The 62,964-nt window shown below is 44.0% G+C and overlaps 4 protein-coding genes across 5 annotated transcripts; 3 read left to right on the forward strand and 1 right to left on the reverse strand.

Annotated features, from left to right (window-relative positions):
• The first annotated feature begins 6,032 nt into the window (after window positions 1-6,032).
• Window positions 6,033-9,083, forward strand: atp5mj (ATP synthase membrane subunit j). Its single transcript, XM_071513207.1, has 4 exons — window positions 6,033-6,141; window positions 7,414-7,537; window positions 7,713-7,733; window positions 8,947-9,083. The coding sequence occupies exons 2-4, from the start codon at window positions 7,414-7,416 to the stop codon at window positions 8,958-8,960; spliced, it is 159 nt and encodes a 52-aa protein (XP_071369308.1). The 5' UTR covers window positions 6,033-6,141; the 3' UTR covers window positions 8,961-9,083.
• Window positions 9,084-12,032: 2,949 nt separating this feature from the next.
• Window positions 12,033-27,786, forward strand: gareml (GRB2 associated, regulator of MAPK1-like). The gene is made up of 7 exons (XM_071513206.1): window positions 12,033-12,144; window positions 16,367-16,507; window positions 21,384-21,514; window positions 22,098-22,263; window positions 23,938-24,788; window positions 26,198-26,367; window positions 27,183-27,786. Exons 1-7 carry the CDS (start codon window positions 12,033-12,035, stop codon window positions 27,784-27,786), a joined length of 2,175 nt encoding a protein of 724 aa, XP_071369307.1.
• A 2,577-nt stretch (window positions 27,787-30,363) lies between these two features.
• On the reverse strand, window positions 30,364-39,260 carry hadhaa (hydroxyacyl-CoA dehydrogenase trifunctional multienzyme complex subunit alpha a). Its single transcript, XM_071513202.1, has 21 exons — window positions 39,129-39,260; window positions 37,672-37,713; window positions 37,203-37,273; window positions 36,872-37,005; window positions 36,498-36,636; window positions 36,257-36,376; window positions 35,974-36,076; window positions 35,758-35,880; window positions 35,541-35,659; window positions 35,015-35,071; window positions 34,574-34,683; window positions 34,317-34,451; window positions 33,823-33,994; window positions 33,639-33,725; window positions 33,257-33,397; window positions 33,093-33,161; window positions 32,834-32,947; window positions 32,553-32,634; window positions 32,233-32,347; window positions 31,993-32,138; window positions 30,364-31,897 (listed from the first exon to the last, which is right to left on the reverse strand). Exons 1-21 carry the CDS (start codon window positions 39,193-39,195, stop codon window positions 31,752-31,754), a joined length of 2,292 nt encoding a protein of 763 aa, XP_071369303.1. The 5' UTR covers window positions 39,196-39,260; the 3' UTR covers window positions 30,364-31,751.
• Window positions 39,261-39,487: 227 nt separating this feature from the next.
• hadhb (hydroxyacyl-CoA dehydrogenase trifunctional multienzyme complex subunit beta) lies at window positions 39,488-47,867 on the forward strand. 2 transcript variants are annotated; one of them, XM_071513203.1, is made up of 16 exons: window positions 39,488-39,558; window positions 40,478-40,550; window positions 41,187-41,228; window positions 42,203-42,323; window positions 42,583-42,627; window positions 42,851-42,950; window positions 43,630-43,717; window positions 43,921-44,108; window positions 44,263-44,443; window positions 44,567-44,688; window positions 45,124-45,203; window positions 45,302-45,349; window positions 45,653-45,740; window positions 46,108-46,182; window positions 46,976-47,140; window positions 47,408-47,867. In XM_071513203.1, the coding sequence occupies exons 2-16, from the start codon at window positions 40,484-40,486 to the stop codon at window positions 47,441-47,443; spliced, it is 1,446 nt and encodes a 481-aa protein (XP_071369304.1). In that variant the 5' UTR covers window positions 39,488-39,558; window positions 40,478-40,483; the 3' UTR covers window positions 47,444-47,867. The 2 variants fall into 2 exon arrangements, with proteins under 2 accessions (XP_071369304.1, XP_071369306.1); XM_071513205.1 differs by having other exon boundaries at window positions 42,227-42,323.
• The last annotated feature ends 15,097 nt before the right edge of the window (window positions 47,868-62,964 follow it).

Raw genomic sequence — 62,964 nt, forward strand, 5'->3', positions numbered from 1 at the left:
ACTGTCTGACCAATGAGTCAGCATGTCACGTTCTATAATGAGTCCAGCTTGGCTCATATCATTTACAGCCTTATCATAGCATGATGTCATGTCATTTTGTAGCGCTTTCTGGGTAGACTTCACAATTAATTTGTTCTCATAAACAATATTGATGTTATATCACTCACTCTTGTCCAAAAATTTCAGAATGACTAACTAATATGAACTCTAATACGTGGAGTATATCATTTATCAGGAAAAAGAGGATGGATTCCTCACCATCCATTTAGCCAATTTGAGGCATTCCTATGTTTGTTTTTGGAAAAATGCCTGGGAAGCCTGGTATCACATTGGGATGATTGTAGGTTTTCCAGGTTAGTTGTTGAATTGAATTTATACTATATAGTCTGTTTCTTCTTTTTCTATTAAGTAGCGCTATTATGAGTAAAGCCTTCTGGGCATGTTTTCTCCTTACTGTACTTCTGCCTCGCCCACCATGTTGATGTTCCCAAACAACGGACAGAAATCTATCCAGCAAAAATTCGGTCCATTTTCTCTGACTGTTCTTGCATCCACAACTGAATCAATGTGAGATCTGAGGCACTCGGTAGGGGTAGGAGCATGGATACGGTGAACACCAGCACACTACATGTTTGCAGCCTTACAAGTGTGTGTCCAGCTCTCTTTTTTTGTCATGTCAGTCCCTTCCTTCTCAATTTCTCCTGCCCCTTTCCACTATCATCTTCCAAAAACAGAACATATTTGAAAATAAAATGCAAACTTTTGTATAGAAGGTACTCTTTCATGTTTGGATTAAACACCAGACTAATGAGCCAGGTAAATGGTTCTTCCCACAGTAGAAATAATGCTGAACATAAAAACTGTAACATTTTGTGTTCAAAGAATGAAGGAATTGTTGATTTTGGGGTGTCCACAGATTTTTCTTTCCTTCTCCAAATGCTTGAAAGATGTTTATCCTATTAAAATAAGTACCACACACGATTTTCCCAGCGTACCTTAGCGAGTTGAGCATTTATCCAGTTGGTGAATGTTCTTTTCTGAATCTGTTCTTGTTCCACTGTGAAAGAAGCAAAGGAAGAAAAAAACACATTGCTTTAAACTGAATGACATCAAGTTTTAACCAATACACAGTACATACAGGATGTATTTACAGATTTGGGGGTTTCCAATCTCTTGGCATATATACGGTATTGAGGGATCATATGAGATATTTAAAGGGGTAATGTACACCAAAAAACATAATTTCATGTTTATTCAGTTGAGAAGTCACAAATATAGCCAAGCAGATTGATTTATATAAGCTGCACAAATCAGATGTATTCATCCCCTATGAAACATTGCCAGACAGGATTTTGCGTTGGCACCAACGTAAAATTCCATGACTTTTCCACGATTTTCCATAACTAAGTTGAGGAGCTTCCATGACCTAAAAATCCTCTTTCTTCCTGGTTTGTTGATGTTGTGTGAACAGTCTGATTCCCACTCTAGTTGGGCTGAAAGCTATCTAATGCAACAAATATGTGAAACAAGTATATTCCTGCGAAGTGACCCATTTGTAGAATTCCCTGATATTCCCTGCATTTCCCCAGAGCATTTACCAATTCCCCTGACTTGCCCTGCCTGCAATACACCTCTGAATTCCATAATATTCCAGAAACTTCCTAACCATGGACACCCCGAGCACATGAGCTCCAGCCAGGTCGTAGGTTACTCACCAATGCCAGACGACCTAAGGACTTTTTGACCCTCCATGCTTACATCCGATAGTCAACAAGCCAGTGTATAGTGAGTGAAGAAATGAGTTTCCTCATACGACATGGAACTGCCTTCTGTCCCACTGGTTACTGATACCGAAGACCCCAGAGTGGAAGGCTTCCTCTCTAAGCTAATAAAGGATCTGGCCAAAGTGGTAGGGCTACAAGACGGGATGGGTTCCAAGACAGTGACAGACATAGACACTGAGGCACACGCACACATGCAGACATATGCACATCCATGACACACAGAAACACATACAAACATGCACACACAGTCTGAAGGGTTTTAGGGCATACATGGTTCTCTCAGAGAGGCACTAGACAGATTCTAAGCTTCTGTTGCCAAAACAACATTAATCTTTTAGTATATTTAACTTAAAAAAAAAAGTTAGGGCTTTCCCTGTTAATATGGTACTGACAGATCACTTAAAGAAATATACCAAGTTTTTGGTTGATAGCCCTCTTTCGCTTTAGGTATAAGTTCTCATTTTAGGATAAACTATAAACACATCTCGCATGAGCTTTTGTTGCTGCCTACAAACATAACTATGATTGCACAGGCGATGTTGAGACTTGTTTCACTTACTTTCAGTCTCTGTCTGTAGATAAAGGACCTTGAAGGTTTGTATGAGGCAAAGAGGAAAGTACACTGTCAGACTTGCAGATTTGTTGACCCAGACTGGTTGATATTAGGTTTGTCCATGAACCAATGAGTCAGCGACAGTGCTTGTTTAAGAGCTTGTCAAGGCAGAAACTCCTGAGCAACTCCAGCTCCACCCCGTTCAACCAGTCCAAACAACAATAGGAAGCTTCACCCACATGATGACAACAATCACATATAATAACACATAATAACACAACACATAATAACTTCCTGCTCTAAAATCATTGTATCATCACAAGATAGTCTCACTCAAATAGGATTTCCCAGGTCAAATAACAATCATGTATCTTTTACAGAGGTTTACAACAAACATCATGATAACGATGGGATATTGTGAAAGTATGCATCTAACATGTAATATGTTTAATGTTCATTTACCTTCATAATAAGCAGTTGGCATTGTTTATTTTGGCGTACTGTCAAAGCCGCTCACAGTAAACATCCCCTCTAGCCTAAAACTAAGTCCTTCTTTCTGAAAAAAAGTTATAAGGACATCCAACTTCCTCAGTGGTGATGGGCACTGGTGAAAGCACAGATTTATTTAAAAGCAAGCTAGCACTGCTGCACAAAAAGTTATTGCAGACGTTTTAATTTTTGCTCATCTCCACTGTAATTATAGCGCAATGTATTGGGAGAATACTGCAAGTCAGCATGTTTGTAAAATGCATAGGTTGACACTCTTTCATATGTACACCATTTAAAGGGAAGCGTCACTAAACCCACAAGCTCTTAAGTTTAAGAAACCATACATTTGGGTGGTTTTGAAACCTCAAATATTTGGCAAACCTAACCTGGGAGTACCAATATCAGCATGCTAATTAAATACTTTCCCAATCAATGAATAAAGTGTCTTTTTCAATAGCCGTAGCCATCATCACAGATTTACTGCCTGTAACAACTACACCAATTTCTTTAGTGGTCAAACCTGACTTAGGATAACCTCATATGTATGTGATCAAAAGTTTCACTTTATGCTTAGTGGAGTCACGCTATCTATCCGTCTAGATCTCAAAATAAGGCTGTTACAGAGCAGAGTGTCCTGTCCCCTTCACCTGCTCCACCCGCCGCTGACAAGACATTTAGGTGTGAGGAGTGCGCAGTTTACTGAAGTCACGTTACATGATTTCTGGGTAATGAGATCATTCAAACTTCTCAGACAGTTAGCGCTCGCTGCCACTTGGGGCCGCCAAAGAGTTAAGTTGCTGGTACAGCTTCAACCACATTACACTAAGTCAATGAACCATAATCGATATTTAGTGGCTGATCGTGCAGTTCATACTTTGCCTTATTACAGCACATCACAGGTCACAACATCTATAAAAAGTAGCCTATAGGAGTAGACTGACCTTGGAGCAGCATGTGCACGTTGTCGATGTCCAATGGAATGCCTCCATCGTCCAGAGGGGAGTCTTCCTCTGCTCTACCTGAAGCCATAGTCTCTGACCAGGGGACCAAATCAACCTTGGAAGAGTCCAGGAGGCAAGTTATCCACTCAAGAGAAATCCAAAACGCCAAAATGGAAAAACTACTTACTAATGTTTTATTATGCAATGTCAATCTTTTCTCCAAAACATTTGAGTTCACCGGCACCCGCGGGAGTCGTCTTTTGTGGATCCACTGCCGGCTCCATCAACAGTGTTTTCATTTGATTAGTCATGTTGAGAACGCACCCATCCACACCCTCACATTGGCACACAGACACACACACAAACACACGCACATGCAAGCACACACATGCAAATGCTCAAACAAAGAGCTGAAGGAGTAGGAGTACCCAAGCTGCATGGAAACAGACAGAGACACACTGACATGCAACTACATTATCTAGATATACAAAAATAGATGGCCTGGTCATAAATCTCCAACATACCTGGCACCAATGCTTCAGTCACTGAAGACAGTAGCGCTGAGCCACTTAGGTAGCCTGCAGTATCATGGAGAACATAGTGGAGCGTTGAGTGTGTAAATCTCCTCAGCTGTGTCCTTTCATATTGGCAGACCTCTATTTTGATTCATTTAGTCCCTTCAAAGAGGACTTACCCTTTAGGTGGTCATAAATGAAACAAGGTGCCTCTTGTCTATTGGAGCGTGAGGGGAAAGAAAGAGAGAAAAGTCCCACCCACACTCACTGCAGGCCCAAATCACTCCTGCAGGCTGCGACACAAACTTAGTACCCTTTGGCTACAACTTTGGCTTAATCATACCTTGAGAAATCCAAGAGTTAAGTATCTATTTCAGTCTACTGTGTGTTTGTTCACAATAGTTTTCGTATTGGAGTTGTTGTTTTTGTTTTTTTCAAATTGGAAAATCAAAATTCAATTGACTAGGTACATCGAGCAAAACTAAATTCATCTGACTCTTCCTCGTTGTCATCTCTGTTACTATTTAAATTTGAGAGTTACAGAGTTGACAGTTACAGACAGTAACAGAGTTGATCGGTACAGAGTTGAATACAGAGTTGATGGTAACAGAGTTGACAGTTACAGAATTGACAGTAACAGAGTTGATGGTAACAGCGTTGACAATAACAGACTTAATGTTTTTCACTGTTTTTGAAATTAGCTCCATGTGCAAACCTCAATCCAGATGCCAAGCAACATGATTAAAGGCAGAACATTATGGAATATTTTATCATATTAATATTATTATTGTTATTATTTTAGCACTATTTGAATATTGCAGTAACAGAGTTGACAAATAATGTGTTCCTGCTCTAACATTTTGACCAAAATAATAAGAGAAGAAGCATATTTCACTCTCTTCAGGATGGTTCCCAAAAAAGTAAGTGACATCACTGAGAGCAGGTTGCATACATTTTGCACTAAGCTATTAGACATTTTATTAAGTTTTGTAACAGAGGTAATAAAACTGATGAGACCCCATGGACATGAGGTGCAGGACGGCAACTTGATCCCTTTAATCATGTTTATTGGCTTATGGGTTTCAGAGCAAGCTCCTTCACCAAGGTGTATGCTTCTTTTCTTATCTGTTTATTCAGTTATAGCCAGAAGAGAAAGTAAACTTACCAACAGTTGAACACGTGACACACTGACATTTTTACCCTTGAGAGCAGTGCCAGTGTTTTATTTGTTGTTTCACCATGGTGAGGAGGAGACAGAGTTGGTGGCCAGCCTGTGTGCCAGGTAGCAGCTGCACCCTCACCGGGGCAGATTTCCACCTCTGCCATTGTGTGGAACCTAAAAGCAGAACAGGATATAACATGGTCAGTCTGTTCCTCTGGAAGGTCTAAAGCTATGTAGCTCCTATTTGAAAGGCAGCCAGTAGGCCTACTGCAAGGGAAGCAGCTGGTGGAAAGGAGCAAGTGTTCTCAACTTTATCTGGGTAAATAAAGGTTAAAATGAAAATGAAGCTGCACATCAGCTTTAGTACACAATAATAATTAACAAAACACTCAATTCTGCAGTTCTGCGTGTGATACATAGTTTACAGACAGAGTTTTACGTGCCAAAGCTAATGCTGGATTTTACCTTGCTTTTGGCTATCCAAAATGATGGAGCGATATCAGTCCTCAAGGTGGAGCCAGAGTTGGCATCAAGACACTAGAGTGGTCTCAAATCAGTTCATATGTACCTCCAGTTGGTGGCGATATGTACTCAAACATCAGTGCGACAGCTATTCAGTCAGAGAAGAAGAGTCTCACACACGACTTTGACGTCCCGCAGCAGCTTTCTTGACCTTCCCTGCGGTACAAACTGAAAGGTGAGAGGGCTGTCAGTACTAATCTAGCAAAGTCACGTTGATTATAACAGCGAAGTGGTTGTTATTTTATTTCGATTCTTGGAAATGAACCATTCAGAAATGCACACAGTGGTTCTGTGTGCCACATTTGCAAGGCCTGACTGATTCATGTTAGCTAACCTAGCTAGCTTCTTGGGCTAGTGAGCCCTCTAGATCAGTGCAGATGGCTAGCGCTAGCGATGAAGCTTTTGATTTAGCTAATAAGTTAAATTAACGCCTGGTACCCCGTATCCAGATATCCACCTATTAACTCATTTGCTGTGAACGTTTTACACATTTCAATTGCTAGATAAACATACATTTGGGTGTTCTCGAAGCGTTGAATGGTAACGTTAGCTGTAGCTAAATTAGCTAAGTAACCTAAAGTTAGGTAGCGAAGTTAGTGAACACGTTGGGGTCAAGGCAAAGTCCCTTGATTCTACTAACTAAATATCGTGCTCCAGCGATGACATGTATCTGATGCACCCAGAGAATGAAAAGGTGCCACCTTCGTCTTGCTTTTGCACCAAAATTGGTTAACTGTCCCAGTTCGTAGTGTAGGCTAAGCTAGGCCTGACAGGTGAGGGTCAAGCAGAAATTCATAACAGTGACCAACGTCATATATCAAATGCTACTATTTGTTACCTATTTAGTGCTACCTAACTAGCTAAAACATGTTGTTCTTATTTAATAACTTCTAAACTACAATGTAAAGTTGCCTTACTTATTCACAAAGGTGCATACATTTTAGAACAGTGGTTTTCAGTCGTGCTCCTCAGCACCCAGAGTACTGCTGGTTTTCTGTCGTACCAGCTAGTGAACTGCAGTTAATTGCACTCACCTGGCATCCCAGGTGTAAATCTGTCCCTGATTAGATGGCTAGAATGAAAACCAGCAGGGGACCGCGACTGAGAACCACTGTGGGAATAAAAGGCGAACCAGTTGAAATAAGTGCAGCTTTATGTATTAGAATAAATGTATGCCGAATTAAAGAGTGGCTTCTGATGATTCTTAAAACATCTGAACTCACATTCTAGCAGGTATGTACCTTCTTATAAGCAAGCAGCATTAAATGGCATTAAACTGTCAGAGTTTTGAATGGAGTTTGGCATGACTTTTCTCCATACCAGAGAACAGGGCTAGGTCAGCCTCTGATTGTACCAGTCAAGTCTATCCTGGCATAATCTGTAATACAGCCATTTGCAAGTAGAGGCTATATTATTCAGTGTCATGTGCTATTGCTTTCTCCCACAGATGGCTGGACGCCTGTTTGCAAATTGGTGGGCCAAGGTGGGCCCTTACTACAGCAAGGCATACCAAGAGATGTGGGTGGGACTCGGCATCATGACGTACCTGTACTACAAAGTTTCCTACGGGGGTACGTTTAAAGTTTACTGTTTCATCTACTCCCAAATGTTGCTAGAAGGAACAGTTCCTGTAAAGTTTACCTGTGATTATTGCAGCCAGAAAATGCGTAATGTTTCACTGAATTTTTAAGTCTCTTTGTGATATATTTTAATGTGACCAATATATCCTCTTTTTTCCCATTACAGGCAAGAAAGCAGTGAAGGACAGTAAGTAGCCTAACGTTTTGTCAATCATACTTAATGTGTGTAGCCTGTGACATGAGTAAACAAAATATGAAGCCACCTTGACTTAGTGCACACTTTGGCGTACTAAATTATTTCAAGATGATTTATTTGAGGTATTTTGTCTTGGGATCGATGGTCTGCACATTTATATGAGGATGCATAAAAGAACCTGAAAAATCATGCTTGTATTTTGAGTTTACTCTATAACTTAAATCTTATAAGATGTATTGAAGAGACCTAATGCTTCATAGGCAATAGCACAACAGGCAAAATGAAAGTGAAATATAATTTTTAAAGCGAGTAGGTAGCTAATAAGGTAGTCCCTCAGTTTCCCTTGATTCCGCAATCATAGAAATGTTTTTGTGGGAAAATGTTGTGCAGTTGAGTATGACTGCCTTTAGATGTCAATGAAGGACAGCTGATCCTGCAGTCTCTCTTAGTCTGGCTTCCCAGGAGTTCCCCAGGACACTTCATCATCCATAGATAATAAATCACAACTAAGGAAACTTTACAACTGATCGAAATGTTATTACAGTGTTGTATTGAGTTGACTTACTCTTCAATTAATAATTTATAGAGGGCATGAATGTAGCATTTTTAACCATAATCCAGGTTAAAGAAATGCTACATTTCCATATTTGTGACAGTATCCTATGCACTTTGTAATGTGGTTATGAAGTTGTTAATTTATTTTTTTTTCATCTTTGATTTACTCAAATGCAGCTGATTTGATAACATGAGTCACATGAGACGGCTTATAGAACTATTTATTTCCCTTTTTACAGTTACATTACTATGGTATTTTTTATTACTGTTTTATTTATTGGGTCACTTATTTCTTTTGATTTGACCCATCAAAAAATGAAAATGTTGAAATTCCTGAAAATACTTTAACATTGTTTTAAAGGCTGTGCAATATTGCAGAAAAACCTGTTTTTCTAACTGCAGACTTTAGATGTGACCCTAATCAGTGCAATCATCAATCCTTCGTCGGGATGGAAAATAAAATGACAAATTTGTAACTCTGGAATTTGTACAACTAGTCAAATTTCCTTCTACTTGTTATTTTATTGCTTATCTCCTGGGATTTTTAGTGCTTCAAGAAATTCAGAAATTCAGTGTCTTGTCTGGGTTTATTACATCAATTTCTGTCATTGATCAGGTGATTTTTTTTTTTCTTCCTCTCCCTCTGCAGAGCCTGCCCACTGAGTTTTCCACCATGCTGACCACCGCTCTTCCTGCTGTGAAATAATGCCCTGACCGCTAAAGTCCAACCAATGTTTGAATATTGTTTATATGGAACAAATAAAGTTGTCCTTAGTTATCCCAGAATCTTTGTCATTTCACTGTTTGCTATCCGTTTAATTTTTTAGGTTTCTTGCACACTCTTGTATCATTATGATCATAAAGTAAAGCAATGTAAGTATGTTCATTTATGCAATGTTGACTGCAGAAAGGATCACTTACTCACAAAATTAATGAATTCTAAAAGGAAATAAAGATAAGGGAATTACGATCTACTGTTAAGCGTTGTGGTATTTTAACTCTAATTGTTTACTGCCATTCCAAGTCTTAAGTTCAAGCTATTTCCCTGACACTCTTTGGTGATGCTACTGCCACCACACTAAAGCACAAAGTTTTAACTTGCTTTTCTTTTTAATCCTTGTGCAAAATAAGTGAGCTTCCAGCATTGCAACTACCATATTTCCCTCCCTTTATTTTGCGCTCCCTTGGAAAGAACTTGCTGCATCCAGGTTTACCTGTTTTTCAAGCGCAAATGCACTGTTAATGGATCAGACAACATGGTTTTGGCCTTTAGTAGATCCATGGCTTTAAGTCTTAGGAGCAGGGTGCAGTGGTGATGTGCCTTGCTCAATGGCACAACAATAGATTGTGAGGGAGGGGGAAGCATTGCTTATTGAGGGATTTGAACCGACAACCTTCAGACTACAAGCCTGCTTCTCTGAACTTTGTCTATTACTGCCTCCATATTTTTAAAGCTCCTCAGTTGTTTCAGTCCAGTTTAAGTTCCTTCATTTGTGCAAGTGGATTTTTAGTTTTTTGTAAAGTTTGGTTTGAGGAAGTTGTCATATCCCACCAGTGAGTAAAGAATTGAGAATGGGTGCACTATCAGTGGCAAATGAATCACAATTTCGGTTTACATTTTAATTCACTGAAGTGAGAGTGAATTAACCACAGTCACACTCTCAACATTAACATTTAGATTAGGTAGCTGGTGAATGGTGCTGCCTATCTGATGGTCCTGTAGATTTATGGCAGCAGAGCCTCAACTCTCACCTTGGATTATGGCCAAAGCTCCGCAACATTAAATCCTGTGTATTGTTAAAAAATCAATAGCAAGTTAATCATAGTTTCTGTTTACATTTTAGTTAATTGAACCGGGAGTGAACCAGAGTTTTATTGGTGGATGAGCAAGAGGGAAACTTGTGACTCTAATCCTATGTAATACAGTGGTGATAAGGCAGATTCATACAGTATAAATGCTTTATATGCCCACAGAAATAGGACATAAGATATCATAACCTTTATTATAAGAACAATGAAACTAGTTCTAACGTTGAAACAAATGAGTTTTAGCTAATGTCCATGCACCATATAGAGAAACACACCTGTTACTCGAAGTGGATCATGTGAAATAGGTCAGAAAGTGTTTCCGGGCCTGTCTAATCCTAGTCTGCTCACAGGTGACTTGGATGGATGGGTGTCACTCGGCACCCGTGACCCTCTGAGCTATTACTGTTCTTGCTACCGCAGCTTATGGAGGTAAATAAAAAGCTTCAAATGCAGTGTTGAGAGAAATTATTTTCAGAAGCCATCGGTGTGCACTTGAAAAGTGAAATGCAAACTGGAGGTTAGTGCCGCTGTCTCAGAAACAAAAACGGCCTTGTGAAATGTTTTTCTATGTTGTAAGGAGGTTTCTGAACATGCTGGACTTTCAGAAAAGCTATCCTTTTTTCAACACATGATGTCTTAGAACAGTGATTCTCAACCTTTTTCATATCAAGGACCCCTAATTTAGTCCACATTAGAGCCACGGACCCCCAACTGATGAGATTTTGTCTCTGGTCTAAGTCTCTTTAATGGAGTATTTACCCTAAAACAGAATTTGCGTATATTTTTCCGATGAACATGAGCATATTCTCTCCCAATCTAGAAATCATAGAACAGAGACTCTTGCATAATGTCACCATGAGACTTTTTCTGGAGCTGCTCCATTGGGATTGAGATGAATCGATTGCTTTTGGGGGACGAGACGCTTGGCTGCTGTGTAGGCATTCATGAATTTGCTCCGCTGTAATGTTCCATCATTAAATAATATTTGGTCTGAGAGGCTGGGGTGTGCAGTCCATGGGCCGTTCCTGCTCCTGGACCCAAGGGTGTTCATTTACTAAACCCTAAAAGGGAAAAATTCTGCAATGTTATCATGTCATGGGCCCCCAAATATACACAGTAGGCCACAGACCCCCATTTGATAAGATTTCGTACCAGAACCCCCCATATGGGAAGATTTTTGTTGTTAAGTATTCTAGAACTGTCTACACATTGTCTAACAGGTATAATGTCTTGGGAATTAAAAGTGAAATTAAGATATTCTTCATTTTGCCCCCTGGAACCTCTTCAAGGACCCCTGGGGGGCCCCGGACCCCACTTTGAGTACCACCACCCTAAGCTTTGGCAAAGTCCCTGCATCTAATCTCATTTGCCACCAAAACATCCAAATCTGCTTATATCAAAGAGGACAAAGTGTCGCAATGACTGACAAGATACTTCGTCAGTGTGGTAAATGATTAGACATAGATCACCAAACTGTCATCTTAGAGGGAACATTGGTCCTGAATGCTCCACTGCGGTGAAATTTTTAGCTTCCATTTAGCTATCTGTTGATTTTAGCTTTATCTTTGCTCTGTATTATAATGATAAACATTGCAATGTTGCACTCTTTTATGCTAAGGTACCTTGCCATACCAACTGAAGCCCATGTTCCCACCACACACACACACAGAGAGAGAGGGACATAGAGAGTGAATGGGAGAGAGGGAGAGAGAGCGAGAGGGCTCGCGCTCCCTCCCTCCGCCCCCGCGTGCCGAGCCCCGCGCGCACCGACTGTGACTGCGCTGCCCTTATTCAAACATGGCGAAACTCTTTGCCATTATACCACCGCCACCATCACCGTCACCCTGCACCACCTCATCATTATCTTCATCACCACCACCATCATCATCGTTATCATCATCTCCGGTACCGTGATGACCCGGGAGGATGGAGAAGTTGTCGGCGAGCCTGTCGGAGATCGCTTGGAGCCCGTTGGCGCTGCCGTTAGACGCGGTGGTCAGCAAGTTCCGTCTGCCCACACTGGTCCGTCTGGCCCACGGTAAGAGAGAACCGAGCTCTTCCATGTTTTCTGACCCGCACCACGACCGTTAAAAACTTTTAGGGCAGTTGTTTCTCTCAGACAACTGTTATTTTAACGTCCCCCTCCGCTCCGTTGGCTCCACAGCACCCGTTTAAAGATAACCAGAATGCAAAACTGTAGGCTACTTCCCGTCAAAGCGTTGAAAAATAAAACCGTTATCGACGAACGTGTGTTTCTACGGATTTTATTTTAGTAATACAAAGTGTGGAAGTGAAAACAAAAATGTAATTAAGGAAGAATCTTCAGCGTATTTCATCAGTGTCAAGGTCGCCAGAATGTAAAATAGGACTTCCGTTTAAACTGTCAAAATAAAACCTTCACTGACCAACTTCTTTCGAGTAATACAAAGTTCAGAAGTGGGGAAAGAAGAATGTACAAATGGACAGATCTGTAATAAAAAGAAAATGTAATTGATCAGTAGATCAGTATTAATAGAGAGCAGGCATGTAGTGCAGGGTAGACCCAACTAAAGTCAATTTGCCCACCTCTATTTGTAAGACAGAGTTTACTCACCATTTTAAGCTGACATAAATTTATATGAGATAATTTCATAGTAGCCTATAAGCTACATTCAAGAAAGTACTATCTGAATATAGGATTTATTAATTGAAAACAGGAAAATCAATATATTTTCTTAAAGTTTAATTGACTTAATTGAGGTCAGTACCCAGAAATCCTGTAAGGTGATGTCAGTCAAGTGCACACAGCACGCTCATGTTTACCAACCTGGCTGGTCTGTTTCATACCAAAGGATACCAAAGAGACGAGAGAGGCAAAATATCTAATGTTTTCCTGCCACTGACCTACCTGACACCAAATATTAATTTGGGTAAACAAGGTGAATTTGCGACGTCTGAAATAGAGCTGATGAGACATTCTCTCTCTGTTACAAGCTTACTTTGTGATTTAAGCTGGTAAGACAGGTGTATTTTTACATAAAAATCCTGCCTGGTGCAGCTTTAAATTGAGCTCTACATCACTGCACATAAGTTGGTCAGAATAAGCCTCCACTAACATGCATGCACTTGCCATCTATGTTGCCAGAACATAAAGACTCAAAACACCAAATCCCATATCAGTGTCACAGCTATTCGTAAAGACTTTTGCACACCCTCATAATGCCACAGTTCATTTTTTCATACTTTCCATTCATGCATTCATTCCATTCGTTCCAATTGCAAGCTGTCAGATGTAATTAGTTAGCCTATTAGTTGCAGGCCTCCCTCCGATTTGCTTTATGTTCGTTTGTTTGTTCATTTGTTGGTCAAATGCGATTTACAGATCAGAACCAGGCATCATGTTTGTTACTGATTGGCCTAGAGAGGAACTTCATCATTCATGGGGGGCGATATGTTTACTATTGTTTCACGTGACACATTTTGGCGCTTTTATTTTGAAAGAAAAATCGCATTACTTCCGGTATTATTCTAGCTCACTCCGGGGTTGCTTGACACAGCTGTACCATCTCCACCGTCAAGACACCGAGGTGAAAACCAACCTAATGTCTGGCCTAACAAACCTTGACTATCAAATCCCTATAACAGTTACTTTATTTCATTGTATTTATTTAATTTTCGGTCCATTTCTTTTTTTAATCTTACGTTTTTACGTTTGTTTGATTTCTTTATTGCTGCCAATGTGATTCTCCGCTTAACCAGATTTGGGGTCTTTACTTTGGGAAGGAGGGAGGGAGGGGGGTGTCATGGCCAAAGTTGTTGCAGTCCAGCGCTGCCCGGAAAGCCACAAAGTGTCTGTTGTGCTGCTGAAGTGCTGCTCAATTCTTTTCATATGTAAATGCTGTAATCTGTCGGTGAATGTGGGGAATACTAACGAGCGGCGACGAGGAGACCTTCAACTTTGCTTCGTGGACAGAGGCGCGCGCCCTGTCAGGGTCCCCGAAAATTACGCACCTCGCTTCGGCGGCGTGCGTGAGAGAGAGAGAGAGAGAGTGAGTGAGAGAGAGAGAGAGAGAGAGAGAGAGAGAGAGAGAGAGAGAGAGAGAGAGCCAGTAGGTGTTTATTAACCGCACTCTGGTTACCCCACAGTTGACTGGTTGTTTGCACAGGCAGCCAACCCAGATGGTGGTTATTTATTTACAGTGGGACATGAAGTCAGCATTTTCTCCAATTTCTTCTCCATTTAATAATCATAACCATAATAACAATAATCATAATTTGATATGCAGAGATTGCAGTCCAATGTCTGGTGGGTGGGTGGGTGGGGGTGGAGGGGAGGGGAGGGGGGTCTTCCCAGTGCAGCATGAATGCAGATGGGCCCCTCTCTCCCAGCCAGCATGGTACCAAATTAACCACTGACAAAAATGTGGGTCAAGTCAAGTTTTATTTGTACAGCACATTTCATACACAAGGAAACTTGACGTGATTTACATGAAAACAATCAAAGCAAAACACTTACAAAAGTAGTGCAAACCACCATAAAATATCACCATACATATCACATAGAGAATATATAGGCATCACATAGAGAATCCTGCATTCAGTTTGCAGCCTCTGTGGCAGTTTACCAAATAGAATTTTGGAGATAAATCAAATTGGCTGGTAAAACAGTGAGAGTGGCAGGTCTGTTTTGGAAGCCACCAAAAACGTTAAGCCACATTCCAAACTTTATGTAGTGGGCAATTTGATCAAATTCAACCAGCAGGGGGTGGATGGTGGGCTAATGTGTTGCTGTTTCCTATCCCTCCTTTCCTTTGTCTGTTTAAAGAGACAACAGCTACAATGGAGTTTGATAGCAGAAAATGTTTCAGCGATCTAAAACATCAACGGTAAATGTTTTGGTGTCAGTTCCTTAGAATGAGAGAGCGAGGGCTTCTTTCTAGAGCCGCCATTTTGCACCGAGAGACGTTCAACAATCATACAGGGAGAAATCCATCGTAGGAGAGGAGAGAGACCAATTTCTCCACTGACAGTAGGATGGTGACTGGAAAAACCTTTGCTCTGCTATCGCTATTTCTACCCATTTCTTCACAGCTGAATGCAACAAGTTCATGCCTGTTCTCTCGGGCTTGTTCAAAGGCATTCTGGGAAATGTAGGAAATCACTAACCAAAGAAGAAGTTAACGAGGACACCAAAAAAGATGTCCTCCTGCTTTTTTGAGTTGTCCTGATCACATCTCTGAATTAGCCACTTATGTTGCCCATTCAATAGGCCAGGAAAGCCCCGAAATGGGACTGTAAAGGAGTCTGTGGCATCCCCCCATGTTAAAACCGGTTATTGAAAGAATCCCCCTTGGTTACGAGGTCTTATGGAGGGGGATGGGTGGTGCAGTCAAAACAAATGTACAACTCTCGGACTTTAAAACTTGAGAAAAGACAAGTGCTCAGGGTCTTGCAGTGGTTCACTGGGTTACATACATTTGTGATGTTATAAGCATTATAAATGATATAAATACATTCTTATTATTAAAGGACTACACTGACTTTTTGGGAGTTACCAATGGGCCAAACTCCCAAATAGTTGGAGTAGTCCCTTTAAAGATAATTACATGTTGAGTCAAAGGCTCTTCATATCTCTATTTCCAGCCACTCATCATGCATCCTTGTGTTCCTGCTCAGCTGTCCATCAATGTAATTGTTTGACTAAAAGGGAAGAAGCAGCTATCCATCAGTAACATGAACAAAAAAGATGGCCATCCATGTGATTTGTGTGTGTGTGTGTGTGTGTGTGTGAGAGAGAGAGAGCGAGAGAGAGTGAGAGTGAGCTGTGTGTGTGTTATGTGATTGAATTGTACCATTGTGCTCTCAGCAGAAATCAATGTTCTGCTACATGATGGCTCGAGTGAAAGCGAGAGAGCTGTGTGCGTGTGTGTGTGTGTGTGTGTGTGTGTGTATGTGGGCTGTGTAATAGGGGGTTGCCACATAGTGGGGTCCTGATGAGTAGCTTAGGGGAGGAGAATCATCACTGATGGCAGTAATTACGGACACTGAATACTGAATATGTGTTTGTGTGTGTGTGTGTGTGTGTGTGTGTGTGTGGCGGGGGGAGGGGGGTATTAGTGTTTTCCATTGCTGAGCTAAGTGTGACCTTATAAACAGAGCCTGTTGTTGTTTTGGCCCTCAAGCCAGTAGACTATTGTTTGAGCATAATCCATTTCTATGTGTTTGTGTGTGTGTGTGCGTGTGTGTGTGTGCGTGTGTGTGTGTGCGTGTGTGTGTCCCAGGTGAGTGTGTGGAGGGCCTGTCGGAGGAGGATGTGGTGCTGTTACACTCCTGTCGCCAGTGGACCACGGTGACGGCCCACAGCTTAGAGGAGGGACACTATGTCATCGGACCCAAGATAGACATCCCTCTGCAATACCAGGGTGAGCGCACACACACACACACACACACACACACACACACACACACACACACACTGCTTTTCCAAAAACTGCTTAACAGCCAAAAGTCTCATCCCTACCCTAAAAATATCCACTTCCCTTATGGAGATAAATTTTTTCTCACAAGGTCAAACTTTTCCAGTTGTCCTATTCATGGAGGGGAATTTATGTCTTTTCAAGAGTAGATGAACATGGCTGCACCTACACACACACACACACACACACACACACAAACCAATATATGGGGCCTATATTGGCCTTTTTATTAAATATCAGATATCAGTCATGTCGTCCACATCTGATATGATGGAAGTTCCTCTCTGACCACAGCAACATAAAAACAATCTGTAAAACCTGCAGTGAAATGTTATTTACTTTGGACATTACATTCATTTATCTCATTGTTCAATAATGTTTCTTATGTAAATTAATTCATTTAAAGGCAGCAATGTAAGAGTTTGAATATTGGCACATGATATCAGCTATCGGCAGCTTTAACACTGAAACCGTATCCAGATATCCATATCAGTACTGGCCTTCAAAAACCCATATCGGTGGAAGCCTAGTGCAGTTTTTACACACACACTCACAACATCAATAAAGCCAGCCAGCCCGCCGAACGTGACCTCACCCGACTCGCGCCCATTGACGCGTCGTCTTCCTGCTCAATGGGGGGGTCTGGACAGTATTACCTCACCGGAGCTCATCCCCGCGTCCCCATTGTTCCGAGTGTCCGACCGGTCACATTATTCGCCCTGTAACTGGATCTTAATGCCTCCTCTCCGCCGCTTCCTCTTTCTGATGGAGGGCTGATGTCACCTCGCACTGCTCTGCCGCCTCTCCGGCTCCGTATCGGAAGAATGAAAGGACATTGGGGGGGTGGGGGGGGGGGTCTGAGATCATCGTCATTTTGGGCATTTCAGCGTTTTACATTTTAGGTATTTGGCTGACGCATTTATCCGGTGTGATTGAGACTGAGGCTGTACACCAGTACAATATGTTCAATTCTTAGATCGCCAATATCACAAAGCAGCTTGCAGTAAGGAATGCAAAGTTCAATGTCAAAGTGGCCAGACAATAGTTCCCGTGCCCCTAGGATATTTATGCATAATAGAGATGTGATAGTGAAGAAATAAGAGCCAGGTAGAAAAACAACAGTTCTTTTTTAGAGTTTTTTAGAGAGAGTTTTTTAGGGTTTATAGAAAAGGTGAGTTTTCATTTCACGCTGGTCTACTTGGAGTGATAGTCCACTTGGAGCTGTCTTAGTGTAACAGTCTTATAGGAGCTGTCTTAGTGTAACAGAGTCTTATAGGAGCTGTCTTAGTGTAACAGAGTCTTATAGGAGCTGTCTTAGTTAAACAGAGTCTTATAGGAGCTGTCTTAGTGTAACAGAGTCTTATAGGAGCTGTCTTAGTTAAACAGAGTCTTATAGGAGCTGTCTTAGTGTAACAGAGTCTTATAGGAGCTGTCTTAGTTAAACAGAGTCTTATAGGAGCTGTCTTAGTGTAACAGTCTTATAGGAGCTGTCTTAGTTAAACAGAGTCTTATAGGAGCTCTCTTAGTGTAACAGAGTCTTATAGGAGCTGTCTTAGTGTAACAGAGTCTTATAGGAGCTGTCTTAGTGTAACAGAGTCTTATAGGAGCTGTCTTAGTGTAACAGTATTATGGGAGATGTCTTAGTGTAACAGAGTCTTATAGGAGCTGTCTTAGTGTAACAGTCTTATGGGAGATGTCTTAGTGTAACAGTCTTATGTGAGATGTCTTAGTGTAACAGAGTCTTATAGGAGCTGTCTTAGTTTAACAGTCGTATGGGAGCTGTCTTAGTGTAGCAGTTTTATAGGAGCTGTCTTAGTTTAACAGTCTTATAGCTGTCTTACTGTAACAGAGTCTTATAGGAGCTGTCTTGTTTAACAGAGTCTTATAAGGGCTATCTTAGTGTAACAGAATGTTATAAGTGCTGTCTTACTGTAATGGAGTCTTATAGGAGCTGTCTTAGTGTAACAGACTATTTTAGGACTGTCTTAATGTTACAGAATATTATAGGGGTTGTCTTAGTTAAAAAAAAAAAAAAAAGCAACCAACGTGTGTTATTTTTAAGGAGGGTTTGTAGTTTTAAGGTAGACAGAACTCTCAGTCTCTCTGTTGCTCTTCTTTTATTGAGTCTGTTTTAACATTTTCTTCTATTTGCTAAACTTAGCAATAATAACTGGCACCAATCCAAATAATCTCCCCCACCTGTACAAAGTCAGTGCCACCAAAAAGGCCCAAGCCATTCTCAGCATCCTCTCTACAAAGAGTTTATACTGCTTCCATCTGAACGCAGATGCAGGATGCCTATGGGTAAAACGAACAGGTCCCACTATTCATTTATCACTGATGCAATTGATTTTATTAATAAATGTAATTATTAACTTAATGTATGATGGCACATTAGTGAGGATGATGTTGATAGTAGTACCAAATGATGGTGATGCTGGCACCGACTGCTGCTACCACTATAATGTTTGCTCATATTGTTGATGTACGCTCTGTGCCGTCGCTGATGCACTTTGATGTACTCTCTCTTTTATATGTTTGTGTGTTTTTATTGCTGCTTTTAATCTGCTGGCTGCCAGACAAATTGCCCTTCAGGGATAATAAAAATGTCTTTACTCTGTAGTCAGAGTCTTATAGGAACTGTCTTCGTGAATCGCAGTCTTATAGGAGCTGTCTTATTGTAACAGAGTCTAATAATTCTTTGAGTGTAATAATAATAATAATAATAATAACAGATAACTGTGCGGAATCTGATCAAAATGTCTCAGAATCAATTCAGGTTCTGGGCTTCCCATAGACACCCAGTGTATTATTGATCAATTATACAATAAATATGTAATCAATCAAACTCCTGCAACTGACTGAACCAGATATGATTTTTAATGAAAGGCCAATATCGGCATGATATATCGCCAAGCCGGTAAATCGGTCTAACACTAGACCAAATAATCAGTAAATCTGACTTTTATATCTTTGTAGAATTACTTTGTATATATTTTTACGTTTACTTTTAAGATTACCTTCATGTCTCCTTTAAGGATGCCAGGTGAGTTGTTGAATCAGAGGCCATCGCCGATGAGCTAATGTCTGCGTGATGACTTCATACAGGAAGTCTAAATAAGCTTAGGAGGAGAGCAATATAGGTTTCCCCCTGGGGACGAACAACAGGATGTTCCCGCCTTCTCATCCCTCTCTCTCTCTCTCTCTCTCTCCTCTCTCTCTCTCTGCCTCCTCCTCACTCTATCACCTCTTCCCTCCATAGCGAGCATCAAGGATGACTGAAGGGTAGAGGACAGGAAAGCTGAATGATCCCTTGTCGTGAATGGCTTGCAGGGAAGCAAGTGGCGCCTCAAGCACCCTTGCAATGTGGAACTGGCACCCAAAGCCTTGTATGAGAACCAAAAGCTACAGGCTCTGGAGTTTGAAAGCCTCTTTGTGATGCAGTTTTTATTTCCTGGAACTACATTTCCATGGTAGCTTGATATTATAGTGTAGTCTCTCTGTTGTATTCTGAAGGAAGTGTTGGCAACATTTGGGGACTTGCTGATGATCCCAGTACCTAAATAACGCTTTGCAGGACGGAGGCTGGAGTCTTTCCCTCAGTCCTAAACCAGAGTTTGTTTTAGTAGTAAACCCTGTTTCATTACAAACCCGTCCTCACTCTGTCACATTTCTTTTTTTTGGGGGGGGGGGGGGGGTTATGTTGAAAAGTAGCACTTGCTGGTATTGTTTGGAGGGTGGAAGCTCCTTATCCTCAGGGCTCTGTTTGAATTGAAAGGTGGGGGTGGAGGAGAAAGAGAGAGAGAGAGAGAGAGAGAGAGAGAGGGAGGGAGGGAGGGAGGTGATGCCGAGGAGGAGGAGGAGGAGGGGATCTGGATATTGCTGGCCTGGAGGTGCTTGTTATTCTGCTCTGCCTCCCAGACAAAAAAACTTTCTGATCTCTCCCACACACACACTGTGTCTGTGTCACACACACACACACACATACACAGAAAAAGGAGGGTTCTAGTGTTTCAATAACACCATAATGACTCAAACAACCATCCGAACATCAGAATAAAGAATCTAGTGTGGCTCTTTAAAGCCTTTTTTTTCAATTCTGCTGATTTGGAGCACCTCATGCATTCTTAAAATGGTTCTTTACAGCAGCAAAAGGTCCTAAGTAGAACCATTTGAGCTTGGAACAATAAAGAACCTTTTTAAATGGTTCTTTACCATTTTCTGGTACTACACAGAACCATTTCTGTTAAGACTGTACATCGTTTCCTGATCTGGAATACTTGGATTAGAGGTACAGAGAGGTAGAGACAGAGAGAGAGAGAGAGAGCAGGAGTGTGGAAGATTTACGGACAGAGGGGGGATGAGCGAGGGAAAGAAAGGGTGAAGGAGAGAGAGAGTTGTGTGTGAGTGTATGTGTTGAGTGTCTCCATGGTGATGTGTCTCTGCTCTGCGTGAGAATGGGGGTCCTTTATTGGTTGCCATGCCAACCCTGTCGGCTGTTGATTGGCCGGGAGAGAGAGAGAGCCAGGTCATAGGTCACGGAGGTGTCTCTGCATTCTTCTCTTCCAAACAGTGTCTGCTGTGGATGTGTGTGTGTGTATATGTGTGCGTGTGTGTGTGTTTGAAGTAAGGTTGTAGACACAAAGACAGAATGAAAGAAAGAAAGAAAGAAAGAACGAAAACAACTTTTAACCTCCCCTTTCCCCTCTCCTTCCTCCTCCTCCCTCCTCTTCCTTCCTCCTTCCTCCTAATCCTTCCTTCTTCTCATCCTCCTCCCTCCTTCCTCCTCCTTTCCTCTCCTCCTCCTCCCTCCTCTCCGTAGGGAGGTTCAAGCTGTTGGATGAAGACCGGGACGTCAGGGATCCGGTCCAGTATTTCTCCAGTGTGGAGGAGGTTGCCGGAGTCTTCCCTGACCGAGTCTTTGTCATGGAAACCATCACTTTCAGCGTCAAGGTTAGCGCTCTGCCGCTACACTCAGCTTTTAACCGGTGGAGTTTCATAAATGCGACCAAGACAAGTGACTGATAATGCATCGGAAAATGTCCAAAATACATGAGCAGCAACGAGAAACCAAGCAGTTTCTCTCAGCTCCTGACAACATGATTTTCTCCCAGGCACTGACATTATAATTGTTGGGTTGGGTCGTAATGTGTTACAGTAATAGTATTACTCTTCCCAGTAATGAGTAGTGTAGCAATAATATAATGATAACCTTTATTTATGTAACACTTTTTAAAAAAAATGGTTAGACAGCCTCTATAAGACTCTGTAACACTAAGACAGCCCCTATGTTTCAAAAAAGGTGCTTTACAACCAAGGAAAATAAAGAAGAAATGACAAGAACAAAAGAACAGTAAGGCAAAATAGTAAAAAAAAGTCTTACAAAACACTTAGTTAAGGACGTGTATGTAGGTTATTTCACCGTTTTTGAGCAACATGAACAGTACATACTCTGTATATACTCAAATTTGCTGTCGTACAATATCGCGTAACATGTATATGTATGTGTGTGTGTGTGTAAATGTGTGTGTTGCAGGTGGTGTCGGGAGAGTTCAGCGAGGACAGTGAGCCCTACAGCTTCACTCTGCAGGCTGGAGATGAGCTGTCACTCATGGGGAAGGCGGAGCTTCTCTGCGCCACGCCCTCGAGGGAGAAGACGGGACTGAGCGCGCTCTTGAGACGCCTGGGAAAGACTCCCCGAAGTAAGTAAGGCCTAACCCGCTGTGTCCTGTTTCATGGAGCCCTATTACTGTATGTTTACATGCACACTAATACTCCCTAAGGGATTTTCTAAGGGTGCCATCACATCTACAGTTCATTTTCTTTGGTCCGAACCATAGTGGAAAAGTTTATTTTATTGCATTTTTGTATTTGGTTTGCTTAGGTTCACACTACCCAGTTATAAGTGAGTCAGGGCTTGTAAACAAAAGTCACATGGACCCACAAGGAGCTTCTTTATTGGACAGTTTGGGTAACTTCATCTAAGCATGATGGACTTGTCTTCTCGCTTTGCCATACTTTACCTTCTATGGTGTTTGTAATAGTTAAGAACACATGAAGAAACAGCTGCATATGAACATCAGTCCAGACTGCAGCTTGACTTGATTAGCAGGTACCAAAGAATTTATTAACCTTATCTTGACTTCAAGTTTGCCTGCGGTTCATTCCAAGCATGAGGAACTGCTGGCTATCAGATGTCAACATCCGTCTCCTTATCTGCCAAATGAACCAAACTAAAGGAGTAAACGCTCCAGAGTTCAAATAAACTGCTCCAAACTTGCTTGGTGTGAGCGTGCCTAAAGAGGAACAACATTAGGAACACTTCAGATGTTCCTTAACCACCCCAGGTAGACTTGGAGACTGGGAATTGTACTGGAAAGAAAGAAAGGAAATACTATGACCACAAACTGTGTCCCCGACACCTTGATGAAGGCATAGGCCGATACACATAGGTGTCTTTAAATGTCTTGGGCCTCTTCAATTAAAGGCTAAAGTTTAGATCCTGTTTACAATAACCGGGATAAGCTCCTGTCCGGACAACGAGAAACCTGGATAAGGTACCTGGGATATTTCAATATTACCTTGGCATTGCCTTGGTAACTCTGGATCCTCTCACTTCTGGAGTGAAGATGAAACTGAGTTGTGTCACAGTACCCATATATTTAAGGTAGTTGTGGAAAAAATGAGAGATGCTGGGTTTCTGCAGACTACTGAGCAAGCCTGGTCATGGTAGAAAGTTCTGTCTTTGTACCTGTATGGTTGTTGCTTGAGTGAGTAGCTAGAGAGTTGAACTGTCAGGTTCTGGAAGTAAACTTCCCATTCATTTTCCTCATAGGGAACTTGATTATTTGCTGTAAGTATCAGATTGTGAAACGACTATAGGTTCATCAAACACTACTCTACCCACAAGCTTTAGCAAGTTCCCACCAGTCAGAAAGGCCATAGAGATGGTACCTGCTCCAGAATGGTGCGTAGTTGGTAGCCAGACAAGAGCCAAGTAACATTAGTCAGCTAGCATGTGGTTTTGCCAGTCTTTTTTAGGGATGAAATGGGCGGAAGTCATTACAAACCAGTCATCACTATTCCCAAATCGATGATGTCACTCACAATGTTGTATGGGATGAGTACTTCATTCCCCCTGAATATCGTTACGCACACAGTCCTGTACCCTTGTCTTTTCTGTTGTTTTTTCATTCTTTTAGTTACCGTCATCCTATCCTCTGTCCTGTTGTACTTTTGGCATTGCACAGTGAAAATGTAACAATGTCTGCCTTTTCAAAGTAACTCAGTAACTTTTGCTCTGGGTAGGCTACATTTCGAACAGGCTACCTTTTACTTTTACTAATCGACTTTTACCGCTGTGTCTGCCTCCTCAGGTAAAACTCCCTGCCTGGTGTGTATGAACCATCGCACCAACCAGAGCGTCAGCCTGCCCTTCGCCTGCCGCGGACGCTTCTGCACGCGCTCCCCCCTGGAGCAGGGCATGCTGGGAGCGGAGCACACGGTGCGCAGCATCATCGAGAGGGTCCGCCTCCCCGTCAACGTGTCGGTGCCGTCGCGGCCGCCGCGGAACCCCTACGACCGGCACGTGGTGCGGGAGGGCCACCGCTACAAGCTGCTCAACATCGTCAGCAAGACGGTGGTGCTCTGCATGGTGCTCCGCCGCCAGGAAGTCTCCCCCTCCCACTTCCTGCTGCTGCGCTGCATGCCCCGGTTCAACGTGGCCGAGGCCTCCGTCCACACGGCGGCGCTGGAGAGCCTGCTGCTGCGGCACGCCTTCGACCCCGACGCCTACTCCCGCGCCGTCAGGGAGACCCGGCCGGAGCTGGAGTGCGTGACGGAGGAGTGCGTGAGCCCGCGGCGCTCTCGCATGTGCGTGTCGGGTCAGGACTCGCTGGCGCCGGCCCTGCAGCGCCTCTCGCTGTGCGGCTACGGGGGCGGGGTTTCGGACGGCCTGTCGCAGCGCTGCAGGGACTCGCTGGGGGAGCGGCTAGGGGAGGGGCCGGGCGAGGAGAGGGAGTACGTGACTCCCGAGTGGCCGGAGGCCGACATGAGGACCAGTGAGGAGATCCCTTACGAGGAGCTCTGGACCAATCAGAACGCGGAGGGCTTGGGGAAGGAGCCGAACCTCATCTCCTTCCATTCTTCTTCCTCATTGGACGGTTCTGTCGGCACCATGGTAACGAGAGTGTCCACCCCGCCACCTGTACCTCCAAAATCAGATGCTGTGAGTTGCACTCCTCTCTCCCTTTCTTTCTTTTTGTCCCTCTCCCTTTCTCTTCCTGCCTATCTGTCCAAGGCAGCATCCGGTTGTTAAAAGTCATGATTGCTGGCTTCAATTATTCATACATTACAGCTTTTAAACCTCACTGACCACACACACACACACACACACACACTTCCTGGAATCTCTGCCACACACTTATAGGCCAATGCACACAGCACACGAACATGCCATCACCAAGGATGCAGGTGAACATGTATGCTGTATGGTTTTTTACTGATGGGTATAAAGTTCTATTCCCATGGTGTGGGATATGCTATAGCAGTGCGGTGCCCTGGCACCCTCTATTGACCAGCCGCCACCGATCGCTGCTCATGCTAACTACCCAGCTCTTCTTCTATTTATTCCAAACAAACCAGAAACGTAAATCACTTCCTGTGCACCGGAGGATTTTGAACTGGATATAAGTTGAATCTCTATTGTGTTATATCAATTGACGATAGAGAGTAGCAAAACAGACCTTTATTTATATCACAATGTCGCGGATTATTACTTTAATACTGTGTCAGTGCAAGTATGTGTAACATGGTGTGTAGATCGATATTTCTTTGTAACAGCGACGGTTGAGGCTAATTTTTGAACTTGATAAACATTTATAAACTTACTAATCTCAATACGGGAGTTGTCCTGACTGAACTGTTTTTTTTACCAAATGACGTATCTTAGGACAATTGTCCCTGAACTTGGCTGCATCTCAAACTGATCATTTTCGCCACTGGAGGGCGAACTGAGCCAGGTTTAGTGACATAAATATGACACCGACATATTGTCAAACGTTGACAATATGACCGGCATTGTTGTGTTTCATAACTACACAGTACTAAACACCTCAAAAAGAGTGTTTTAGTGTGGAGTTCCCCTTTAACAACGCCCCATTCTAAACATGCTACTTTGCCTGCTTGTGCTGCTTTATACTGCGTCTGTGTTTGGAAGGGTGAAATTATCATGTTTGTTTTGTTTATTTTACTTTGTCTGTAGACGTGGTGGCAGCTAGGAGGGGAAGAGAGAGAGAGGGAACGTGGGTGTTGATGTCAGCACTTCAGCTGAATTATACCCTGTCACACACACTGTTCTTCATTCCCTGATATTTAGCCTGCCAGTAAATTGTGTGTGTGTGTGTGTGTGTGTGTGAAGAGCTGTGTGTGAGGGAGTGTGTTTGAGGTGTAAAGGTCATCAAGTTTGACATTTACCCAACCAAAACATAGAAACGAGCCAGCAGACACACACACACACACACACACACACACACACACACTAAAACCTCTCGAGAAGCCAAGTTTGAAGAGTGAACTCTCTTTCTCACGTCTCATTTGTGTGTGTGTGTGTGTGTGTGTGTGTGTGTTTGTGTGTAGGTGAGAGAGGAGTGTCGCTTCTTGATCGCCCCTCCTGTCCCCCCTCGCTGCTCTAAAGGAGGCTCGGTCTCCAGTCCGGCCCCCAGCCCCCCCGTCCCGCCTCGCTTCCCCAAGACCTCCACCTCCCCCAGACCCAACCTCTCCTTCTACTCCTCTGGACTGCAGGACAGGTACAGTATGAATATTTTACTCGAAACCTGCTACCTGTAGTATTTTAGCATCAATACATCATTACTACAGTCATTTTGAGACATTAGTAAACAAATGAGATCATCACTGAGAATACAGACTCACAAAATCAGCTTTTATTTTTTAAACATTATACTTTTATACTTTACTGTGATCATTTTGTCATTGTAGCATGAGATATGTGGCAATATATCAGGCTGGCATTTTATTAAGAATCAATATGTCATAAATATCAGCCAGTCAGTGTGGTCCACCTCTGATATGATGGATATGATGCAGTTTGATTGATTAAATATTTATTGTAGAATGCTACACTGGTTGTCTATGGGAAGCCGTTAACTTTAATTGATTCTAATGTAACATTTTGATCAGATTCCACACAAGTATGCATTCATATTTTTTTATTATGTTTTTATTATTATTACTATTATTATTACTGTCAATGGAGAGTTTTAGTGTCCCTTGGTCTAAATGCTGTATCAGAGTCTTTTCCACCCTTGCTACAAATAAATAGAAATAATAAAAAATTGGCATGAAAATAATCTAATATGAAGCTATTGAATGATGGCACAAAATATCGGCCATCGGCAGCTTCAGTCAAAAAATATTGGTATAGATCTTCAAAATCCTATATAGGTCAAATCCAAATGATCTAATGAAATATGATGCATAGATACGTGGCCCAGTATGACACATATGCATCAGAATTTGCACATATTGGTTTTGAGTTTTGTCGGTTGATATGAATAAACATTTAGGTGATGAAGGTACTGAACTTTCCCCTGCTCTGTCCCAGCTGCTCCCCCTCTCCAGACGCCTCCCTCTACTGTTACCCCTGCTCCTGGGCCGACTGCCCCGCCCCCAACCCCGCCCACTCCAGCCCGGAGCCGGTCCCCGCCCTCCCCGCAGACGGCACGGCCAACCCCCAGCCGGCGCAGGCCACCTGGGCGGAGCCGTGGGCGGACTCCTACCCCTCCGGCCCGCGCCTGAGGCCGCCGCCCCCTCAGAGCCGGTTCGCTCCCTTCGGGGCGCTGAACCCCTTCAACCGCCAGTCCCCCTGCCCCTCCCCCGAGCCGCCCGCCAATCCCGCGACAGACTCCTCCCGAGGCGCGGAGGGGGGCGGGACCTCCGCGGGGGTCGCGGAAGGCCCGGCCGCGCCCGCCGACCCCGCCTGGCGCCCCCCCGCCGACCTGTCGGCGCTGTCGCTGGAGGAGGTGTCGGCCTGCCTGCGGTTCATCGGCCTGTCGGAGGCGGCGGTGGGCGTGTTCCAGAGGGAGCGGATCGACGGCAGCCTCCTGGTGCAGCTGACCGAGGACATCCTGTCACATGACTTCCACCTGAGCCGGCTGCACGTCACCAAGATCACACAGTTCATACAGGGCTGGAGGCCCAAGATCTAACACACACACACACACACACACACACAAACACACACTTCTGTCTGTCCTGATAATGTGCCTGTTGGCTACTGAGCCGTCCTGAATGTGCCTTCCACTAGGACCAACTGGCTGCTGAGCCTCAATGACTGAAGCAGAGACTCTGCAGAGGGAAACCACGCCACCCGGTGGTCAAACTGTGGCTCTGACCCTAGATTGGCTGCCATGCCTGGCCTTCTCTGCCCCCACTGACAGACTGACTGCCTGCTTCCTGGCAGAATCAAAGACTGGGACTAGTTTACTAACAAACGGCTCCAACAGAGAGCCACACTCTTAAGGACGTTACCCGTTTCAACTCGTCTGTGGGACAGATAGTCAGCCGCAGCACATCCCGTGCTACAAGACAACAAAAGGGTTTCAAGCACCACTTGGATTTGCCTGTGGTAAACAAACACAGGCTCTTCACATGAGTTAAACACTGAAACAATAGGAGGTTTTTTCTTTGCTCTGCACAAAGCCTAACCCACAAAATCCTATGTGACATGTAAAAAGTGGTGAAAACATTACAATGAGCTATATTTTGACAGAACGTTTCACCTCAGCAGAGCCCTTATCAGTGTTACAGCAGTGGCAACAAATGAACAAACTTCCTATTGTTTCGACATCTTGTGTTAACTTTCAGCACAGCGTGTGTAAAAGAGGAGTTGTTGTGGTTAAAGGGGCATTAAGTAATCTATGACCTGTATCGACCTCTATTGGCAACTAATAGAAATTGCAACATTGATAGAGCTTCTATCTTCCCACAAGTCTCCAACACACACAGAGAGTAAAGTCACATTTTCACGAGAGGAGTAACCTAGCTAATTAGAGCAGAGAGCCATCAGAAACGTCTTGTGAAGAGGGAATATATCACAATGAAATATACTGGAATAGTGAGACTACTTTGTCATTTGCTGTTTTGGCTTGAGAACAAGCCTTTTTTAGCCTCTGTTGCTGTAATGTCTTGCAATTCGCAAGGATTGAAAGCCGGAAATCTCAACACCCAATGAAATCATAGAGTCATTGGTATTGATCAACAGCTCTATCAACCCTCCACAGATCAGGTCATTTTCATTCTATGGGACAGTAAAAATCGTATTTATTGCCCCTTTAACAGTAACGCGAGGCGTGCTGTCTTCAGCCAGACACACAGATGTGTTGATAGAGCACAGCTGCCATGCTATAATAGAATTTTCTACTGCCACAGAAATAGAGTTCTCAGAATGTACCTCAGATCAGACGCTCCTGATTTAGACATGAATAATAAGAAGTGAGATCATGCTCCAGCACTCCAGCAATCATCCACAGAAGACATCGAATAAAAAAAAGCGCAAGCACAGGTCCATAGCCCCATAAAAGAGACAATATGACGATTAATTTTTGCAGGGTTACTAATGTTGCATGTGATAATAAAAAACACTTGTGATGGTCCAATATTATCAAGTAGCAAAAGGGCATTATTTGATAGGAAATCCTGCCTTTAAAGTTGATTAACCGCTAAATCTGTATTAAATTCCCTACTTTTCCTGTGGTGTAACTGATATGTCAGCCACTCTTATCTGTTCCAGTACTTTTGAGATGCATTTTATCATTCCTCTAGTCCTGAACTCTTAACCTCCGATCTGGTCTAGTAGTAGGTTAACTGAAATGATCATCGATCTCACCCAATCCAGACATCGAGGGACAGGTGACACTATTTTTCCAAACTGAAGGGTGTCTGCTCTATGAATTCTATTTCTATGTCCAGCTGTAATAGGGGTGCAAAGCATTCCTCCATACAGTTAGTGGTAATAGCAATGTTGTTTAACCAGGGACTGTAGCCTTAAACCACAGATCTATTACACAGAGTTTTACAAGGAGGGGGATTTCAAGACAAATTCCCCCAGTTAGCCAGATAACTGTGAAGAGGCATTTTATGTTGATGTTATTCAGTCTTATGGGTGATTTGTTGCCGTACCAGCTGATGATTTCTCATGTTGGAACACAAATTGTTTGAGTATTTGTTAAAATTCCATGACTTTCCATAGTCGGAGCGCTTCCACGACTAAAAGAAAATGTTCTTCTTTCCTGGTTTGTTGATGTTGTTTTTCAGTCTGGTTTCCACTCCAGTTGGGATGAAAACCATCTAATGCAATGAATGTGTGAAAAAAAGTTGGAAAATACATTCTGCTGTATTCCTGTCAAGTGACACATTTGTAAAATTCCCCGACTTCCACAGAGAATCTCCCACTTTCCCTGTCCCCGGAATACAACCTCTCAAAATCCATGATATTCCAGGAATTCCATGACCAGCGGGAGTTATCTGGCCAACTGAGTGACCCGGCGTCTTGAAAAAACACCCCCACCCCACCCTGAGACTTTGGTCTAAATCCACATAACACTGCTGTAGCCTACTCTGTGTGATCATGTAACCACGGGGCCCCGCTGTAAGAAGAGGAATGAAGAAATAAATAGAAGAATACAAAATAAATAGAAACTTAATGACCTCTGGAAATGGAGTTATCTTGTTTTGTTTTCCCCGGTGGCTTTTGGGAAACGGGAGCCGTAGCAATAACACAGAGAGGAGGTTGTGAGGTTTATTGCAGATAAGGCCGGATGCAGTACCGCGGTTATTGCATTCAAAGAAAATGATAAAATAAACGACGTCCGACTGGATGCGGTTATCAGAGGGACACAGTAGTGCAAAAGGCCATATAGCCCTGAGTACAGTCTCAATACAGCCACTATACATTAACTAATGCACTTTCAGTTTAAGTCAATGTTAAGTTAATGCATCTTTCGCTCAAAATGGAAATAGAAAACAATCAAATCAGCTTTCACTACCAGTTATTTCAGATGAACATACAGAGCTGAAACATGCCCGCTCCCTTTTTTAGTAATTTCCCATTCATTTTCTCTATAGACATTTCAGAAAATCCAGATATAAACCAGACCAACCAGCTACCAGTTGAATCATGAGCTCATGACAATAGCCTCAGAGAAAAAAAAAAGAAAAAAGCTTATGGTAAGTCTACCTCACACCGTTAAACCGTAATGGCTAATATTCAAACGCCCTATGGGAAAAATGAATGGGAATTTTACTTGTCAGCTCTGTACCGGACGTTTTCCAATATTCACATTTTGAAAAAAGGCGAAATGACAGTGAGCTGACCCCAACTCTGACTTATGGACATTGAGGGGATTCAGTACAAGCATAACAGTTACATAAACTAAAAAAAAATATAGTGTATTTCTTCAGTACATCCACTTATTTAGTCATAAAGGCATAACCTCTGTTAAGGAACGCAGAAGCACTGGAACCGTGAACATCATGACTTCAATGTCATGCTTTAGCAAAACCCCCAAAGTATGAGAATTCAACAATTTAGATAACTTTTCAGTATTGGCCCAGATGTAATATTCCATGACTTTTCAATGACTTTCCATAACCTAAAAATATTCTTCCTTCCTAGTTTGTGGATGTTGTTTTTCAGTCTGGTCTCCACTGCAGACTTTCCCTGTCTGGAATGCAACCTCTAAATTCCCTGATATTCCACAAATTCCATGACCAATGGGAACCCTGTTATAAAAGTTAGCGCTTCATGTTGGATATGTTCCAATAAGCATATGAAATTGCCTTGTTTAACTGGGGGAAAATATAAGAAGTGCCGTCTTAATCCAACTGTGACCTCTCAAAAATAAAAAGATTTTTTGAAGAAAGAAACAAAGAAAACGAAAGAAACAAGGAAAAATCAACCATCGGAAAAATGTCAAGGCCAAAAGCTAAAGCCTTCTAAATTGTGCTATACTCAGTTTGGGGTTTTTGATAAATCGTAGTACAAGTCATAGTTCTGTGAGTCACTGGGTTTGTCTTAGACTGCATTTCCACGGTTCCCATTCTAGACCAGCGGCAGGCGAGGCTCGGCCCAGCAGGAGGTGCTCGCTCTCTCTGAGGGTGGAAGAGTGCCGGATCACTTGTGGAACTTCTTGCTGGGGTCTTTGGCGTGGTCCAGGAGCAGCTGGCAGGGCGTGAACTGGTTTCCGTAGACGTCCTCGAAGCGCCTCATGATGCCCACCAGACGCTCGGCCCCGATCGAGTCCACGAACCGGAACGGGCCTGAACGGGATGCGGGATTAGTGCTGAAAACCCAACTCCCAGCATATAGACTTATTATGTGTGTGTGTGTGTGTGTGTGTGTGTGTGTAACGTACCACCCAGGCAGGGAGGGAAGCCGAGGCCGAACACCGCCCCGATGTCGCCCTCCACGGGGTTTCCCAGAATGCCCTCCTGCAGACACAGCACCGCCTCGTTCACGAAGCGAGACACCAGCCGGTACTGGACGTCGGAGTCCGTCGAGCTGCAACACACACACACACATACATCAATCATTTTAGGAGACAGAGCGATCAGAGTAAAGCGCTGAGCTGTCAGACCGGAGGATGTGGTCTTACACAGCGGGCGGAGCTGCCAGTTTATATTTCTGGAGGATTTCTTCGGCTCCGGGATTCACGCTCTTGTCTTTCTTGCCCTTGCCGTAGACGTAGCAGCCTTTGCCGGATTTACGACCTATAAAACGTGTAACGAACACACATTAGCTAGTCAGAAACCGAGGAAACTCCTAAGATTATAGGTATTTCTTTGGCAAATGGCAGCAATGCATCTTTGAACTGACTGCATCTTTAAAATCCATATTACACCGTGGATGAATCAGCAGACAAACAAGTAAATCATAACCAACTTCAGTTCAGTGTCCCAGTTGTGCCAGATTTACCTTTGAAGCCTTTCTCCACCATGGTCTGGAGAACCTCCACGTTTCCTCCACTAAAGCGAGAGCCGAAAGCTTTGCCTAGATCCTACACACACACACACACACACACTAGCATCAGTGCAGTTCTATATCTCCATATCAGTCAATTTCTCACGAATCAAGACAAACAGGTTTTCCCCACACACTGAAGTTCACGTTTTTGGACGTTTTAAAACAGTTTTTACTATTCTGATAAACTCATGTCTCATAGAGTAACTTATAGCCAGACAAGACCGTTCAGTTACCTCGGCCACATGTGCTGCTACATCGATACCGACTTCATCGGCCAGCGTTGCCGCGCCGACCGGGAAACCAAAGCCTGTCGTCAGGGCGTCCAGCTTCTTCGGCCCCACGCCTTCCTGCGAGACGATTAGCCGTTTAGAACGAGACCGATGCGGTTTTACATCAAAAATCTTGAGCTAATTTATCTTAATACTTCTATACTTTTTTTTAAAACCAGCTGAACCTCCGTAAAAACCCGGGAGGGGAAAGCCCTGAGCTTACCTGCAGCACTCGGACAGCCTCTGCCAGCATGGGCGCCAGGCAGCGGGTGGTGTAGAACCCGGGACCGTCCTGCGGGTGGAGAGGGGGGGTAGAAAGAGATAAAGAGAGACAGATACAGATAGAGAGGACCGATTCACACATCGGCGAGGCATATGGAGACTCACCCCGACCACGATGATGATCTTGCCCTGCTTGAGGCCCACGCTGACAGCCGAGGCCGTGGTGTCTTTGGACGTCTGGTCGGTGGTGATGATCTCCAGCAGCTGCATCTTGTCCACCGGGGAGAAGTAGTGCATGCCGATCACCTGCACACACACACACACACACACACACACACACACACACACACACACACCGTTCAATCAATCGACAAAGCGGCAGAGAAAAGGCACACTTAGAATAGAGGATCTGCAAAAAAAGTTGTGTACTACTGATCCGGTGACACACAAAATGCCAATCTTCTTGGTGATGGTCTTGTTTGTTTCCGGTAATTATATGAACGTCTCAATATGAATGTGGTAATGATTCTAAGTAAGTATATCTGACCTTCTCGGGGCGTTTGCTGGCAGCGGCGATGTCCTTGATGGGCAGGGCGGAGGTGTTGGAGGCAAAAATACAGTGGGGAGAGATCACCTGTGAACAGAGAGGGAGGAATAAAACCACCCTGCATCACGCGTTTAATTACCCCGATACCCCTATCACTATGAGATACACAGACAGACACACTCACCGCCTCCACCTCCTTGAGCACTCTGTGTTTGATGTGGATGTCCTCGAACACGGCCTCGATCACCATGTCGGCGGACCGGAAGCCGGAGTAGTCCAGCTGGGCCGAGAGGTTGGACAGGGTGGCGTCCCGGTCGAAGGACGACAAGGCCCTCTTCTTCACTTTGTCGTTGAGGCTGGAGACACAGAAAAGGGGGGGGCTTTAGATTTGTCAACTGGCAAAATGGTTCCCGAAGATTTTTTGAGATCTTTGAGAAGACTGCTGTGGTGTGATGGCGGCCTCTAGTGGAGGTTTTATGCTATTGAGCCACTGCTCAGAGATAGGACTGTGTGAGAGTGTGTCTGTGTGTGTGTGTGTGTGTCCAAGAGTTAGAGTTAGAAATAGAGTTGAAAATGATGGGAAGGGTTGAAAATGGTCGGACTTATGCTTTAAGCTACACAGAACCAGTGTGTGTGTGTGTGTGTGTGTGTGTGTGTGTGTGTGTGTGTGTGTTTTACCCTTTGTAGACCTGCTGTTCTCCCCTGCTGATGCCCTCAACTGCCGTGTCCTTTAGGATGGTGGTCAGGCCTTTATCCACCGACACCTGGGCTATACCTGCGCCCATCAGCCCTGCACCCAGGATCGCCAGCTTCCTGACGCACACACACACACACACACACACACACACACAATCAGTATCCCAGCATTCAGTGTGTACGGGCATCTTATTTCCCGCTACGAGGCGGTACAGCAAATCTTTTTCGTCAGCTCTTACTTCACTTCCTTCTCCGGGGTCCCGAAGCGGTTCTTCTTGCAGGTCACCTGACCCTGGTAAAGGCCAATCAGAGCCTTGGACTCTGAGGTCATCGCTAGCTTCCCAAAGTTCTGCATAAGAGGGAGACATTGGATTTTAACTTATGCAATTAGAGATTATAAAGTCATAAGTGTGATTATTAGAACACCGAGCTCAAATTTGTATTTGTTTTTGTTGAAATATGGCACAATATGGAGGCCAATAAGGATCTGTGCATGGTACTTTTGAAATTCCACATTTCTTTTCCACTCATCACATAAATTATCTTGTTGACTTAAACTTTCAGTAAAAAAAACAGTAAAGAAAAGCCCATCAATAATGCTTTTCTAGACTGTTTGTGACTGTAAAATGAAAGAGATCTGAATGTGTATTAGGAGCTGGATAAGATGTAGGCAAACCCACCACAGCTTCTGCCAGATAACCCGCCTCTCCGCCCTTCTCCACTCCCGCCTCCACGCTCTGCACATACAAACACAACACAGGGTTCAAACCATGTCTATGTACTGATATATATGCATTTGTAGCACAAAATGAAGCTGGATAGAGAGGGAACGTCCTGGTGTTTTATGCTAATCTCCTTTGGCACAGCTAAAATGACATCAAATTTGGATCATTTGGAAGAAGAGGTCATTGATTACGTTGTCAGCACATACCAACAACCTTGTGACTAGCTGCCGATGCCTGCTGACTGATTGCTGTCTGCTAAGTACCTCAGTTTGACAGCCAAACACTAGACTGCAGTGGCTCTTGCCGTGGGTAATCAGAGGCAATGGAGGAGGTGTCAAATTGTGATGCTGACATCCAAAAATATTGGAAATGTCATCTAAGTTCAGCAGGGGGCGAAACGAAAGAATAACATTCCCCATATGGAACGTTGTGTCCTAATAAAACAGCCTTTCTGCTCGTTCCCGTCCGGCGGGTTTCTGACCTCGATGATTTTGACGGGAGCCGGGTAGAGTCCCTTGGTCTGTTTCTGGACCTTCTCGTTGACGGTCTTGTAGATCTTCTTCCTCACCGGGCCCAGACCCATCACCGTATCCTGCAACTCTGTTCATGCAAAGACACATACACATTGTCTTACTATGTCTCAAATGCTAAAAGTCTGTCTAAATAGGATACCATGACATTCTGAGTATGTAACTCACTCTGCATCAGGCCCTTCTCCTTTGTAAGGGGAACCTTCTTGTCGGCGATTCCTTTGGCCAGGCCCACTGCCACTTCCTCCAGGTATTCGATAGTCCTCTCCTCTGCAGGCTTCAGACCGGGACCTGGGGTGAGTCGACATGGAGAATAACAGTGGGGGGAAACGGTGCGGCATCTCTTATGTACCGTAATCGATAGATGTCACACGCAGTACTTACCCAGAGGGTCCACAAGCTGGTGCACTAGACCCATCTTCTTGGCTTTATCAGCCCGGATGTTCCTGCCCGTCAGCATCATGTCAAACGCCCCGGGGAGACCCACCTACACACACACACACACACACACATACACACATACACAGAGGAAAAGGAAGAGAGTTTGCCTACCTTTCAGCATGTACATTTAACAGATCATGCAAGCTGTACTGTCAAGCTGTTAACCAAGCAACTGAGCAGTGTGTGTGTGTGTGTGTGTGTGTGTGTGTGTGTGTGTGTTCATTACCATCTTCGGCAGCCTCTGAGTGCCTCCCGCTCCAGGCAGCAGGCCCAGCATGACCTCCGGCGTGCCCAGTATGGTCTTGCGGCTCTTGGTGGCGACGCGGTACTGGCACGCTATCGCAAACTACACCCAGAAAACACAGAGAGAACACACACACACAACATCAGGGGCATCTTACTGGCCAGATCAAGCCACAAGGTGTCTGTCAATACTGTCACACACACACACACACACACACACCTACCTCCAGGCCCCCACCCAGGCAGGAGCCGTTGATGGCGGCGACGATGGGGATGGGAGACTTCTCGATCCTCTCGAACATCTTCTGGCCCGCCTGGGAGAGAGCGGTGACCTCCTCGCTGCTCTCACACGCCTGGATCATGCTACCAACGAAGAAGTCAAGAATACCGCTTTACTCAACAGTTCACTGATAACGTTTCCATTGAAGGAGGCACGTTTAACCGATTTGTGATTTACTTTTTTTATAGAGATTTATGATAACATTTTTTTTTTTACAGAGAATCTCATTGTTTGAAGTCAGTCTAGACTCTATTCTTCTTCTACAATTTTTTTTCTACTGTGTCTGAAAGCCCCGTTCGTGGCCCTGAGCGAGCCTACTTGATGTCGGCCCCGGCGATGAAGCAGCCGGGCTTGGTGGAGATGAGCACGGCGCTTTTCACCGCGCCGTTCGACCACACCTCCCCCATCACCTCCGTCAGCTCAGCCTGCATCTGCACCGACAGTGTGTTCACCTGCGCGCCCACACACACACACACACACACAGCCTTTGATTAATCACGTCAAATCTGTCAGGGAGATACGGAGACATACAGGCAGACAAAAGACTGTCACTCACAAACATAATCTCTCTCTGACATGCATGTACTGTCTCTTTCTCCTACCCCCCCCCCCCTCTCTCTCTCTCTCTCTCTCTCACACACACACACACCTTGGATGTCGGATCGTTGAGCCGCACAACTGCCACATCATCCTTGAGCTCGTAGCTGACGTGAGTTCGAGCTTGATGGACAGAACAGTGAAAAGGGAAAGAGGCCGTCAGAAAAAAAGGGCCACCGGTGTTGTATCGCGCTACTGTTCGCTAGTTTTCAACACCCGCTGTCCCTGAAGCATGTTGGCACACATAAACATGAGTGTTAAGTGTTCAGCTCCTTAAGGCAAGAGTGAGGCGGGTTCACTGCAGGTTTTACAGACTGCTGAGTAAAATCCTCCCACACCACCCTGGAAGTAGTAATAATAAAAACATATTCCCTAGCTGTGGTCATGAAATCGGAGGTGGACAACACAGACTGGCCATTGTCTAGGCTTTAATAAAAGTTTAATATCGACCTGGCATATCAGTTTAGCCCTAATACTGTGTGTGCATTCAATGGATCAACCATCATCAAGGTGATATTTACCTGCCAATGAGGAAGAAACTGAGAGGCTTCGCCTGCCATGACCTGAGAGAGAGAGAGAGAGAGAGAGACAAAGAGAGACAGATTAACTATGACCCAGACTGCCCTCACACAAGGCAAAGATAGGTTTGACCCTTGATCTACTTCTGGTACTTTCCACTCTCAGACCACTGGCAGGATTGGCTACGTATATTGACAGAGTTCTACTTCAGCCAGTCAGTGTTAGGTGAGCGGTGGGCAGGTGGTGTCATTAGAGTGCCAACCAAAACCAAACCACTAACACCAGGCACCAGGCACTTACATAATACCAGAGTCCTGTATCTGTGTGTGTGTGTGTGTGTGTGTGTGTGTGTGTGTGTGTGTGTGAGAGAGAGAGAGAGAGGGGGAGAGGGAGAGACAGATTCAGGTAGTCTGGAGGTGACCTTGTCATAAAATCAGTTCCATTGTGTTTAGTACAATACTGTCATATGGTCAGTTTTCCTGCTCTGTCTATTTTAAACAGTTATGAAATCAGAGTGGATTAATCACAGCTATTGAATTGCAATAAAATTATGTAACGTTATCTGACACACTGAGACTGCCTAACCTAGTGCAGCCTGAGAAACAAAAAGTACCATCCTCTACTCCATTGATAAAATTGATAAAACTCCATACTCCTCAGTAAAATCTCAGTTTCAGTCACAATCAGTTTAAGTGGATACCATTGAAAGCTTCAAGCCAGCAATGTCCAGACACATCAAGCAAAGAGGACTTTTTTTTTTTAAACCAAAAATGTGTGACAAGTGTCTCCCAAGTTCAGCAACTGGTTATTCATTGGCTACAATGCAGTGAATTCGCTGACACCACCTCGCTCTCTTGTATGGAGAGAACGTTACGCAAAACTCTACTCAAAAATCTGGCAACTTAATGCAGCCTTACTTATTGGCTAGATACATAGAATATACATATTTGGAAGAACATAATTTAAGACTCGGCACATTGATAGTCCCACAGGAAACTTAATTTTAATAAATTCTCAACTTTTATAATTGGTTCCCACCGCTAGGTGTAACTTATTTTGGTGGAAGAACATTGTGGGTGTAACAGGCAAACCAATTCTAAAAGCTTTTATTTATTGAAAATAAGTAGTGCTTTGTGTATGTGATATATGCCGAATTGAATAGTGGCTGCTAATAATAACGTGCGAGGTCTTGCGTCATGTTGTACCGATGTGTACCTTCACGGTTAAAAAAAAGGCAACGTTAAAGTGACAGATTTGGCAATGGAGTTTGGCGAAGCCTTCTCTCCATACAAGAGAGGACGGTACGTGCAGGGACACTACTCAAGTCCCTGGTGCCCCGATCTAGGTGAAAGTTCACGACGGGTTTTTATCAATGAAACAGACATATATAGGGTTACTGAAAATTCACGAATTATCTCCAATAAAACAGAGCTGAAATTATACATTACATATAGCATACCTGACAACAGGGAGTATTTGCTGGTTGTAAACCTGGAAAAAACGCCGGCTGCACGAACCGCTGCCATCCTAACCAAAAGACGTGTGTCGGTTGGGGGCGCAAGAGTGTCGAGGTGTCAAACTTCACAAGGACCTAAAAAAAAGCAGAATGCAATATTGCCGTAACGTAATATATCCATATATTGACATTCTAAGAATCTGTATGCCATTGAAAAAATGATATAATAGTTTTATTGAAAACTGAGATAAATGGGATTCGTCAACTCACACACATGTGTAACTATTAATTAGTAGTCCAGGTGTGCTGTCAGGCATATTTTAGGTCAGCAAAAACCTTGGTGGGTCCTTGAGAACGTTAGCGGTTTTTGTAGTCAGTCGGGCCGAGCGTTTGCCAGGGAAGCGGTGTCGGCAGAGACATAACACAAGTACAGGTAAGCTTCACCTTAGCCATCACCATTGATACTAGTCTGGGAAAGGAAAATATTCTTTGTATGAACACTACCAATGTGTTTCTTTATCCCAGGCATAACTGACTAGCTCGAAACGCTACGGAAACTTTCGCTAACTAGCTCACTACTCGGCTAAAATTAGCTAGCTTGCCGTGAACACAGCCGACACATCACCTAACGTGATATCATGCTGATTCGGTGATTTTCTTTTATTGGTGTTGCGTCAACAGAGCTGTTACGGGGCATTGTGTCAACCTGACAGCTCTGTCTCTGTTGGAGTACCGTGGTTCTGCGTTTCTGCCCTTGTCATTCTCCAGGATAGGAATCTGGGTGAAGGGTCACGGCCAGGCTAGGGGGGTGGGGCTGGTGGCTGGGAATGATCTGTCATGTTGGCCCATATTATAATATCGTCTGGTCACATTATCCTACATAATCTGACCTGCCATATCTCAGATATAGCTAATCATCAACAGTAAAGCAGCCTTTGGGATTGGGATGGTGGCTTAGTACCTTTAGTGTGATGTCAGACATTCAAGTCACAGGTTAATATTACGGTTCACCTTTCCCCTATAAAACTAGATCTGTTTATTTGCTGACAGTCTACGTAGTGTGATCATGTTAATCTCTAGGCTGCACTATCACGTAATAAAAGTAATAATAATAGTAATAATAACAGGGTTCCCATTGGTTATAGAATTTCTGGAATAACATGAAATCTTGATTGTGTGTTCAAGACAGGGAAAGTTAGGGAATTTGATAAATTATCAGGGGAAGTTGTATTTTATAACTTTTTTTCATATATTCATTGCATTAGCTGGTGGTTTTCAGCCTAACTTGACTGGAAACCAGACTGTTCACCCCTTTAGAAAAACAACATACATCAGAATTTGTTTCTCTGCAGAACATAATGGCTTCCATGCTGCTGAACTCGATGCGGAGCAGCCCGGTCAGCCCTGCCTGGGCTGTACAGTTTGGTGAGTCCTCTTCTCTACATCCTTAGTTCTTAAACAGTGATTCAGGATCCTAAACACATCACAGACCTACTTCTGGTGGATCGTCACATGACAAGAACAGTAGCACGATTTAATCAGTCTTGGTCTCAAGACAGAAGACTAAATATACATGAGTCCTTTTCAGAATTTTTCCCAGGTGATCCATGACTACTTTTTATTATGATCCAAAACATATTTTTTGTGGGATTGATAGCAGGCTAAGTTATTATATCTCTTGGTAAAATAAAGTTCCACGTTCAGATCTTATTACATTGTTATATATCATCAGTCTGATGTTCAGTACACTCCAGGAGTTATTTTGTGATGGAAAGTTGTAATTTACTTTTTTGTTGTACTACTAACAATTAATATATTAATGGTTATAAAAAAATATTATAAGCCAGTTGTCACCATAATAATGTCTTGGCCTTTTTTAATCTTCCTGTTACTCAACTCTGGGTCCTGACCCAAAATACAGACCTCTGCATTACAAATTCAGGCTTTTTTGGTGTATGTACAGCAATAAGAGCATTGTACTAAAGTGACTGGTTTGGTAAAGTGTTTTCATGGATTTAATTGAAGATGATATGGAGTGTCTTTCTCTCTGTCTGTCTGCAGCGGCTCGCTCTCTCAGTACGACAGCTCAGCTCCAGGCTCAGGGTAAGTCTTCACTCACTGACAGGGATTGCAGTTTCATTAGAGCTGCACTAGGCACTCCTCGGACCTAAGCCACTTGTTCTTAGTGGCTTGTAGGGGTTGGAAAAATATTTTCGTAGCAGGTTCCGCTAACGTTGCTGAGTCCAAATTTCTCTGGACAGAGCACTCGCTCACTGCTGCTTAGGAGACATGTTTGTATTTTTCTTGTTAGTTTCAATTCAGAAATTAATTTAGGCCAATGGGGTGAATTTTTGGCATTTCAGTTAACGGGGATGGGACACTATTTGTGATTTCGGCTAATAAGATGGTGTATTTTTACGTTAGAAAATCTTGCCTAGTGCACCTTTTAAAATGACACAGTGTAAATATACAGTTTGTATCCCCACTGACCCATGGTCAGATGGCTCCGGAAAATTCTCTCCTCTGTCTCCACTATTGTGTTGCCCTCAGCCTCTCTACTGTCCACACAAAGCTAAACTATTAAGGGGAGTGGACAACCCACTGTGCTTTTTAAAAAGGAAAAAAAAATGCCAGTTCATTGAGCTCATGCCTAGCTAGAATATAAATGGTAGAGATTATTTTGTAAGATTAGGTGTCAGTTTTTTTGTGATACTGCCCATTTATAGTTTCACAACTTTCATTAGCTGTGTTCAATCAGAAATGGGCTAGTTTGCTAGCTTTGGTTCTTTATGTTGGTTTTTAAATCAGTCTTAGATTCAATTCCAGGTAGCAGTCAAAAGGTCTTGAATTTGGCTTTGTGAAACCTTCAGTTACCCTTTAATAACTCTCTTCAAAACAAAATTCCTTGCTTGTTCATGTACACAATCTAGGACTGAACTGTCCAGGTTCATTGGAACAACATTTCCATTCTGTTCTGGGTGGATCTCTTTTGGTTCTTAGCTCTGGTCTTTCAAATGAATGAACTCCAGTCAAGGCATTTTTGCCTAACTCTTATGCAACCCTGGTGTTGGTCTTAGTGTTGTTTGTCAATCCGTCTCCAGTTCAGACCAAGAGCAAGAAGTCGTTGGCCCGGCCCGGTGTGAAGAACATAGTTCTGGTGGAAGGAGTTCGAACCCCCTTCCTATTGTCTGGAACCACGTACGTCTGCACTCTGTTCCTGTGGTTAAGTATTCTGACCGGATCCGTTGGCCAGCATTCTCATGGGCTATTTTTGGGAATTTTTTCCACAGACTTAGGTGATAGGTGATTAGGTGATCCTATCACTAGTGAGAGGATTTAAAGTAATGAACAACAAACTTAAGAGGCAAAGCTGAACCAGCTGGAAGCAATGATTCCATTGCCAAGAGAGACGACCTCAGCGGCGTGAAGGTGAAACCTTTCTGCTTTGTGTTTACAGATACAGTGACCTGATGCCCCATGACCTGGCCAGAGCAGCTCTACAGTAAGTGTGTGTGTGATGGTGTCATGGCAACCAGTGGCTGGAGGCAGATCAAGGCATGTGCATAACCATGCCTTGGAAACTTCTGTTGACTTTGTGCCTCATCATACCGATCAAGTTTGTGTGTGAATGTATGTGTGTATCCCTGTATTTGTTGTACATCCACAGTCCTCTACTGTCACAAGTTGTTGCAGTGAATGAACTTGGTCCTTTTGGGTTCTTCTAGGGGTCTATTGCACAAGACGGCTCTACCTAAAGACGCTGTAGACTACATCATCTATGGAACGGTCATTCAGGAGGTCAAGACGAGCAACGTAGCAAGAGAGGTATTCTCACACAAACACGTTTCTATCATTTGTGGTGACATACCTGTGCATATGTTCAATTAGTTTGACTAATCCTAACCTTTACCAGTCCATGCCAAGCCATAACCATTACTGTAAACTTAACCAAAGTCTAATAGCCTACATACATTTTCTATTCTTGTGGAAGCACATGCAGCTCACAAGATTTTAAAGACGTTTAAGTCTATTTCACCATCACCTCCAGACGGCGTAATTGTATGGATTGGAATAGAGAGTCAAACAGCTGAAAACATGGCAACAGTGTCAAACAGTCCACCACATCTTGAGCTGGATCCCAGTCTAACTAAACTGTATTATAAAGCTGGACCAACATATGGAACTTGGCTCACAGCTTTTCATTATCAGCACAAATTGTGTTTGAAGCAGTACTTTTTCAGCACTCCCTGACAAACAAAATGTGTCTCAGTTTTGTTACCCTTCTATCTAACCAAGTATTTCTTAACCTATGCATCAGGATCCGAAACGGGCTAGAGCCTTGGGTCTGGTGGGTCCCCACATGACGAGATGAAATTTCTCACATTTGGGTCTAGAGCTGAAAAGTGAACCACTGTTCTACCGTTGATCTCCTTCCTCTTCTTGCTGTGATGATGATGATGATGATGGTGGTTTGTGTGTCTGTGTGTGTGTGTGTGCTTTTCAGGCAGCGCTGGGTGCGGGCTTCTCTGATAAGATTCCAGCTCACACTGTCACCATGGCCTGCATCTCCTCCAACCAGGCCATGACTTCAGGTATGTCAGGACATGTTGCTCCTTTTTCAACTTACTTGGCAGCATGGGTTTACTTTTAGGAACACATGATACTAAAATAGCAGTACTGCAGAGCTGTGTATGTGTGCATGCACCCCCTCTCTCTTATCGGCCACCCCCCTCTCTCTCTCTTTGTCCTCCACTCCTCTCTCTCTCCCTCTTCCCTCCTCCTTCCTCCTCTCCAGCCGCCGGTCTGATCGCTGCAGGCCAGTGCGATGCCGTCGTAGCCGGCGGAGTGGAGTTCATGTCCGACGTCCCCATCCGCCACAGCCGCAAGATGAGGAAGACCATGCTGTCCCTCAACAAGGCCAAGACCCTCGGCCAGAGGCTCAGTCTGATCGGCGGCATCCGACTGGCCCACCTCTCCCCCGAGGTACACACCCACTCCCAGACCTACGAGAGATGCACCACAAGTAGTGATTTTTGGTATCGGATATCGGACAAAAATGGGATAAAGGTATTAGGCATTAGATCATTGATGTACAGCATCATTCCCTGACTGTAACCTCCCTACTATGTGTGTGTAGCTTCCCGCTGTGGCCGAGTTCTCCACAGCAGAGACTATGGGCCACAGTGCTGACCGTCTGGCCGCCGCGTTCGGGGTTTCCCGGGTGGAGCAGGACGAGTTCGCTCTGCGATCGCACTCTCTAGCCAAGAAGGCCCAGGATGCCGGCCTGCTGGAGGACGTCATCTCCTTTAAAGTGCCAGGTAAGCACATGGCTGCATGTCTTTCCCTTGCAGCGTTTGCCATAATGATATTTGGGAATTGTATTTCATAGAAAACATCGTTCAATGTGTCGATGGCGATTGTCCCTCCCGTTCCTCCCCCAGGTCGTGACATCGTTTCCCAGGACAACGGCATCCGCCCGTCCTCCATGGAGAAGATGGGCAAACTAAAGCCGGCCTTCGTCAAACCCCACGGCACGGTCACCGCCGCCAACTCCTCCTTCCTGGTACACACACACACACACACACACACACACACACACCTCAAACCCCACAGCACAGTTCCCGACTCTACTCCCTGGTACACAAACATACATATGCAGCTATACCTATGTGTGTGCCTGCCACTTTGTTTTTGTTTTGTCCATTATATAAAAAACTGCTCTGTATGAATTTGCCTAGTGAAATTTTGTTTCCACTAGCCACTGGGGCCAGTTGACGAAAGTTTTTATATAGACACACACACCACAGACTGTTGCTTGATTGATAATAAGATATGAAATGTGTAAGATTTACATTTTAGCCATTTTAGCTCACTTGGAATTGCAAACACTAGAATAAGTAAATAAGTCACCATTCATGAATTGTCGTGACTGTAAATTGACTGCCATTTTGTGTGTGTGTGTGTGTGTGTGTGTGTGTGTGTGTGTGTGTGTCCTTAGACTGACGGCGCCTCCGCTGTGCTCATCATGTCTGAAGAGAAAGCCTTGGCCATGGGTTACAAGCCTAAAGCCTACCTCAGGTAAATTCACCCCCCCCCCGTATGGGTGGGACGGTCCCAATTTTACCCAACGATACTATTTCAGGTGCTGATCCTGTTGTGTGTTTTCTTCCTGGCAGAGACTTTGTCTACGTGTCCCAGGACCCCAAAGACCAGCTGCTGCTGGGGTGAGTCCCTCCACAACTTAACCCTTCCTACTGCTTCGTTACACATTACAGTTCACCATAAAATGAAATTATTAAAAAAAGAGAAAAGAGATGGTCATTTTCTGCCCCTTTTGGAACTCTAACAGGTCCCATGCAGGTTTTGATTCATTTTGATGTGAACTGTTCCTTTAAAGACCCGTAGTTTGATTCATGACGGGTTATGAAAGTTGCAAAAGGCTTATTATGTTTATTTTAGGTGACTGAATACATTACTCCCATCCTCTGTTGTCTCACGCTCTACCGTTTTGTCTGTCCGACCTTCAGGCCAACGTACGGTACGCCCAGAGTCCTGGAGCGGGCCGGGCTGACCATGGGCGACATCGACGTCTTCGAGTTCCACGAGGCTTTCGCGGTGAGTCGGCACAGTGCATTTTGGGAAAAAAAATGTTTGTGTGCGCTCGTGTAGCGGCGGGCGTTTGGGCGAGTGTTTACGCGTCTATAAATTCCTGTCAATCTCCAAGATATTATAAGTTATAGATATGCAGTTTTTTTATAATTGAAGTGGAAGGTATTGATCCCATCTCTGTGTCTGGCTCAATCCCATTGTGGCCTGCGTTATTCATGGACATCAATGTTTGAAGAGATGTGGAGTAAGATTTGACTGGTCTAATTCACATCCTGCACTTAGTGCTTTTGAGCCGGGAGAAATCAATGTGTTTCCTGTCTGGTATCTATGGTAACTCCGTGGGTGTGTATGCGTGTGTGTGTGTCTTTTCCAGGGCCAGATCATGGCTAATCTGAAGGCTATGGACTCGGACTGGTTCGCCCAGACGTACATGGGCAGGAAATCGAAGGTAAAGGAAGTTTCTACTGTTGGCGTTTTGTCAGGATAGATTCACGCCGTGCGTCTGGGTTGCTTGCAAAGTACTGCTAACAGGCTAATATGGCTACAAGTCTGTATTAGTGCCCATTTACATTATAAACGTATCAGTTCTTACCAGATTAGATGAAATTTCAGTGATCCAAGTGGCGAAATTGGATCACGGCAGAAGTAAAGAATTAGGATGCAGATAAGAATAACAAATGGAGAGTACTAAAGAAAAAGGGCTGCCTCTATTTTTACGCAGTGCTGGTCCGTTTTTTAATTTTTAATTTTTTTTATTTTGTATGTCAAAAGTTGAAACCCTTTTGAACTTTTTTTCAAAATACCTGTAAAACGAACAATTTTTTATCACGCAACTCGTTTTGCAATCACAGCTCTTATAGTGCCATCCACTTGCTGGGGGGGACAAAACAAAAAAACAAAGAAAACACAAATTTGGGTTAAGCCGTAGCTGGAGAGACCCAGTCAATGTGGGCTAACACAAATGGTAGTTAGGCTAGTAACTTGTAGAACAGGAGTTCCCAAATGATTAGAAATAATTAGCATTAATGTAACTCACCTCACTGTAAACTGTCTATTGGCGTCTCCACTGAATCCGTAATCCCCGGGTTTGTAAATATCAAAGATGTTTTATACGATCAGGGCTGCTCAGTCTGGTAACTCCTCACAAAGCCTCATTTGAGGATGCTGTTAATCGGCTTGACAGTCCTCTAGTGCGTCCCCCCCCCCAGCCTAAAGTGTGGATTTTCCCCCGCTGCGTGCAGGTGGGGACTCCGCCCATGGACAAGTTCAACCTGTGGGGGGGCTCCCTGTCTCTGGGCCACCCGTTCGGCGCCACCGGCTGCCGGCTGGTCACCACAGTGGCACACCGGCTGAAGAAGGAGGGCGGGCAGTACGGCCTGGTGGCAGCGTGCGCCGCCGGAGGACAGGTGAGCAAACAACACACATTACACCACAGAAGAAGAGTCACACGAGCTATGACTGTTTTGTTTTTGTTGAATTCAAACTTTACAATTTTAAACCCTTTTGTGTTTTGGTTCCACTGTCTGAGATGCTGAATTTCAGGGGACAGGGATTATGTTTCTTATTTCTTTTCTCCACAACACACCGATTGCTTTTCAAACTTGCTTTATTTCTGCATTATTCCCTTATTAGATGATTTATCTGATGAAAAACAATCTGTCTGTGTGTTCCAGGGTCATGCCATGGTAATCGAGGCCTACCCCCAGTAAAGCACCGACACCTCTAACCCGCTCTACAGCTTCAACGCGACGACTACACACACACCGAAGTCCACGCGACAGACTGTACATAACAGCACCACTTTGCCTTGATCGGAGGGGAGTCGGCTAGAGTACGTGTGTGTGTGTGTGTGTGTGTGTGTGAGGGACTGTATGTAAATGTAACTTTGCTTAGAATCTGTTAAATTATAGCAGCGTTTTCTCCAGGAATGTTGCCTTTTTTTGATTTCGTGGACTTAGAGGCGGGGGGGGCGGGGGGGGCAGTCGCCGTTCTCACCGATTCGGTAATGTAACATAGCAAGGTTGGAACACCCAGAAGAGCTTCCGTGACGCTAAATAATAATGTTTATAAACGCTGTAATATTTTTTTTTCTTACAAACTCTTGGAATTAAATGGTATGATGTTAACCAGATGGGCTCTCGTTTCTGTTTTTGTTTTTTATCGTTATATTATGTTGCTCTGGAAATGAGTAGGTTTATATGCACACTAATACTCTGATTACTGGGCAATATTTTGATTACAACATTTACATGGTTCCAAGTTCCATTTAATAATCTGTATATGCTTTGTTTTGTAAATCCAATATCTGGGTTACTGTGTCTGGTGACCTTTGACGTGCAGTTTGAAAAACTACAAGATATCTGACTAAAGTGTTTATATGCCCCAATAAATAGAAAGATTAAGCAGAAATCTAGGTGTTATGTCACTCTAATTATGACCTTACCCCAATTAATAAATCAGATAAAGGAGTTTACATGACAATTTCAGTAGTTGGAGTATTGCCTTAATCAGTTAGTTTGCATGTAAACATACTCTGACTTTAGGTTTGAACCTATACTTTCAGCTACAATGGTGTTTAAATGAATTTCTGTCTATGGGGAAAGAAGGCCTTGATGCATGGGCAACATCTTGCAATGATGTCACACTGTTTTATTCAGCTGGGATTAAAATTGTTGGAACTGGCAAAAGAAACGAGATCAGTGTATAGAACTCTGGTAACAAAAAAACAATAGTGGAAAAAAAATACTCTTGGTCTTAAATGTTGCCAAAATCTGCATTGCCAAAATGTGTATTTGTACCCTGGCTTTAAGATGTGTCAGCACGAGACTGGCTTTGGATTCCATTAAGCTTAATTGGAAGTGAACGACGCTGTCTGCGCGTGACATGACCACTGATGTTAATGAGGAGCTAAAGGAGAACGCTCGGGCTTCCTGGTGATTTTGGAACAACATGAATATGGAAAATTGGGAATGTGACTGGCAGGTGACTTAAAAGTCTCACACACACACACACACACATACACACACACTGGCTTGCTGATTATTTGGGTGCTGAGTGACTAAGATGAAATAACGGTCGCGCGCACAACGAACTTTTACACCCGCTAAAGTGTTTGTCTAATTCACTTCGGATGGGTAAATTTATATCAACACATTGTCTCTTTTTCTTCCTGTAACGTAGACGCTTTGGTGTGTATGATCCCCTTAGCGCTCACTGGGGAATCTGCACACACACACGTACACACATACACACACACACCCCAGGTCGGGGGGGCTTGTTAACACAACTTCAGAGCCAGACACCTCCGTTTAAAATGTATTTAAAGATTTAATTCTTCCAGTTTAAAAAAAAATCCTTGACTCTAAGCGGCACGAGTTGATTAATGCAGCCGAGCCTGTCACAGGCTACGGGGCGGAGGGGAATAAAACCAATGTTTTACTGCCAAGGCAAAACGGAGCTCAAATGTAAATAGCGGGAAGAGGGAGATGGAGAGAGAGCGCGCGAGACAGAGAGAGCGAGAGGGAGGGAGTTTTTTTTTTTTTTTTTTTGTGTTTTTAAAGCTTCAAAAAACCGCCTCAACCCTGCGAGACACCGGAGACACGCAGACACACACCGACACACACCGACATAGCGGGGCCGCCTCCCTGCCTCTCCCTGCCTCAGCGGGGCTTTGATCAGACGGAGCCTTTTATGGGGAATGACTGGCGAATGCACCCGCTGCTGTCACTACAAATCTACCTCACCGCGCTCACAGGGAAGCGGGGAACTGGGGGGGGGGGGGGGGGGGGGGGGGGGGTGGTTCGGGGGGTTCGGAGGAGGGAGGGAGGGGGGGGGAAGAGAGTCGGGGAGAGAGAGTCGGTGTGCAAGCGGCCTTTCATCTCGTCCTAGCCGGCTCACACGGGGCGGCACCTGCTGAAAAGCTGCACTTGACTCGCGCTTCCTCCACCTGCTCCGTTTGTGCTCTCTGTGCGTGGAAGTGTGTGTGTGTGTGTGTGTGTGTGTGTGTGTGCGTGTGTGTGTGTGTGGGTAATGTTAAACAAGTTTCGGTACACTGTACTAGTGTCGGAGCGCTGCCTCTCTGTGTGTGTGTATGCGTCTGCATAATGTAAAATAAGTTTCCATATAGGCAACTGTACTCAACACCTGTGGGGGCGTGCGCGTGCGTGCGCATATAATGTTAAACAATACTGTACTCCATCTCTCTGCGTGTGTGTGTGTGTAATGTTAAACAAGTTTCAAAGTAGGCCTACTGTACTATGTGAGAACTCAATGTGTGTGTGTGTGTGTGTGTAGCCTAATGTTAAACCTGCCATATACTGCACTAGAGTCAGAACTCCATCTCTGTGTGGGTAGACGAGATGGAGCTCTGACACTAGTCACTTACACACACACACACACACACACACATCTTAACCAGGTGCTAATGAAAGCCTCACTCCCTCATGTCTTACAGTATAGGTTGGCTCTGTAGGTACTGTATGCTGGAGGGCTCCACAGCAGGAAGCATGCACAGGAGAGACTGGAGGAAAACTGTACTGAGATCTGCTCTCTATCTGCAGGGCCGGGGCAAAGCCACGCTGCCTGCCGGGCTTGATACCTATAGAGTCCATGGTCGGATCTTGAAAGTGGCCCCGAATTCACTTAATTGCCACTGAGATGAAATGTCGACCCAAATGAGCACAACATTTTCACAACAGGGTAAAATTCATATTACAACAGCTTTGGAGACTGTTTTGAACTGATATCAGGAAGATATTTATCCTGCCATATCATGCAATCCACTGCTTTCTTTCATTCAGACTGCAGTGAAAAGCTGATACCACTTGTGCGAAACCTATAAGCGTCAGTCACAGGCCCGTTTTCTGAGTAAAAGCAAATGAATCGATTCTTTCAAGGACCTTTTTCTCACTTTCAAGAGCACAGTTTGATAGAACATCACCAAAAAAGCCTCTTTCAATTTTGCTCAACACAAAAACAAACTTTTTCGGGGGGTGTCTTTTCTCCATCGACACTCGACCGCACAGCTACCCCATTATGGAAACTAAGTGCTCCAGCGGTTAGACCGTGTCCAGACTCGACTTCCAGAGCAGAGCCTCCGAGAACCAGCTGGGATCAAAGCCAGCGTTAGAAATGAAATAACCCTGATGTCATCCCCCCGCTGTGCAGCTGCTCAGCCTACTTTAACGGCCAATAGGAGAGCTACAACATATCCTTATATCTTATTTTATGACATATGCTCATGTTTGACATAAGTCGGAATGAAAGTTAAAATGTTACAAGTACATTTCTGGATTAATGTGCATTTTGGCAAAAGATTTTCCAATGCAAATCTACTACAAATCATCCCAAGTAGAAACAATATGAGTGACTTTTTCACTCTCACCACTATTATCTCCCTGTGTACAGTGTAGACCAGTGATTCTCAACCTTTTTCATATCAAGGACCCCTAATTTAGTCCACATTAGGGCCACAACCCAAATCTGAGAATTTTTTTTTTGTCAGATATGATTTTGTCCAGAATTCCACGACTATCTATATTGTAGGTAGAGAGATAACAGTGAAACTATGATCAAAACAGTCATTCATGTACATTCTCTAATTGTGTTGTATAGTAATGGTGAAGTTTAACACCTAATCAATTTGCTGGGGACCCCCTGGTGGTCCCCGGACCCCACGTTGAGAACCGCTGGTGTAGACAGTTCTACGGTTCAATACAAAATCAATCTTTCCATATGGGTCACTGGGACTAAATCTTATCAAATGGGGGATGTGTGGGGTGTAATGTGTGTCTGTTTTTGGGGGGTTTGTGGCATGAAAACATATGAGAATGTTATGTTTAATTACCTCAAATATAAGTATTTATAGTATCTAAGTATCTATATCTGTGATATCAGTTTGAAACAGTTTCCAAGCTGTTTTAATAGAACAATAGAAGAATTTTTACCTCCAACCGTCTGGAAACGGCCCAAACTGATCCTAATTCAGTCTTTGAAGTGATACAAACCCTCCGACCAATGAGGACGTATACACACACTCCTTTCCTAAAGTTTACACCTTCGACAAATTCTATACTGTACGTCCCCGCGGGGTGCGATTCCATAAAAAAACCTGAGATATTAAATACATGTCTCGGTTTCTAATAGGGCAGCCGGTGCAGTGAAATGTGGCAAACTACCCACGCCGATCTGATCCGGGGCCTGTGCGCTTAAGACGCTGCAGCTTTTGTGGATTCTAGGGGGGAACTTTGGCATCCTCAGCAACCCTGCTGTACTCTACACACACACACACACACACACACACACACACATACACACACACACTCACAAAATACATCCGGACGTCTGTCGGTTGTACACAAACCGTACACAGGTGGATGGCGGAGGCTGTGTGTGTGTGGAGCAAGTGGATTATGAGCAACGGTAATTGGCTGTCCAGAGAAGCTGCCCATACGTGTGTGTGTGTGTGTGTGTGTGTGTGTGTGTGTGTGTGTGTGTGTGTGTGCGTGCGCTCGGTCCGGAGTTCATCATGTTTCTCATAACGGTCGGTTAGGGTTGTCCGCCGGGCCTCGATCTCCTGTCGGGATTGTAAATGTTATTGATCAGACGCATACGCCGGCATCCATAACGAGAGCCGAGACACTGCTTCTCACACACACACACACACACACACACACACACACACACACACAGAGAGAGAGAGTACAACTCATTAGGAGCCGTACACACTCATAGACATATCCTCATTAACACTCCCTAGTCATACACACTAAACATCCATACACATCTAGTTGTCAGACAACACACACACACACTCTCACTCTCGCGCACACACACACACACACACACACTGACTGCTTCAGTTGAGTGAGATGGGGGGGGGGGGGAGAGAGTGAAGGATGGGGGGGGGCATAAAATGTGTGGACATGAATGGTGTGCAGTGTGTGTGTGTGTGTGTGTGTGTGTGCGTCGAGAGCATGACATTCCGCGGATGTACACAGGAGTGTGTTTGTGCGTGCGTACGTGCATAGGGGGGGAGTGTGTGTGTGTGTGTGTCGTGTCGGCGTGTGTGTGTGTGTGTGTGTATGGCGCGTGTCAGAGTCTGTCAGCCCCGGCGTCTCGTGTCAGGGCGAGAGGCGAGACATTAACAGCTTCTGTCATTCTGCTGACAAAATGGTGGCAGAAGATTTCCCATGGTGCCCTGATGACTGCTGGCGTTTGTCAACAAGCCCTGTCACCGCGGCGATGAGGGGTGGGGAGGAGGGAGGGTGGTGGGGGTAGGTGGAGATGGGGGGGGGGGAGGGTTAGTGACAGGCCCCGGACCCGTTCCCATGAGCACCGTTGCGAGAGAGAGAGTGAGAGAGAGAGAGAGAGAGAGGGTGTGTGTGTACGTGTGTGTATATATGTGTCAGTGTGTTTGTGTGTGTGTGTGTGTGTTGTACAGAGAGGGGGGGGGGAGAGGAAGGGGAGGGGAGTGGGGGGGGGGGGGGGTGAGGGTTGTCTCTCAGCAGCTTTCATACATAGACTGCGAAAAAACCAAAATGAGCTGTCACTGCAATTCCCAGGATGCCTTGCTGTTTAGCATAGCAGCAGCAGCAGCATCGGTGTGTGTGTGTGTGTGTGTGTGTGGGCCAGTAAGCTGGTAAGCTAACTCTCTCTCTCCCTTTCTCTCTCTCGCTCTCTCTCTCTCTCACACACACACACACACACACACACACACACACACACACACACTCTCAGATAATTAAGCAGAGCAGAAGCTCCCCCTGACGCGAGGCAGAGCTCATCTGCATTTTGGCCTCCGGCGCGCAGTTAGGAGCAACGCCTGATGGAGGGAGAGAGAGAGAGAGAGAGAGAGGGTGAGCGAGGGAGGCAGGGAGGGAGGGAGGGAGGTGGAGAGAGAGAGAGAGAATGAGAGAGGGGGAGAGAGAGAGAGAGAGAGAGAGAGGGTAAGGAGCCAATTAGCCAGCTGGATGGATGAGTGACTGACAGCACTCTTGACACACTGCTATCCGGGCTTTTCTGTTGCACACACACACACACACACACACACACACACTGTCTTCCTCCCCATCTCTCTTTCCATCCATCCATCTCTCTCTCTCTCTCTCGTCTCAATCTCCTTCTCTCTCTCTGTGTGTGTGTGTGTGTGTGTGTGTGTTTCATGCTGTCTTACTGTCTCTTGTTCTCTCCCATCACGCTCTCTCTCGCGGTCCAATCACGTCCCCCCGCCGGGGCGAAATGTCCAACGACCTTGTCCAATGAGAGCGCCCGCTGGGCCGCGGTCCCGCCTCTCAGGGGTTTCCGAATCTAAAGGCGGGCGAGGGGGGGGGGGGGGGTCAAAGGTCGCCCGTCCCGCCATTCTGCCAGCAAAAACATTTGTCACGGGTTTGTTTTGTTTTTTTCCATTTGACATTACCTGATGAGATGTGGCCGATTTCTAGATGTGTGTGTGTGTGTGTGTGTTGTGTGTGTGTGTGTTCCTATACTTCTATACTTGTGAGAACCTGTTTTTTTTTTTTTAGATCTTCAGAGTAAGGATATTTCTGTGAAGAGGCCGGTCTTCACTTCTTCAAGAGGTTAGTTTAGGGTTAAGATTGGAATTAGGATTAGGTTTAGGTTCCTTCATAAGGATAAATGCACAAGGATGTGTGTGTGTGTGTGTGTGTGTTTCCCTTCTGCAGTGAGTGTGTAGGCTGGCAGTGTGTTGGCCTATTGGTGAACTTACACTTCAATGAGAACATCAGACACCAAAATCATACATGTGTCCCCGGTAGATCGTTTGAGAAAAGTGAGAAAATGAGAACTTGTAGCAACTTTAAAGCTAAACTTAAATGATACGCAACAAAAACAATGTAGAGTTTTGAACTGGCAGGGACTACTTTCCCTGTTTCCATAGGAAGTGAAGGTAATAGGCAACGAGAGACTGTATGACGGTAAAAACAGTGGATGAATACGTGGTTGCTCATGAAATAGTTCCGAGAATAAACCTGGCTACATCAGCTAAATTGAGTTAATGATGTTTTATTGTTAAAATCTATGAATCTACACACCATATAATAAAAAGTCTTCTCACTTTGGATAATGCTACCACTCAACATAGTGTATGCTAAAGTGTTAGCATGGAGCACCAGAGCCAATGATCTACCGGGGACACATGGATGATTTTGGCATCTGTTATCCGATAGGACAATTTCCCCAAAACTTAGTGTATTCCTTTAGCTACAGTGGTGCGAAATACTGCTCACCCCTTGTTTTATTGTCTGCATTTTTTTTTTCCACATTTTTAATACGGAGTTTTGTGGGTTGCAGTAGTTCATAGAGTCTGAGAGAAAAAAAAAAAAAAAATGACACCAAAGTTCTTCCAACGCACTTTTCTCCTTTGTGTGGTGCGCGAGGTGATCAAACATGCAATCTTCACGTTGTTTCCTTCCATCATTACATGTGAAAGTACATAAGGTGCACTTTGCAGAACATAGGAAAAAATCAGAGACGAGAGCGTGTACTGCGGGTGTACCCTCTGTCTTCTCGAATGTACTGATGGAAGGGAGAATACATTTTATTTGAAAGCTCAGGAATTAAACGCCAGCTATTAGTGAGGCAGGTATTCCACACTGTGCTCCGGTGTTCGGAAGCAGAAAACATTGTATATCCTAAAATCTTATTAACATGTATTAGACTTTTTTAGCAAGAAAGATACAATTAGATCAAATTTGAAAAGAGTTTGTCAGATTTATATCGGGCCGAACTGGTCTGATTGTTAACTAAAGGGAATTATGATGGCACACTTTGGTGTCTGTTTTTTTTCTCTTAGCCCACAAGAAGATCTGATCAAAATGATTTAATGTGGAAAAAAAAATGGGCCTCAATGTGAAAAATGGGCCTCATTGTAAGTGATGTTTTCAAGCCTCATTATCAGAAAACTGTATGATAGAGCATTTTGTGCATTTATAAGTAAAGACAAAAGCTTATGTATATACAGAAAATATAGTATATTTACAGTCTAAAGTGTTTGAACTGCTACTATAACTATAATGCCTGCTCAGAAAAATCAGATTTCTGTGATTCATTAAGAGAATCCACTATTTCCAAAACATATAATACATTAAAAGAACATTTTTTCATTTTCAAACGATATTACCACAGCATCAAAATGTGCTGAAGAATTGGTATGAGTGTTGTAATGGTAAAATGACTTGACATACTGTATTACACATGATTTGCCGTGCTATTTAAATCCTCACACACTGTCTGCCTTCATCTCCCGCTCTCTCTCTCCCCATGAGCTTGCTCCTCTGGCCTTGCTGCTGTTAACATGACACATGTGACACACGTGACACATGTTTGTTACATGACAGAGGGACACATGGAGAAGTCTGTAGTCACTGTAATAAATACTGGCAGTGGCCTTTATGTTTGTGTTTTTTTTTTTTTTGTAACCTTTATTTACAAGGAAGGATTTTGCTTATCATGCAGACTTTTTCTTATTTTTTCATTTTTATTAAACTAATTTAGACAGATATAAATACAGTGCCAATAGTAATTATTTTTCCCCTTTGCCTCCTTTTCTTTCCCCTTTTCTTTCATTTTTCCTCTTTCCCCTTCTTTCCTTCTTCCTCCCCCGCTTCCCTTCCCTTCCCTTATCAAAAATCATAGTTGTATATAATATGTATGTATGTATATAATATAAGGCTTTTTCAGCACTGTCCTGTTTCACATTCGCAGAGTTACACAATGGAGCAACTGAGAGCAAAACACTGTTACAAAAGGCTTTATAAATGAGTAAAAAAAAACATAAAATCACCAGAAAAAGTAATGAAAGTAACATAAAAAATAGTACAAAGGAAAGACACATGAAAGTAAAACAAAAAGGGACGTCAAAAACAATTAATAAAATATCATAACATAAAAGCAAGTTTATAAAAATGAGGTTTAAGAAGTGATTTTTAAAAGACGGTACAGATGTAGCGGGTCGATCTAAAGTCTAGGAGCCTGATCGCTTCTTGTTTTTGATCTAGACCTTTGGAAGAGCCAATAGGGACCCGGCAGAAGAGCTCAGGCAGGCTCCTATTGGCTGTGAAGTGCCTTGCTCAAAGGCTCCTCAGCAGTGATTGCATAGAAGGGGAAGCGGTATCCATCCCACTTTTTTCCCTGCCTGGATTTTCCCAGCCAGTCTGGAGATTTGAAACTCGGACTGTAACCTTTAGAGAACATTATGAACTGCAGCGTACAGTGACATCAATGCAGCCTATGTGGTATGAATGCATGCAAAGTCAATGGAAGGAGGCAAACAGAATGATATATGGACGCAAATTTGCTCAAGATTTTCAACACGGGTCAGAAATTGTCCTCCAACCAGGAACCTGTAAATTTCTCCCTCCTCCTAGTATTTACAGGAGATAAAATGTCCAATGGGGACTTGTGACCAGTAATACTGACCAATGACATCGGATTAAAAAGTTTAGATTCTGCTTTTTTGCTGTTTGATCAAGCCTGGCGCAAAAGGATTAAAGGTGTGATCACCCTTTAAGTTTGTTGTCTTTGGTCTGAACCATAGTGGAAAAGTTGACTGGTTTGTTTAAGTTCACACTGCCCAGTTACAGGTGAACCAGGGCTTGTAAACAAAGGTCCCATGGACTCACAAGACTCGCGTGAGACCCGAAACCTTGTGAGACTCCCGGGTTCCACTGGCACCGTTCTCACCCGGCCGAATGGACCGAACTAAAGGAGGAAACGACTTATTTTCTTCAAGTCGAGCAATCAGACTTGAGTCCTCCCGTGGAAATGACAGCCGCACCCTCCAATACGACTCTATCTCTCCGAACCGTATATGCAAATGTCCCGAGAAGATGCCGACACGGCGATAAGCGGATGCGGGGTGGAAGCCGACGTTTGGGGAAAGGGAAGTAATCGGGGGTTTTCGTTTGACAGAAACACAGTCGGCGGGGTTCACGCGCGGCGGCGGCGGAGGCCTCCCCGTGACGAGCCGCCTTAGCTTCCTGTTTGCCCACAGAAAGACGCCTAAGGAACAAGAGGGGGGGTGGAGGGAGAGAGAGAGAGGGGGGGAAGGTGGAGGGAGGAGAAAGCCACGGGAAGAGTCACAGCTGGAGCGAGCAGGCAGACGAACACCTGCCTGACAGAGAGAGAGGGGGAGAGGGAGAGAATACGGACAGGCAGACGGAAATAGAAGACGGAGAGCGCGAGGAGTGATGGGAGGAGGAGTGGGGGAGAGGAGGAGGGAGAGAGAGAGAGAGGTGGAGGTTGACTGCGTTTCTTAGGGAAGCGGCTGGCCCGTGTTCAGCCACGGAGAACACGCGGTTCTCCACTTCAGCTCCAAGGTTTCTTATATGAAGATTTGCTGCTGCCATCCAGATCTGCCTGTAGGCTTCAGGACATTTAAAAAAAAAATAATTTTCAGTTAATACGCATACAAGTACAAAAACTTGTCAAATGATCAGATAATATTCAGACAAAAAATAGTAAAAGTAAATAAAAATATGATTTATGAAATGCAATTGTTTAATTTAATTCAATTTTATTTTTTACTTTATTTTTTATACAATTATTTTGTAAAATACAACTATTTGTCATGAAAATAAAAGTAATTCTTGCTTGTAATCGGTCCCAGTTTAAAAACAGAGTAATCAGATTCCTGCTATTTTTGAAGTGATGTAATATTTATTGGATTATTCATATAACATGTTTGAAAGAAATAATAACTGTAACCGCTGTTGTCGGACAAAAACATCATTTATCCATAAGGTTTGTCAAGAATGAGGAAAATCATGCTTGAGACCCACTCGGCACATGTAAACTTTTATTTCACGTAAGAAAAAAACAAAACTGCAATTATTTGCATAATCACAGCGATCATTTTACACCTCTTGAAAAAACATTTGTTACTGGTTACAGATGCTGACAGCAGCACCAGCACTTTAAATATGAATGACTTGTTCTTTTAACTGCATTATTATACAGATTCTAGGGGAAAAGCAACCCAAAAGTAACTGAAAGTAACCAGCTGATTACAATTTGGAGAGAAAAGGAGAGAGCTGGAGAAAGGGAAGGGATGGAGGGATAGACCTGGAGAACGAGAGAAGGAAAAAACACACAATGCAAAAGGACAGTGCAAGATATTCAGTACACAGTAGACTATACACTATGTGACTTGTTCTATTCCCAAACATTATATATATTCAATTAAAACCCTTACATCTTTAAAGGCAAATTAATTAGCAGCCAATTCCCTTAAGTTAAGTCTGAAAGTAGCAGGTTTTGTGTTATTTATCATTCGGTTAGATTAAGTGTCCGGTTTTTCAAATGATGGATTTTGAATCAGAACTCTTCATAGGACCTGGACTATATGACACTTTCCATATCACTGTGAAAACTTTCCTCCAATTTTCATGTTCTGACCTCAGCTGAAGGATCCCATGCTTCTCTATGGGTCCTGTGCTTATGAAACCCTTTAAAAAACCCCACCGCATAAACTCCAAAAAATCCATGGTGGTCAAGCTAAAAAATAAGGCTGTTTGTCTTAGTTGCTGAAAAGTTGACATGGTAGAGATACAAGGTTCTCACCAGACAGCGGGAGAGAGGGAAGAGAGAGAGGAGAGCCAAGAAAAACAGACAGTTAAAGAGAGGGATGAGCGTTTGGGAAGGTTGCCTTAAAAATATAAGCCATTGTAATGGGATTATTTATTACTTTTGACTTACTTTGTCGCTATCTGAACAATAATTCAAATTGATAAACTAATAAGAAAAGGGTTTACAACCAGAAACAGGTAATCTCCAAATTATTTCAAAAGTATCTGTGTTTCATGCTCATTAAGTGGCCAAAACTACAAAATGAACACAAATTTCAGTACTTTTTACTAAATAGTTGATTGACTGGAGCATTTATATTTTAAAGATATGGAATGGAAAGTTTCTAGTAGTATACATATATATATATATTTGGATATATAATTCTATGGAAATGAACTCTTCATTTTGATTAGTGCTGCAGCCAGTATCAACCTTCAAGATGTCTAAGGGACTGGATTGTTTGCTGCTTTTTAACATCACTTTTTTGCATTTGAGCACATATTTTTTTTATCACATGAATCTCAGCAGACAGATTTATCGATGGCCGTTTTGCCCGGACCCACATGCTCACCTGACCGTCTCCATGCCTCTTTCACTTCCTTGTTTTTTTTGAGGAATCCATTATTTCTAGGTTGCTGTAATCGGATTTACATCTAACGCGTCCCTCTCCCCGGTCCTGCAAACTGCTTTTTAGGCCCAGAGACCGGATGAAAAAACCGGACCGGAGCTAGAACAGCAAGGTGAGAGGTGGGAGGGGAGAGACGGACAGGGACGAGGAAGAAGAGCGGAAAAGAGGATGGAGGATGGAGAGGGGGGGGGGGGGGGGGGGGGAGGTGGAGGTGGAAGAGGGAGGAAGGGGGAGGGAGAGTGATGGGTAGAGAGGTGGGAGCGGGGGAGGAGGAGGGGGGGGGGTCGGCAGACGAAGGGATGGAGGGAGTAAATCCTTTTCTTCATCATTACCTCGTCTCTGCCACTGCCCTCACCTTAATTAGTCTCAGAGCAGCTCGGCCCCGGCCAGAAGTCTGCCTCCATCCCTCCATCCCTCCATCCACCCCCCCCCTCCCCCCCCTCCTCATCCCTTTCACCTCCCCCCCCTCCGCCTCCCCTTCCCTTTCTTCCTCTGCTCTCCCCTTTTTCCTCCAGCGATTTCCGCACTTTTTTCCCTCTGTCTCTCTCCATCGCTTTCTCTTTCTCTCTCTCTCTCTCTCTCTCTCTCTCTCTCGCTTCATCTGCGTCTCGGTGGAAATTGACTGAAATACCAAAACCCCTAACCCCACAATATCAACAGCTGTGCAGCTATATACACACACACACACACACACAAAAGAGTTTAATGTTGGTAAATACCGCACACACACGCACACACACACACACACACACACACACACACACACACACACACACACACAACGCGGCTGCTCCAGGCTTGGCAGCTATAAATACGGAGGATTGCAAAGAGGAGGAAACTCGGTTAAAAAGTTAAGTGGGGAAAAAAGCGGCACGCTGAGATTGACACCCCGACGTCTCAGCTCTCTAGAGGCTAAATTAGGAGATCCACGGCTCACACACACACACACACACAGACACACACACATACACACACACACAGAGAGAGAGAGACACACACACACACGCTCTGGCAGACAAGCACACCTTGAGAGATGCACACAAATCTCCAGGTGCACGCACATAAGCAGACACGTACGAGTGTGTGTGTGTGTGTGTGAGTGTGTGTGTGTGTGCGCGCATGTCAGTCTCCCCCCCCCTCCCGGCCCCCCGGCTCCTCCACCACACTGCGGGCCCGGAGAGCGTCCCTATCCCCCCCCCCCCCCCCCCCCCCCCCCCCCCTGCACTCTGCTGAATGTTGATGGCTACAGGGACACTAATATGGCGGGAGAATAACACTCCTCTCCTCTATGGCGTTCTGCTATTATTTTCCATCCTATCACTCTATCATATGACGGAGGGAGAGGGGAGAGAGAGGAGGTGACACGGCGGGGGGGGCAAGACGCGCGGGGGGTTCATATCCATAACGCTTTAAAGTAATAATCGGTGACATTTTCATATAAATAAATGTCATGTTTTCGTCTGCTTTCTGTCACCGATTGCGAGGACACAATAGCGATTCAAGCTATATCCGGTTCACGAAGGATTTTACATTGTCTGTTCTGAACGGCTGGTATCTGGGTGGTCTTTCCTGGGGAGAAACCCTCTGCGGAACAGGAAGTGACAGAAGAAGAAGAAACAGAAGAAGAAGAAGAACTGGGCGGTTAGCATGGGCAGCGATAGCCGAACAGACAAAGAAAAGAAACTTCATCGAGAGAAAATCCGAGGAGAAAGACGTCACAGTAGTGGACACACTGTTTGATTGACAGGTGGTCTCTGTGCAGAAACACCACGGCAACAAAAGAGACAAAATAAAACAATTGAGGAACTCGAGGATTACCGTTAATTAAGTGCAGAGTTATGAAAAATGCTCTTTCTTATGATATTGGGAAAAAATCTGCTAAAATTGGACACTTTACACTTTACAGCTGCTGTGTATGAAACTGAAGTATATTGGAGAGAAGGAAGAAAGAAGATGATGAGCAGGCGATGAAGATGTCTTCACTGGACAGTTACGTGAGGTAGTCTGACTTTCCGTGTATCCCTCATACACACACACACACACACACACACACACACACACACACACACACACACACACACACAAGGAGTGCAGCCAAAGGTTTAACCCAGTGATTCTCAACCTTTTTCATATCAAGGACCCCTAATTTAGTCCACATTAAGGGCCACGGACCCCCGTTTGATGAGATTTTGTCTCTTAGACCCAAATCTGAGAACATTTTTATTGCTAAATATGATTTTGTCCAGAATTCCATGACTATCTTGTATTGTAGGTAGAGAGATAACAGAGAAACTATGATCAAAACAGTCATTCTTCTACATTCTCTAATTGTGTTCACTTCTTATAAATGAAATAATGGTGAAGTTTAACAATTAATCAATTTGCTGGGGACCCCCTCAAGGACCCCTGGTGGTCCCCGGACCCCGCGTTGAGAACCACTGGTTTAACCCCACTTAGTCTTAAAAAAACATACAGACTTCCAATCCTTGGACAAGTCAAAACTGACAATGCAACCAAACATTACAACTGATCTGCTTTCTGATGGGGGGTGGGGGTTGGGAAGGAAGGAAGGGAGGGAGGGGGGTTATGTGAGCTTCACCCTGCAGGGGGTGCTGTTGACACGGAAGACGCTTCAGTGCTTCAGTGCTTCAGTGCCATGACCCACCTACTAACAGCCACCAGCAGCAGCCACTAGATGGCATTCAGGCTCTTCACACACTTCACACACTGGAGCCAGAGCCTGCCTGTCTGTCTGCCTGTCTGTCTGCCTGTCTGCCTGTCTGTCTGATCTGCAGGTCGTTCAGTGTGTTGGCGTTCACACATCTGTCCCACTGACTGCCCAGTGCACCCCGGGACCCGCTTTACCCTCCTTCTCATTTGCAGCATTAGAGCTTATATAGATATGAGGCTTTAGCATGTAAATTTAGAGTACTTCATATTAAGTATGGAAGTATGTTCTATGAGGATTGGCTCTCATGAAGGCAAAAAAAATAGCATTAAGTTGATTTTTTTAATGAA

Source organism: Centroberyx affinis, unplaced genomic scaffold (genome assembly GCF_046629955.1).
Source record: "Centroberyx affinis isolate AG114_WGS23_722 - 3 ecotype Tasmania unplaced genomic scaffold, CSIRO-AGI_Caff_v1 ptg006847l_1, whole genome shotgun sequence".
Classification (NCBI taxonomy): Eukaryota; Metazoa; Chordata; class Actinopteri; order Beryciformes; family Berycidae; genus Centroberyx; species Centroberyx affinis.

Excerpts from the sequence above, each read along its gene's own strand:
- gareml (XM_071513206.1), top strand. The coding sequence starts at position 12,033 with ATGGAGAAGTTGTCGGCGAGCCTGTCGGAGATCGCTTGGAGCCCGTTG. Across the intron at positions 22,264-23,937 it reads CCTGGGAAAGACTCCCCGAA|GTAAAACTCCCTGCCTGGTG; the intron begins GTAAGTAAGGCC and ends CTGCCTCCTCAG. Across the intron at positions 26,368-27,182 it reads TCCTCTGGACTGCAGGACAG|CTGCTCCCCCTCTCCAGACG; the intron begins GTACAGTATGAA and ends GCTCTGTCCCAG.
- hadhaa (XM_071513202.1), bottom strand. The coding sequence starts at position 39,195 with ATGGCAGCGGTTCGTGCAGCCGGCGTTTTTTCCAGGTTTACAACCAGC. Across the intron at positions 36,637-36,871 it reads ATCGCCGGGGCCGACATCAA|CATGATCCAGGCGTGTGAGA; the intron begins GTAGGCTCGCTC and ends CTTCGTTGGTAG. Across the intron at positions 33,398-33,638 it reads CCAGCAAACGCCCCGAGAAG|GTGATCGGCATGCACTACTT; the intron begins GTCAGATATACT and ends GTGTGTGTGCAG.
- hadhb (XM_071513203.1), top strand. The coding sequence starts at position 40,484 with ATGGCTTCCATGCTGCTGAACTCGATGCGGAGCAGCCCGGTCAGCCCT. Across the intron at positions 40,551-41,186 it reads TGCCTGGGCTGTACAGTTTG|CGGCTCGCTCTCTCAGTACG; the intron begins GTGAGTCCTCTT and ends GTCTGTCTGCAG. Across the intron at positions 47,141-47,407 it reads CGTGCGCCGCCGGAGGACAG|GGTCATGCCATGGTAATCGA; the intron begins GTGAGCAAACAA and ends TGTGTGTTCCAG.
- atp5mj (XM_071513207.1), top strand. The coding sequence starts at position 7,414 with ATGGCTGGACGCCTGTTTGCAAATTGGTGGGCCAAGGTGGGCCCTTAC. Across the intron at positions 7,538-7,712 it reads CTACAAAGTTTCCTACGGGG|GCAAGAAAGCAGTGAAGGAC; the intron begins GTACGTTTAAAG and ends TTCCCATTACAG.